This window comes from Micromys minutus, assembly GCF_963924665.1.
Source record: "Micromys minutus genome assembly, chromosome: 20".
NCBI classification, from domain to species: domain Eukaryota; kingdom Metazoa; phylum Chordata; class Mammalia; order Rodentia; family Muridae; genus Micromys; species Micromys minutus.
This window is the reverse complement of record NC_137955.1, coordinates 5068528-5129475: the sequence shown is the minus strand read 5'-3', so window position 1 is coordinate 5129475 and position 60948 is coordinate 5068528. Positions and strand designations below refer to the sequence as shown.

Here is a 60948-nt window from a genome sequence, read left to right as displayed (position 1 = left end):
TTCCACAAAGTAGAGTCAGATGGAACACTACCTAACTCATTGTTTGAGGCCACAATAACCCTCGTACCTAAACCAGACAAAGACCCTACAAGGAAAGAGAACTTCAGACCAATCTCACTTATGAACATTGATGCAAAAATACTCAACAAAATCCTTGCAAACCCAATCCAAGAACACATCAAAACGCTCATTCATGATAACCAAGTAGGCTTCATCCCTGGGATGCAGGGATGGTTTAATAGACAGAAATGCATCAATGTAATCCACCATATAAACAAGCTCAAAGGAAAAAAAAAAACCACATGTTCATCTCACTAGATGCTGAGGAAGCATTTAATAAAATTCAACACCCCTTCATGTTAAAAGTTTTGGAAAGAACAGGAATCCAAGGCCCATAACTAAACATAATAAAGGCAATATACAGTAAACCAATAGCCAACATCAAACTGAAAGCAATTCCACTAAAATCAGGGACTAGACAAGGCTGCCCACTCTCCCCCTACCTATTCAACATAGTATTGGAAGTCCTGGCCGGAGCAATTAGACAGCGAAAGAAAATCAAAGGGATACAAATTGGAAAGGAAGAAGTAAAAACATCACGGTTTGCAGATGACATGACGATAGTGTACATAAGTGACCCCAAAAATTCTACCAGAGAACACCTACAACTGATAATCAAGTTCAGCAAAGTGACTGAATACAAAATTAACTCAAACAAATCAGTAGCCTTCCTCTAATCAAAGGACAAACATGGGGAGAAAGAAATTAGGGAAAAGATACCCTTCACAATAGTCACAAATAATATGAAATACCTTGGTGTGACTTTAACTAAGCAAGTGAAGGACCTGTATGACAAGAACTTCAAGTCTCTAAAGAAGGAAATCAAGGAAGATCTCAGAAAAATGGAAAGATCTCCCATGCTCATGAATTGGAAGGATCAACATTGTAAAAGTGGCCATCTTACCAAAAGCAATCTACAGATTCAATGCAATCACCATCAAAATTCCAACCCAATTCTTCATAGAGTTTGAAAGAGCAATGTGCAATTTCATCTGGAATAACAAAAGACCTAGAATAGCGAAATCCATCCTCAACAACAAGAAAATATCTGCGGGAATCACCATCCCTGACCTCAAGCTGTATTACAAGGCAATTGTGTTAAAAACTGCATGGTACCGGTACAGAGATAGGCACATGGATCAATGGAATAGAATAGAAGATCCAGAAATGAGCCCTCACATATATGGACACCTGATTTTTGACAAAGGAGCTGTAAACATTCAATGGAAAAAGGACATCCTCTTCAACAAAATGTGTTGGTCCAACTGGCACTCAGCATGCAGAAGAATGAAAATAGATCCTTTCTTATCTCCTTGTACAAAGCTCAAGTGCAAGTGGATCAAAGATCTCCACATTAATTCAGGTACACTTAAACTATTAGATGAGAAAGTAGGGAAAAACTTAGAACACATAGACACAGGAGAAAACTTCTTGAACAGAACACCAATGGCTCATGCTCTAAGGTCAAATATGGACAAATGGAACTTAATGAGATTGCAAAGTTTCTATAAGGCTAAGGACACCCTCAAGATAACAAAACGGCAGCCAACAGATTGGGAAAAGGTCTTTACCAACCCCACATCTGATAGAGGTCTAATATCCAAGGTATACAAAGAACTCAACAAGTTAGACACCTGAGAATCAGACAACCCTATTAAAAATCGGGGTACAGAACTAAACAAAAAATTTTCAATTGAGGAATATGGGATGGCGGATAAGCATCTAAGGAAGTGCTCAACATCCTTAGCCATCAGGGAAATGCGAATCAAAACAACCCTGAGATTCCACCTCACACCAACCAGAATGGCTAAGATCAAAAACTCAGATGACAGCAGATGCTGTCGAGGATTCGGAGAAAGAGGAACACTTCTCCACTGTAGGTGGGGTTGTAAACTGGTACAACTACTCTGGAAATCAGTCTAGCGATTCCTCAGAAAATTGGACATAGTACTACCTGAAGACCCAGTTATTCCACTTCTGGGCATATACCCCAGAGAAGCTCCAACATACAACAAAGACACACGTACCACAATGTTCATAGCAGCCCTATTTATAATAGCCAGAATCTGGAAAGAACCCAGATGTCCTTCAGTAGATGAATGGATACAAAAATTGTGGTATATTTACACAATGGAGTACTACTCAGCTATCAGAAACAATGACTTTATAAAATTCTTAAGAAAATGAATGCATCTAGAGAATATCATCCTGAGTGAGGTATCCCAGTCACAAAAGAACAGACATAATATGCAGTCACTGATAATTGGATACTAACCCCAGAAACCTCTGAACCCCCAGAAACAACTTACAAAGTATATGAAGTTTAAGAAAATCAATGGCCAAAGAAATGTGAAAAATCATTATTTTTAATCTTTACACACAAAGAAAACTTGGACTATTTCCAGGTTACATCTTTTTTTACATGTACTTCATGCTCATTGTAACTAGTAAGATTTTAATGCATACTATCAAACCTTTAAAAAAATCAAGTTATGACAAAAATGTTTCATATGCTGTTATGCAAAATGCTTTTAAAATCTGTACATTTATCTTTTTTTAAAAAATAAAGTTGTTCAATTAAAAAAATAAAATAAAAATACATTGTAAACCCAAGAAATTATGGTGCACACCTTTAGTCCTAGCACTTGGGTGGCAGAGACTATGCTGATCTCTGAGTTTGATGCCTGCCTGGTCTACAGAGCTCCTGGACAGCCAAGGCTACATAGAGCAACCCTGTCTAAAAAATAAACAAACAAATAAATAATACATTTAATAATACACACAAATCACTCACACATCTTTAATCCCTTTGGACTTGGGATAAAATGGACCTCTATCAATTCAAGGCCAATCAGATATACATAGTGATTCCCAGGCCAATTAAGACAAAATAGTGAATATCTATCTCACAAAGCAAAAATTATACAGAAGATATATTGTACATTTAATATTGTACTCCTTTCAAGGAAGTTACTTTAAAGTTACATTTAGTGTAGTGTGCATAGATATATGTGAAGAATATAAACTATGGTATCTCAGAATTTAGAAACATTGCCTTGTTTCCCAGTGAGGTGTCAGCCCTTTACCATTATATTTACCCATCCACCCACCATCCATCCATCCATTTATCCATCCATCCATCCATCTACCATCCACCCAACCACCATCCAGCCATCCATCCATCCATTCATCCATTCATCCATCCATCCATCCATCCATTTATCCATCCATCCATCCATCCACCCAACCACCATCCATCCATCCATTTATCCATCCATCCATCCATCCACCATCCACCCAACCACCATCCAGCCATCCATCCATCCATTTATTCATCCATCCATCCATCCATCCATCCATCCATCCATCCATCCATCCATGTATTGATCTCTCCAGCACTAAGGTTATAGGTTTATGCCAGTTTTAGGTTTATTGTATTAACACTTGTCTTTCAAGCACATAGCTTAGCTCTACTGTTGTTTTAAGACCATCAGTACAAATGTGAAAAGGGCAACAATGTCTTAATAATAGAACATGTGTTGAGGCCTCCCCCCCCAGCATAGCTGTAGCCATCTTTTCCATGCCTGCCAGTCACTGACATAGAAAAATAACTTGACTCAGTGCAGGGTCATGCTGATCATTTCCCCTGTTGTGTTCTGTATGTTATGAGGTTTGTTAAATTTTACAAAGAAAATTCTACAACTATAAGCTTCATGTAGGACCCATCAAATTAAAGTGTGTAAAGTATCTTGAGTGAGTTCCAACTGCCAGGCAGCACTTCCGGCCCCTGCACATGAGCTTATTGCTATTTTTTCGGTTTTACCCTTTATAAGATGGCCATAAGAAATGTCCTGCACCCAGCTTTCAGCTGCTGCCCTTAGTTGGTCAGTCTTGGGGTGTGAGTTTAATAAATCATTCCTGTTTAACTGAGTTTAGTGTTGTGTGGTTTGTGGGGCAACTCCAGGACCCCAATATGTTTTTATATTGTGGGCCTACAGAAATGGACTTGAACCATAAACTTTGGATATTGTTGGTTTGGTTGAAAATGTTTGAGCCAGATTAAGGTGTAAGTTGTATGTAGACTGTCTGTGTCTTTTACCTGCCTTTGCCTAATCGTATAGGCATTAAGGCCCACCAGTGAATAAATTGCACGTTATAAAAAGCCTTTCATTCACTCATTTACCCTAACCTCCATTCTTGGTGTGAAAATTCCCAAGCATTCTCATAACCAGGGTGCCTGCCAATTTTGAAAATAGGGTAAGTGGGGTTGCAACCATTTAATAATAAAGCTATAGTTTGGTCAGATATTTATTTATATTGTCCAGATGTCATTGTCCCTTCACCACTGCAGCCCAGGCCTTTGGGTTCCTCTGCCTGAGTTGGAGACAGAGCCGGGCTTCCTAACTGACAGAAGCATAGAGAAGTGATGGAGTTTGTGGGCCCAACCTCTGCAACCTGGCAACCTGCGCGGGAGCAGCAGGTAAACCTCTCTGAAGACCTTGAGAAGCCTAGCAACAGGCCCGCGACCTGGCCCCAGGGCTGGGCAGCCAGAACCCGCAGGGAGCCGCCGCGTTGCCAGGGCGACGCTTCCGGTCGGCGCGCGCAGCCCCCGGAGCAGGAGAGTTGCGCGATGGGCGGCTAGACGTGCCCGGCGCCGCAAATTCGCTCGCGGGAGCGCGCTCACGGCAGCGCGCCTTCGCTTCCCAGGCTCCGTCGGTGACGCGTCGTGGACGTTGGGGAGCGGGAAGGCAGCGGCAGCGGCGCCGGGATGAACAGCGGCGGCGGCTTCGGTTTGGGCTTAGGCTTCGGCCTCTTCCCTACGACGGTGATTCAGGTGACGAACCTCTCGTCGGCGGTGACCAGTGAGCAGATGCGGACTCTCTTTTCCTTCCTAGGAGAAATCGAGGAGCTACGGCTCTACCCCCCAGAGTGAGTGCTGGAGCCCGGCGGGGGGAGGGGCGCGCCGCCATCGAGACCTCGGGCCCCGAGGCACTGGGGAGCGCGGGCATCACGTGACCTCGCCCTTACCTAGGCGGCCATGTTTGATGAGGGCACTCGGCCGTCTGCGGGGCTCTCCGCGTTGGGGTTTGTTGCTTAAGCTCCGCGCGGGGTTCCTGCGGAGGACTCAGGAGTGCTTTCCCCCATCGAGCCTCCAGGACTGTGGTTGATGCCTGGTCTTCGAATTGGTTGCCCCAGGCCTTTGATTTACCCCGGACTTAAGATGGCCGCAGGTGGGCCGGCGGTAGTCCTCATGGCAAATGCCTATAACGTTTTTGCACTGGGAGAATCGTGGAGGACGCCAGCAATGCCAACGCCCGGACCTCTAGATCTTAGTGTCAGGCTGCTAGTGCTGATGAGAGAGAGAGAGTGCGGATGACAACATGGAAACAAAGCTGTTTTTGTTCTCCGGGGTGATCCTAAGACATTTACCATCTTTTTGGTTTTTCTAACCGAGCCCATATTCACGCTCTTAAGGATCACGTCATTCTTTCCTTTTGGTACAGCCTGCATTTTCCTCCAAGAAGGGCACACTGGTTTAGACGTTTCAAAAAGTATAAGTCAGTCCAGAATTACCGTTACTGTGTACATGTATTTAAAATCCAGCGCTTAATTGGCATTTATATGTCGACATCGCTTCCTAGGCAGTGTTCTTGAAGTGGTAAATTTTCCTTATGCAATATTAACTAATCAAATAACTCAATGGTTTTACCATTCTCAACATTCTCGAACTTATAAACTTTAAGAAATTACTAAGGTTCACAGTATTTTGTTCTTTGTGCTAAAATTATTTGAAGAAGTTACGATTTTTTGGGAAAAGATTTTGTCCTATTTCATAGTCATGTACATAGAACAATATATCTCTACTCACTGTGAGTATCAGAACCACTGCAAGTTGATTTCTTAGGAATGTGGATATTTAATATTAATTCCTTTATTCTTGGAAATACTTCATGCATTCAGAGAAGTTCAAATAAAACAGAGAATGCCCATCATTCTTTTCACGTGGTGAAGTTGATTATTAAATCTCATTTATTGTGGCTGGGCGTGGTGTCACATGCCTTTAACCCCAACACTTTAGAAGGCAGAGATGGCATCTCTTGAGTTCAAGCCCACCCTGGTCAGGTTCAGGATAGCCATTGCTCTCTGTGTGAAGAGAAACCATCTCAAAAACAAAGCAAAAGATAAGAGGGGGGAAAAAAGAAAATTCAATGTTTTAATAGACCCCTTCCCCCTTTTATCTAGCATATGTTCAGAGAATACCATACTTAGTATAGAACAGACTGGGCCCTTCCTCACTTAAAAAAGAAATCTTTAATGAAGTTATTTTGTGATGTATGTAGGTTAGTAGAATGATATAGTCTGAGTTTATATGCTGAGATTCAAGTGATATGTTTTTGACAAGAATCCTGCATAAGTACATGAGCATAAAGTCTGATGTGACCATGGCTCTAACATTTGTAGAATCTCTTAACATTTAAAGATGCTTTCAAGTATCATCTTAACATGCTCGACATTTAGTGATTAGGAGGGCTGTATCTTGGAAGGGTTGGAAGCCAGTCAGTCAAATACTCTGCCTATGAACTCTTGTAAATTAGCTTTGGGACAGTAGAGGGTCTGAAGAAATATATTACAGAATGTTGTTCACTCCCAATGAAATGCCATTTGTATGATGGTAGCATACTGCCAGGTATTAACTGGCATTTGGGAAGATACACCTTAAAGAGTCTACCTTGTCTTCTTCAGGGCTGGTCTTGAATAAATCCAGTTTTCTTCCTGCTTGAAAAATGTTATTAATTGGGGCTCAAAGATTAAAGGGGTAAAAAGCTCTGCTGTTTGTGTTAAAATGTAGTCAGTATGTCACAATAAATCCTTTGGCAACCTTGTTGCCAGACAAAAACTCTTCTGTAGTTTTCCTAAGTTTAGGAGTAGAGCTTCATTCTGGTTTTGTAGTGGATACTGATAAACTTTAACAGGTTTTCTTCTCCATAATGCAGTTATGGGAGCTGGTCCTTAAGGATATACTTGTAGTTTGGGGCTGAAGTGTATAGAAATTCAGTCAGTAGTACTTTTTTCAAAGATAATCATAGTTGTTTTGATTATCATATAAACATTGTTTTTTGTGAATACTATTTAGAAGTTGAGCAGTTGTTTGATTTAAAATTTAAAATGGAGATACATTTCTATAGTGAAATGTGAAAATAGGTCACATCAGGTGTCTTCCTTTTTTGCTCTTCACTTTATTTTTTTGAGAGTCCTTCTCTGACCTGAAGCTCCAAGAGACTGGCTTAGCTGACCCACTGTAGGGATCTCCTTGGAGTGCTAGTGTCTCAGCCACACACCACCACACCCTGCTTCTATGTGAATGCCAGGATCCTACAGATGGGAGGCAGTTTCATTTTAATTTTTAAACATTAAACATTCATGTAAACAGGCCAGAAATATGGGTCAAGGCTGATAACATGAATTCCGTCTCTAGACTAGAACCTTGTGTGAAAGAATTCAGCTGCTGAAAGTTGTCTCTACAGGGGCACCCGTGCATACACTTGTGAAGACACTGCAGAATACTAAAGAAGGACTACGTAAACATTCATTGGCCATACTAAGAATTATTTGATTTTTTTCCCCTGTTGTCAGATAATTAAATATCCAGAATTACTGTCCAACTTTCTGCACAATAATTGAATTTCATAGCTCCTGAATACCTATTTATACAATTGCTTTTTTTCAGAAACTTACCATTGTAATGTAATATTTATATAGAAAATGAACATACATCATAGTATGGAGATGAATGAACTTTTACAGATTTAAACATAGTGTAGCAAGCACACAGACGGGGAACATCTGTATGCTTACAAGTTCTCTTGTGCCTTTCTTCAGTTGACTAACCTCCTCAAAGGTAATTCTATTTTGATTTCTAGCACCAGGGAGATTTTCACCTGTGCAGTTTTTCTTGCTTGCTCTGGGGTCCTGCTTTTCAGGTTTCAAAGTTCTAAGAACCAAAGTAAAAGTCCATTTACTTAAGAAACTTCGTTAACTTTAAAAAATTACATATGCTGTGTCTGTTATATTTTGTTGCCATGGCAAAACACCTAAGCTCTTCAAACAGAGTACTTTGGCTCAGGATTTTAGAGGCTTCATAATGTGTTTGCTGACTCTGATGGTTGAGCCTATGGCCAAGCAGAAATAAGGTTGTTAGGAAATAGACCCCAGGAAGGAGACAGGGACAAGATAAAATCTCCAAGGTACACACTGGTGCTGTAGCCTGCCCCACCTCCTACTAGTACATTCAGCTGGATAACCTCATAAACAACAGTAGCTGAGGAACAAGCCTTCAACACACCAGGTCCTTCTTGGGCTACTTTGTAAAACAAGAAAGTCTTAACATCACTTCACCAAACTCCTTTCATTAGCATGTTTTTTCTTCTGGTCCTCTATGTGCCTATTATACAGTGTAATCAAAGGAGTCATACACTGTGATTATAATTTTTTTTTACTTACTGTGTAATAAGCACTTTTCATGTTGTGCTTTAAAGTAATATTTAGACATGTGCTGTGTTGTCTTTGAAATTCTGTAATATGTTGGTTATCTTTAAAATTTCTAATTACAAATGAATGAGTTTAAGCAAATGCGTTTTGAAATGTTGATAATCAGAAGTGATTGGTAGGTTTGCAGACAGTGTCAGCACTTCATAAGAAAGGCTTGGAGATCTGTGCCATCCAAAGTACTTTTGGAGCTCTTAGGTAAATGCTATGTTGGTCAGTAATTGCATACATAAAACTATTTGTCCATGTTTTGGACTATGCAATTTTGATAGATCGTGTAAAGCAGACGTTTTCAGCTGTGGGTTGCAACATCTTTGGGGATCAAATGACCCTTTCAAAGGGGTCACCTAAGACCATTGGAAAACACAGATGTTTACATTAGGATTCAAACAGCAAAATTTTAGTTGTGAAGTAGTAACAAAAACAATTCTGTGGTTACCACAAGAGGGACTGTCAAAGGGTTGAAGCATCAAGAAGGGTGAGAACCACTTTACATCTTTAGATACAGCTTTAGATATATGTAGATGTACTAATAAAAATATTAGACATATGGTAACTACATTAGCATTTGTAAAGCAAAGATTGTAACATCACCGTGTTTCATGAAAAAATACTCATTAGGACCCCAGAAATTTAACCTGTCTCTAGAGGTGGGTTTTGTTTGTTTGTTTTGTTTTTAAATGTCTCCACTCAAAACCTAAAATGTGATTCAAAAAATGAGGTCAAAATCTACTACTTTTAGTGCCTTTTTTTTTTTTTTTTTTTTTTTTTTTTTTTTTTTTTTTTTGGTTTATTGAGATGGGGTTTCTCTAGATTTGTAGACCAGGCTGGGTTGAACTTACAGAGCTGCCTCTGCCTCCCAAAGGCTGGAATTTAAGGCATGCATCACCGTGCTGCTGGGCAGACAGCTGTTTTTTACAGAGGCTTACTTTTAGACAAAACAGAGTATGTAACTTTTTGAGAAGTAAAACTGTGGTCGTGAGTTTTGGTGTTACATGTGCAATGCCTGTAAGCCTGAGAGAGGAGGATTTGAACTTCCAAGTGAGCCTGTGCAACATAGTGGGCCCTGTAGATCAGAATTAGATTTTAAAGTGCTAGGAGCTAGAGGTGTGTTTCATAGCTAAGAGAGCTTGTCTGGCATGTTTGAGGCCCTGAGTGTAGTCCCTGGTATCACAAAATAATCAAAGTAGTGATAAAGACAATAGTTCTATTAGTTTAGATACACTAGACCTAAGCATATGATCTGCAAACATAGCTGATTTATAAATAATATAGTTTTGATACTTGGCAGTGATGAAGCATACCTTTAATCTTAGTATTCAGGAGAAGAGGTGAGCAGATCTTTATGTTCCAGGACAGCCAGGACTATACAGGGAAGCACTGTATTGAAAATAATAGAATAATAACAACAAAATTATAATTAATAATAATAAACTTCTGTTTGCCAATTAGCATCTATATGAAATCTGTAATGTTCAATGTAACTCTTCTCCAATCTGAAATATTTACATTTACAAAACAATTGTGAGGTAAGGCTTTATCTCAGGAAGAGTGGAGGGAGATGAAGATTTGGAAAATTGCTTAAGGACCTGAGGTGCATGTAGCTCAGTGGCAGAGGCCTGTCTAGCATGCACAAGTATACTGCAAAATGAAAATTACTAAACACTGAAGTACTGTATCAACAGTTCTCAGCCTGTCGGTTGCAACCCCCTTTGGGGTCAAACAACCCTTTCACGAGTCACGTAGGAGCAGAGTCCTCAATATGGTGTTCACACAGCTTTGTCTGTTTTATGTAGCCCAGGGAATAGCACCCACCATATTTAGTGTGGGTCTTCCCACTTCAGTTACTCTAATCTAGATAGTGTCTCATAGAATTGTCTCTTCGATGATTGCGGATCTACCCATTTGACTAGCAATATTAACTATCACAGGTTGACAGTGTAGCTGTAACTTAAACCATTTAATGCTAGTCTATGTTGTTTTAAGGGTGGATTTGTTGCTATTTATGATGGATCACAGAGAACAAATTTTGTGAAAAAAGTAACTGGAGGGGCTGGAAAGGTTGCTTAGTGGTTAGAGTATTGGCACTACTGTTAGGTTCCCAGCACCCACCTTAGGCAACTTCCACAACTCCAGCCCCAGGGGATCTGCTCTCTTCTTCTGGACTTCCCGGTCACTAGTACTCGCATGTGTATATCTACACTTCAAAATAAATCTTTGTTAAAACATCTAGTTAAACTGTTAGTGACCTAACGAGAAATAGTGTAAATGAGTTAAATAGACTAGAGTGTCTGCTATTTTTCAAAATAAATTATATGTTTTCTTTGTAAATTTTTTTTTGTTTTGTCCTGAAAAGCACCTTATTCTGAAGCCTGAAGCTAATGCAAAAAATCCTTAGTTTGGTTCCATATTACCTAATTGTATGTTGACTATGAAGTTTTCAGTGATTTCTTTTGGATTGGTGGTTGGTATTGTGCCCAGGGCCTCCCATGCTACACTAGTTGTGGGTGTGCCACGGTCTTGGTGATATAAATGTTGGGGAGTCAGGGACAGGAGAGGTGACAGTTTGAAGTTTGAAGGATGGGAACTTCTGTAAAGGGATTGTGACTGATAACATGTTAGCTGTTTGGAATTTCATTCAAGGGCTGACTGATTTCTAGGTACCCCTAAAGTGACCTCTTGTTTTGTCAAACAAGTCAGTGTTAAATGACTAAAATTTGTTATTTTATGTGTTAGTCATTTTTAGCAACAAAAATTATCTAAGTCTGATATAAGAGATTCTAAATGAAAATTATAAAACTGTTCAAATGTTTATTAATCCATTTGTTTTCTTTTTATCTTGCAGCAATACACCTCTTGCTTTTTCCTCCAAAGTATGTTATATTAAGTTTCGTGACCCATCAAGTGTTGGTGTGGCCCAGCATCTAACTAACACGGTTTTTATTGACAGAGCTCTGATAGTAGTCCCTTGTGCAGAAGGTTGGTATCTTACGATTTTCTCTTCTATTTTAATATCTGTCCTGTCTGCTACTATAGCCTTTAGCTTTCCTGGAAATTGGCCAGAACTCTATGTGTGAATCTGTCTGTGCACACTCACATTTGTGTGTGTGTGTGTGTGTGTGTGTGTGTGTGTGTGTGTAAAATCAAGAATGAAATTTGAAGTAGGAAAATTATACTGAAGTGGTTAGTTTATTACTTACGGATATTTGAGATTTTACAACTGAACATTTAGAAAAATTAAATATTTGCCATTTATAATTGGCTTTAGCTTTTCTGTAGCCAAATTGCAGATTGTAAAAAAGAGCTTTTTAGAATTTAAAAACTTAAGTTGGTATGAGAAATATTTTAAATATATATGTAAGCATATACTCATGAGGACAGAGTTAGGAATTTTCCAAGTAAGGCATAATGTATATTCAGTCAAATTGGGGGTGTGATATTTTATATTCATTTGAAAAATACTCAGTTTATTCTTTCAAATATTCTCTTAGGTAGTTTCAATTATTACGAGACGATTGTTTTATATTCTGTGTAATTTTTGTTATATGCCTGGAACTTTTTTCTTTGACTGGCTTTTATCGGGGAGGTACTGGAAAGCAGTTTTCAAAGCCTCTGTTAGGGAGTGATGCCAGAGATGGGAGCCCAAAGCCTTCTAGTCACTTGTTAAAGTTTACATCTTTCATTTTTTTAAAAGCTAATTATTATTAAAAATTTTAAGTTTTTTCTAGAGTCATTCATATATAACTGGATGTTGATTTTGATAGTTTTAATGAACAATTAACTTAGAGTACTGACTGGCTTATATACGTACATTAAATTTTTTTTTTGCTAGACAATAGTAACTAATTTATAGCATAAAAGTAGCCATAAACAATTTAATGGGCTTTTTATATATAACTTAAAAAACTTGTAGTTACTAGATTTATATTAAAATCATTAGTTTATCTGGAGTTTGCTATACTTTGGGAGTTTTATGCTTTTTTCAGAATGCCTGTTTTGGAATGTTAAGAGCATTATAAGATATAACTTCTCCCAGAATGGCAATTTTGAAATTCCAGAACAGGAAGTTCTGGTTTCTTTTTTTCCCTCCTAGATAAATTTGAAAGCATATTTCTCATGTTTAAGGGATTAGAGAAGATAGGGAAGATAAACGTGGTTAAAAGTAAATTATTTGTCAAGTATCTTTTTATCTGATATTCTTTAAGAGAACAGTGAGCCCTGAGTTGGGGAGTAAGATGAGAAAGGAAGAAGTTTTAATTCTACAAGATCCATGCTATGAAATTGCACAGGAAAAAAATCTTAAACTAGAAATAGCAGAAAAGTGTATAGTGTAGACTTTTATCATTACTGATTTTGAAGGAAGAATTTTAGATCATTGTTGGAACCTTGCTGTAATCCTATACAATCAGAAACTGATTTGTAAGAAACTTTCAAGGTTATGGAATTTGGGAGTCTCTATTTTAATTTGTTTTACTTTGTTGATTAAAACAGTCAGCTATAACTTTAAGCATTTTTAATGGTACCATTTTGCAAGAAAATGTTACTATTTTTGGACATGAAAATCTAAAAATTTACTGCATTTTTTTATTTGTACCTTAATAAAGTATCTTAAGGTACCTTAATAAGATATCAGGAAGAAACTGATACACATTTTTTTAGTTAGGTTTTTTTAAATATAGCTGATGACTTTTACAGCTTTAAGTTCGATTATGCACTTCCAGCAAAGAAGTACTGCATTGTTCTATTAGAAAGGGAGCAGAGGAAGAGAAGCAGATGAAGACAGGCTGCCGTGGAGGAAGCTCTAAGAGGAGGTGTACATGGCCGTGTGTGCTTGGACACTGTTGCAGCCTTCAGATTGTAGAAGCAGCATCATGGTGTAAACGAGAAAGGCCATCTGAAATATTTTACTAGATTTTTCAGTTTATTTCAGTTTGCTGGCTTTTAGTTGAGACAGTAATGTGAGAAGAGGGTGGAAAAGTGGTGTTAATAACCATTGAGCAGGAACTACTGTTAATAAAGTGTGCCATTTTAAATAAAATATACCTTCATTATACTTGTCTAAATATGACCTTCTTGTTACGTGCATTTCAGATTTCTTTTTATGAATGTTAACATTTAGAAAAAGTAAGATCAACGTAACAGGTGTGAGCCTAATCGTCAGTCATAACTTTATGTCCACATTTCTGGTAGATGGATTTTGAGTATTAATTTGGTTTTGTATGTTTTCTCTATGTGATATTTGTGCATTATTAGATGACTAGACTGGCCAAGGCAGACCTGGTACACTTGCCTGAGTTAGGCATTGTTTGCCATGCCACTAAACCTGCCGCCAAGTGAAACACCTTCATGGGGGATGAGATCGGAGTCTGAGCCGCAGAAGATGGACGCCCTGTCTCTGTTTTTATTGTTTTGCTTTAATTTCATTTCTTTTTCTTTTGTCTCTTTTTTTTTGTTTTGTTTTGTTTTTGTTTTGTTAAATCTTTCACTTAACTTGAAATGAGCTGGTTTTTCAGTTCTTTGTGAATGGTATTCCATTAAGAGATCGTAATATATTGTAAATTTATGGGGAGTGATTAAGAGCTCAGCCTTGAGATGAAGCAAACTGTCTTGCAGTAAGTTAGAGTGCAGTGCTGTGAAGATGCTCAGGCCTTCTTTGTAGGTTGCTGAGGTCCATTTTGATCTTCAGACATTAAAACACGAGAATCTTAGGAACATTTTCTGATGCTTATTTTTTTTCCAAGTGTACACCTCTCATAAAAACCAACTGATGGCGTATAATTTTTGTCCTTCCCTGGACCTGTAGGCATATAAAACCATCAAGGAAAATAAGTACATTTCTTTTCCCATCTGCAGGTAGGGGGAGGTCTTTGTCTTTTATTACCTTGGTCTGATGAAGCCGTTTGTTGCTTCTGGGGAAATTGGAGAAAATGCTCATTATTTATTTGCATGCTTTTTTTGTTTGCTTGAATTTTTGTGGTAAACTCTTCAGAGGTTACTAGCTTTGTAAGTGGATTCTGACGTGAGGACTCATAGCAGTATGAGAGATCTCTGCCTCAGTTTTCTTTGAAGTGTAGTTTGGGGAAAATGCTTGTTTTACACTTCTACATGCTCCAGGGGAGCTTTAAAGGACACATTTAACAGAATTATAGTTTGGAAATAGAACAATGGAATTTTTCTTAAGAATATCTTTAATAGAATAAGAGAAATAATAAAGTTACTAATTTTTAACAGTGTATTGTAATGAGGTAGGGGAAATCTGATAGGCCACTAATACATAAGACAGAACTGAGGCCTCATAATACTAAGTAATGAGCTTGGTTCATGTCTGTATAGTCTCTGTACTATATGGACATCTGGGTTTGGTCGTTGACAAATGACACATTACTAGATTGCAACTCAAGTGACTAGATTAGGGTACTGAAGCAGAGATGGCAGTCATTCGTTAAAGCTGTATGTCTAATAGATAAAACAAATTGATAACTAATTAAATAGTATAGCATATATATATGGGCATATATAGATAAGTAGTAGCAGTCATTGTTATTTTCTATATTCAGAAAGGCTTACCTTGGTATCATTCTGCATGTTAAGAAATTTGTTGTCCAGAATTTAAAGTAATAATCTTTTTAAAAAGTTAGTTAAATTTAAATGCTGTTAAATTAGAAAGAATGCACTTACCAAAGCCACTAAAGTATAATTCTAATTTTTTTCTGTAGATAAGCTAAAACCAGTATCTAATGTTTTAAATTACAAGGTGAATTCTATCCGTGCTTTGTGCTCTTTCAGAAAAGATGGTCTGGATATTTACTTCTGTGCACCAGGTTGTTATAAATAGGATTTACCACTGAAACAGGCAGAGTGCTTTTGAAAGTCTACCATCTAGATTTCAGCTCGTGATGTTTGAAAATGCAATTTTAACACTTTTAATGAATAGAAATGGTAATTTATATATGCAATCAAGTTTGAGAAATATATCCCACTGCCCCTTTTTTGCTAAGAAGATAGGAAAAATGTGAAAGTTTTTAGTCTTTGTCAAATTGCTTTAAATTCAGAAACCAAATATGGCAGATCATGAACTTTAAAATAAATTTTTTTGTTTTTTTAAATTGCAGGCATTTTTCGTAAATGGTTTTACTATTACTAAAAAGTGGTTTTACTATTACTCCTGTTAGAAAATTATAGACTTAATGAGAAAAGCATTTGTAGCGTTAGTTACTATTCTCAGATAAGTATACATAAGCTGCATCTACAGTTAGTGTTTTAAGAAGTTTCCTGAGACTGGGGAAATTTTTGTTGCTTCAGTTTCTAATTTTTTATCAATTGCCTAAGGCATCTTTAGGACTGGGTTCTCTCTAGGCATTAGTTGGTGTTATTGATGAATGGGTGTGGACCTTTTTAAAGCTGATTGTGTGTTCAAGTTCTCTGTTTTCTTCTGTTTATTTGAGATTGAGTGGAGTCTTTTGGAGGGTTATCAGAATTGTTTGCTTCTCAAGTAGGTAGCTTCAGTAACAGGATACAGACACTCTTGGAGCAAATTTCAATTCGCACATATTTTGTTTTTTTCTTTTTCTTTTTTTTTTTGTTTTTTTTTTGTTTTTTTTTTTGTTTTGACTAATTTGGTTATTTGCCATTTCTGGGGATTAAACTTTAAAAAATGTTCTTCTTTTCTGTATCTGATGTTCTGTGTGCTATTAGTGACGCAGCCAACACGAACGGTTGTCATGTGTAACACAACTTTCGATCACCGCGAAAACAGCGTCCTGGGAAAGCGTCCATGCTTGATATCGTTTGGTTCATGAACATTAAGTTTCCAGTACAGGTGACCCATAGCTCAAAGTGTTAAATAATTGTCTACATTATTCAGTTTTTAAAATAATGTTCCATTAATGAGATTGTTAGTCTTTGAAGTTTTGCTCACTTTTATTTTTCCTAATAGAGCAGGATAAAAGGAAAGCCTTATGTTCTTATTTGTTTCTTTGTATGGATCTGATAGATAGATTCATTTATTATTATTATTTTTAAGTGCAAGGGTAATTGTAAAATTATAGTATAAAGTTGGTGTGGTGTTTCTGCTTTTCATAATATTTGGAACTTGCCTCTGCAGGTAAAATCCCAGAAGAAGCCAAAGCCCTTTCTTTACTGGCTCCTGCTCCAACCATGACAAGCCTGGTTCCTGGTGCAGGGCTGCTTCCCATACCAACCTCCAGTCCGCTGACGGCAGTGGGCAGTGTAAGTCCTCCTGACGGGGTGAGCAGTGGCCTCTGCAGTAGGCTGACTAAGGGGCGAAACGTCATCCTTACTTTGTTTGGTTGTGTTTGGTGGCAGCCATTCAGAGTCCGTGTTTAAACGTTTACCTCACATCATTGCAGTTGATGTCACTTTAGGAATTGCTCTGAAATAATTGGGGGCTTGTTCACACTTGAAAATTCAAGTAGGAGACTCTTTAGATAACGCGCTTTAGATAACACAGACTTGGAGGCCCAAGATCACTTCCCAGTTCAGGAGGCTCAGAAGGACTAAGTCCATTTTAAGGGAGATGAACTTTGGTAATAGAAAAAGCATTTCAGAGAAGACTGAGAGAGTGGAACAAGGTGAAAATACAACAGAATCCTTACATATTTGCTGTGTAGAATTAAACAGTAATTAATATCTTGTGATTTCTCAGTGAAAGAAAGAGATAGCCATTGTTTTTTCATATGGCTTTGGTTTTTTTGTGTGAGAAAGATTCTGGTCATACTCTGTTTAAAGAGGGCCATTTGTCAGGCAAGGACTGACTTAGCTTGCCAGTGTTTCATGGGTGTGTGCAGACTTCATGACTGTGGTGGTCAGCTTGTCCTGATGATAGATGTGGCTTCTGAAACTGAATCTTGTACAGCATCCTGCTGTGGAGACCATGGAGCAAGATGACTCTTAATTCAATTTCTGTGCTTGAGGAACTAATGCTACTCAGTTTGGGTGGACTGAGTGAAGGGAGAGGACTAGGTGCAGATGATTGCATAGTTCACTTCACAAAAGGCTTTTGAAACCCCGAAATTACTGTCTGCAGTGCACACATACTAGAGTAATGACGGACTTGAGTCCCATCATGTGCATATTTCCAGACGAGGCCAAGCGTCCTCGGCTGTGTTTCAGTACTGCTTCTGCAGACAAGTGTGAGTGTAGTGAGTCTGTTTGGTGCCATTTTGGAATTCTGTTTTGTGTGTAATTTGTTCCTTCGATAATTCCCCCCTACACAGTGCTTTAAACCAAAAAAAAAAAAAAAAAAAAAAAAAACAAACAAACAAACAAAAATCAATATGATGAAAATGTAGAAAAATTTCATTTTTTGTTTTGTTGGCCATGTATTCAGTGTTTATGAATCAACATACATTAACCGAGGAACCATCTGACAGAGAGGCTGAGTGCTTGATGGACATGCTGTATCGGCAGGCTCCAGGAATTCAACCTTATGTTAGATCTCACTGCAGATGGTTGTGAGCTACCATGTGGTTGTTGGGAATTGAACTCAGGACCTCTGGAAGAACAGACCTTAACCTCTGAGCCACCTTTCCAGCCCCACCTACTTTACTTCTTTTTGAGGCATTGGCTCAGTGTATAATAATGCTGTTTATGGTGATCACAGAATATAACTAAACTGAGCATTGAAAAGTCCTGTTCATTTTTAGTATCCATTTAAAGGTAGTTAGATATCCAGGCATTTTAAAAAATGTTATCTGAAAACCTAATGTTCAGATACATGTAGCTTAAGGGAAGGATTTCCCTTTCTCCTTCTATTCATGTTGAGTTGATCTGATCTACTGGTAGCAAGATTAGAGAACAGTGCTGTGGACACCAGTGAGAACTTCCTCGTTAACGTTTACTTTGTCTTTTGTAGCTTGGTGTTTCACTCAGCAGTTTGGGAGCTATACCGGCGGCAGCACTGGACCCAAATATTGCAACACTTGGAGAGATACCACAGCCACCACTTATGGGAAATGTGGATCCTTCCAAAATTGATGAAATTAGGAGAACAGTTTATGTTGGAAATTTGAATTCACAGGTAACTCAGAAGAAACTGAGTGACAGTAGCTGCTTATTCTTAAAGTTTCTGTTGATAAAGTATTATTTGCTTGTTTTTAAACTTTATTATTAGCATATATTATGTAACGGGTTTCGTTATGATGTTTTCACATGTATTTTGATCATATTCACCCCCCCCCGTCCCTGTGGCCCCTTTCACTCCCACTGATCCCTGTTCTCCCAGCTAGCCCTTTTCTGCACTGTCTGTCTGTCATCTATTTTTATTGGACATTTCAAATGTTATCCCCTTTTCTACTTTGATGTCTTTCTTGGAACCCAGTAAATTTAATGGGGCTTGGTTATGAGGGGCACAGGACAGGAGCATGGCACCTGGTCATCGCCTCATCACTGAAGAAAATGCGCCTCCCTCCCCTGCCAGCACTAACTGCTTTTCTTCCCTGACTTAGAAGGGAAAAGGAGTAACTGTATTAAAATGTCACTCTGCTTCCTCAGACAACGACAGCTGATCAACTGCTTGAATTTTTTAAACAAGTTGGAGAAGTGAAGTTTGTTCGGATGGCAGGTGATGAGACTCAGCCAACTCGGTTTGCTTTTGTGGAATTTGCAGACCAAAATTCTGTACCAAGGGCCCTTGCTTTTAATGGAGTTATGTTTGGAGACAGGCCACTGAAGTAAGAAATCTTCAAAAAAGAAATTCTAATGACTTAGAAAAAGCTGTAAAGTGTGTGATTTAATTAAGGCTTTAAAAAATAGTAATTGGCAATTTGTGGAAAGGAAGACTGTTAAACAGAAGAGAAATACATGACACTGACCTTAAGACCTGTTTCTCTTTTCATGTTAATCGTTTGCATGCTATACATGGTGGTTTCAGTCATGTTTCTGTACAGTCCTTTAAGTCAGGTTTGCTTTGTGATGATTGCAGGTGAAGGGCAGTTTAACTAGTAACTGAACTTCAGAGTTGTTGAAAATAACAACTTGGGTAAATTCCAAATCCTAGGAAGAAAATAGTCTCAAGTATTTAGAAGTGTTTTAAATCAGACATGGTGAGTTTATCTGCTCATAACCACCCTTGTTGACAAAAATTCATTTCACCTTTTAGATACTCAAGTCCAGAAATTGTAATTTATGCAGATAATTGAGGTGAATGTGATTTTTGAGTTTTGTAGATGGATCTCTTAGTTAACAGTTTTGGATTTTGCTCTTAAATGATCAGTCACTGTTGTTATTGGGTGCTCAGTCTCCTCTGTGGAACAGCAGGTGTGTCTGTGTGTGTCACAAAGGGAGGTTTACCAGCTGCTCTTCATTTGTGACTCAGACATGGGACAGTGTTGAATGAAACGGTCATGTGGTCAGCCTCCCCTGGTCCTGCTGGGATATGCAGGACATTAGCACAACCTGAGGGTGGGAGTGTCCATCTTAATCCTGATGACCACTCGTAAACTTGTAATGGTCTGTTTAGTTGTTGAAGAAGTAAGGTAGACTTTAGTTTTTCTTCGTTTAGCAGAAAATAGTGGTAGGTAGAGATGAGAGATTGTCATTTTCTAAGGTTACTTTTGGCTATTCTGTATTTAGCTATTTTTATTTCCTATGTGCTGTTGAAATATCCTCAGATTTATAAACATGTATATCATACTAACATTTAGTTGTTTCATGCTTTATAAACTATGGTGTGTGTTTGTGATATACTAATATTTTTAATTTAGAATAAATCACTCCAACAATGCAATAGTAAAACCTCCTGAGATGACACCTCAGGCTGCAGCTAAGGAGTTAGAAGAAGTAATGAAGCGAGTACGGGAAGCTCAGTCATTTATCTCAGCAGCCATTGAACCAGGTAAGGCCACAGTGTTGTTGTATAGCACATAGTCTAAAGACCAGAGACTCTTAGAAGTGCAAGGAATTTTAGGATTACACTGCTCAGTTCCTTCAGTGTACAAATCAGAAGACTGAAACTCAAGACATAGTAAGTGGCTTACTCAGAACAACTCAGCACAAACCACTTTGCCCTCATACTGAGCTGTGCACTTTAGTGTTAGTGAGTGTACTCTGTGAAAACAGGTCAGTGTTGAGGTGCTTTGCGGAAAGCAGAATGTGAATGTTTCTGTGAGGCTAAAAAGGAAGGAACAAATGAATAAAATGTTAAATGTAGGCGGGTTGCCTTTCCCTCAAAGTTTTAATTTTAAGACAAGAGAAAAAGCATCTAATTTAGAAAAAAACAGATACTGAGTTTTGCCAGATTAAAGGAAAGCTCACTCATTTTTTTTGTGTTGCTAAATACTTTATAAACTCCACTCTAAAATGTCTATGTGATTTCTTTAATTAGATTTCCTAAATTAATACTTGGAATTTAGTTTCAAGTCTAACAAAAGTAATGCTGGAAGGTCTTAGCCTCACTGTCATAGGAATTGCAGACATGTTTTAATCTTACGTTATGGCAGCAACAAAATACTACGAACAGCTGTTTATAATCATCTGGTTTATATGTACTGCTGCAGGGTGGCTGCACTCAACGAGTTTATGCAATGACTTTCTTGGATGTTTCTGAAGGATAATTGCACAGGAGGAGGATGTACAGAGAGTAGGCCCCTTGCACTATATGTGGTATATTCCACTTGTGCCTAATTATTAACTGGGATCTTTAATTGTTCTGAGCTTACGCTGCAAAGTGGTTTTTTCCTCCCAGAGTCTGGAAAGAGCAATGAAAGGAAAGGCGGTCGATCTCGTTCCCACACTCGCTCAAAGTCCAGGTCTAGCTCAAAGTCCCATTCTAGAAGGAAGAGGTCACAGTCAAAGCACAGGTGAGACTCTGATGTCAATGCTCAATGTTCTCTCCGTGTTGTCTTCCAAATAGTTAAGCTGCCAACGCATCAGAACTCAGAAGTCTCCATCGTGTCTGCTGATCTGTTCGTGTGCTGCATGCTTGTTGTTAAAACTGTTGCTTCGATGAAAACACTGTAGCTGAGGGCTACACCAGTGCTGCCCCATCCCGTTTCCCTTTCTGTGTGCTCAAAAGAGAGCATTTTTCCTAATTGATAATTTTTAGTATTTTTAATAATTTTTGGTTTTAAAAACGTTCTATTTGCATGTGTTTTATACTTGAATTTTCTTTTTCAAACTAACCTTGTCCACATATGTGACAGAAAGTGTTTGATTCTGTTGTGAGCAAAGCTAATGGTGGTCATATTGCTCAGGCTACAGTTCTCCTTTGGCCACCCTCTGGCCTGAGCTCCAGTGCTGTCCTCGTGTTCTTTTTGTTCTGTTTTTGATCATAATTTCAGTATTTTAATTTTTTCTATGTAATTGCTTTGTGTTTGGTGCAAAGGATACCTCAGAGTGTAAATTGCAGCATGTCCTTGAGACTCGTGCCTGAAGTGTAGTGAGCCCTTCAGAGAATGCCAAGGGTGTGCGTGCATGTGTAAGGTGGGGATTGAAGGGGGCCTCAAGGGAAGCCTCACAGGGATCATCAGCCTACTTTTTCTCTGCTGATTAAGGAGATTATAAGATGGGATAGGAAAATAAAGAGGGTTTTCTTTTGTAAACTATACTTCTAGCCCTCTTTAATGGTATGGTTCATACATAGTTTACAAAATCTTCTTTGGGGGCTTTGGTGTCTCTGAGCTGAGTTTTGCAAGCTCAAAATCAGGTTTCTCAACTTTAAGCCAGCATGGTGTACATAGTAGATACCAAATCAGTCAGACCAACATAGCAAGACATTGTCTCCAAATCACCCAGAATGTAAGAATAGTAGGAGCCAAAGTTAGAGCAGAAAGTAGAACAGTTACAGCAGTTTGGAGACATGGATGGATGGACGGATGGTCAGATGGGTGGACGGATGGACAGATGGATGGCTGGATGGATGGATGAATGATTGCTTGCCTCACGTTGACAGGATAATGAAGATCAGAGAAGTATGAACATGCCCAAGAGTAATAAACTGGTTTCCTAAGTCTCTTTTTGAGTGGCTATAAAGGACATCTAAACTCTTAGGCTGAGAAAACCTAAAACTTGTCCATTAACATTGGTTTCTTTGATAATATGTGAAACTTTACATGCTTTTAAAAATTAGGACAATAACTGAGTTATCTATTTTATCTACTGCCCACTTTTAAAGTCCTTGACTTTACATACTGTTTTCTTCCTCTAAGAGTTTATTATATATTTTCATATGGATGTATCTGAGGCTAAAATTTGAAATTAGAGGCTTTTGGCATGCATGTACACATGCAAATATACATGTGTCAATAGGCTTTACACGTGTATATTGAAATACACTTAGGCTAAAACAAGAGAAAACGAGTTTTCTCTAAAATAGAGGCATGGAAGTCTTGATTAAAGACCTAAGACTTGAGGGTTTTGATCTGAAAGAACCTTCCTACACTTTCCCCACTCCTTAGCTGATTTAGTAGGACCCAGCAGTGTAGATTATAATGTCATGTGTTTCTAGGCAGAAAACTTCCCATGAAAGTTTGAGTTCCAGTCAATTCTTAGAGAGCAGGAGACATCTTATTGGATAATGGGTGCCAAAGAACATATAGTAAACTGAGTAAGTTCTCACCTGCTACAACACATAGGATGCTTATAGTTTGTAGCAATTTGTCGTACATTTTACAACTAGAAGAAAGGAGCTCAAAGTCTGCTGTTAGTAAAAAGATGGTAAGTGCTTAAGGAGAAGGGCGTTGGTCACACTGACTTTGATCACTACACTTTGTACATGTGTGTGCCACTGTCACACTGTACCACAGAAGTAGATAGACTTACTGTGTGTGTTCATTAAGAAGGGCATCTCGATGTGTACACCATCCCCTCCCTTTCCAATCTCCTTTGATGGGAAGAGGGAGAGAGGCTAGGATTTGAGGAGGATATTTCTGCTTTGCCCAGATCTTGTCATTTGTTTTATTCATAGAGTTAGTGTTGGGAAAGAAGGGCATCTCTATGATTGTTGTATTTTAGGCTACATAGGCTTAACAGATCAGATTAGGAACTATAGGAAATGGTGTTTGAATGGAATCAGTTAATAGTACAGTTGAGCTTTGATACAGTGTGACGGTAAGTTGCTATTTGTCATTTAACTTGACAATAATTTTAGACAGTTTAAAATGAACTATATGTAAACAAATTTTGGATAAATGAAAATGTACTTTATAGTAAGATTTCATAGCAATTAGGTGTAATCTAGGGATGCTTCTGGCTTTAAAGCCCATCTCAGACTTTTTTTTTTTTTTTAAAACCTCTTTTTATAGGCTTTGTTCTAATTCATTTTACTAAAACATGACTATCGGTGGGGCTGCTGAGATAGCCCAGCAGGTAAAGATTATTTCCATCAAGCCTGGAACCTGAATTCTATCTTTGAGACCCAAGTTAGAAGGAAAAACCCACCCTGCAAGTTGTTAGACCTTCACATGTGCCTTGGCACTTACATTTCGCACACATACACACTCTAAATAATGTAAACCAAACCCACAACCATGATGGTGAATTTTGTATGTAAAGTATCCTGTGGAAAGCTTATATATCCCAGGCCTCTTTGGAAGAAAGATGAAAGTTTACCTATATGTTAATTTAAACATTGGCTCAGTGCCAGGGGCTATAAGGCACTTTGCAAACGTCATCTGATTGAGTCATAACCATGGGAACTGTAGCTGGGATTCAGACTTCAGAGGAATATGGACTTCTGGTATAAAATGGGGGACTTAGCCAGAGCTCACCACTTCTGTATTTAAGTTATGTGTGTGTGTTCTGTTACACTTTAAAGGAAATTGGTCTTTTTGTTTTGCTGTAGTGTTGGGGATCAAATTCAGGGTATTACATCTTGTACAAACTTCCACTGAGCTACATTGGCAACCCTATTTAATATTTTAGTAAAAAGTGCCTAGGATATTTTATTATGAAAAAATAACTAAAAATATACCCACTTATTTCATTGGGGCCTCCTCAGGATTGAAATAACAACTTATATTTTTCTGGGGATAGTAGAGTAATAAAGATTCCTTTTGTTGCTGATTAATTAGTTATAAGATAAAGACATCCCATCTGACGTTTGGATCTGATTTCTATGCTTCATGTGTTACACTGTCACTGTCACCAGTACTCTTCCATAGATAGTCTATTAAAATATTTTATCCATGTGTTCTTTGACAACTTTATTACTTTCTTCCTAATATTTATTGCAACAAAGAGTGCCTGGCCCCGTACATATACCTGCTCCCTCAGGATGAGTCACAGCTAGTTTACATGGAAGCCAGGAATTAGAGACAATCTGGGATGTGAAAACGTGGGCCAAGGGAACAGTCTGCAGATCTGAGGCATGTGATGATATGATGAAAAGGAAAGCTATCCCTGACAGTAGGCAGAGAAAATAACTATTCATTTATTTTTGTTTTGTGTTCTACACAATATAATATAGCTGGTACGTTTTCTGGTAATTTAATTTTGATGAAAACATAGAAGGGTCATTTAAAATATTAATAAATAGGATAGGTTTTCTAAATGATCTTATTTGAATATAAGAATTCTTAGCTTTTTTGGGAGTTGAAATTCTGAGGATAAGTTTTGATATCTTTACAATTTATTTATTTATTTATTTTTAGGAGTAGATCCCATAACAGGTCACGTTCAAGACAGAAAGATAGACGTAGATCCAAGAGCCCACATAAGAAACGCTCTAAGTCTAGGGAGAGACGGAAGTCAAGGAGCCGGTCTCGGTCACGGTAAGTTCTGGAGCCGTCACAGAGAGTTTACATTTTATCTCTGTTTTCACTTATGTGAAATTGTGGTTCAGGTTTATTAGAAATAAGGCTTTCTCATTGCTTTAGCCTCTAAGATTAATATTGATTGCCTCTGAAGCAAATTAAAAAAAAATAGGCCAGTGTGGTTTAGCTCAGCCTAATTGCTCCACTTAGCACCTCAGTTACACAGAAATTTTTATGTCTACTATAGTCGGTGCAGATGATTTTTTTTATTGGTAATTGTTCAGAAAGAGAGGTTTCTTCTTTTTGAGAGAGAATTATTTTAGCCAAAAATTTCTGTTTGTTTTTTTAAGGGACAAGAGAAAAGATACCCGAGAAAAGGTGAAAGAAAGAGTAAAAGAGAGAGAGAGGGAAAAGGAAAGAGAGAAGGAAAAGGAGCGTGAAAAAGACAAGGAACGGGGTAAAAACAAAGATAAAGACCGCGAAAAGGAAAAGGACCATGAAAAGGAGCGAGACAAAGAGAAGGAGAAGGAACAGGATAAGGACAAGGAGCGGGAAAAAGACAGATCCAAAGAGACAGATGAAAAACGGAAGAAGGAGAAGAAGTCTAGAACACCACCCCGAAGTTACAATGCATCAAGACGATCTCGTAGTGCCAGCAGGTTTGGTGATACATAACTTCTGTGCGTGCGTGCAGGTGCACATGCATGTGGGTGCTGGTGTGTGGAGGTCATAGAGTGACATTGGATGGGGTTCATTGGCCAAGACAGTTAGCCATGTGGACCTGCTTGTCTCTGCCTCTCCAGTACTGGCATTAAAGATGCATGCTACCACGTCTGCTTCTGTTAATCATGTGTTGTGCCTTTCCACATGGGTTGTTCTGGGAGTAGAACTCGGGGCCTCATGCTTGCGTGACAAACGCTTTACTGACTGAGCTATCACTGCACCTTGCTTAAACTTTAGCCAAGAGTCACTGATGCGTACATTTTTAACTGAAGGGGGGGAAGAGTACCCTGCAAGCATAGTAGTTAGTATCATTTACCCTGCATTATCCAGTGAGCTTCTCTTCAGCAGAGGGATTACTACATCATTGAACCTTCTGGACAAAATATTTGGACACACTTAGCTGTGTTTCATAATGCAATATTTAAATTTGGTTGATTTTTACTTACTATTTTTCTTAGAGACTGGCATATGATTGGGAAAATGTTTTTGAAACGCCTATGTAAAAGTTCTTGTGTGATAGTTGACTTTGAGACTTTGTTGTCTCTCTGGACTGGTGTGGTAAATCTTAGCATGTTTCGTGATTTCCAGAGTCATAGTGTGATTCCTGTCTGTCAGCTAATTTAACTTTAACTTCCATTATGCTCTACGTATGATGTTAGAGTATTATTCTCCTTTGTTAGTTTTAAACATTAGACCTTTTCCTCTTAGGACTATTTTTTCCACTTACTGATACACTGCCACCAGGTGGCAGCATGTCGCTGTAGTAACAGCTACATGGGAATCTTTCTCAAGGTTGTTTAAACCCTTTATCCCTTATTCCTGATGATACTATGATGATAAGTTATGCTTAGTCTTTTGAAAATAAATGTTTCAATAAATTTTAAAGTTGGCTTTTTATTGCATACAAGTTGATAAATGAATAAACTTCCTAGTTTGAAAAATGTTATTTTACAGCTACTTTTTGTATGCTAGCCTATTAAAAGATAATAAAAGCTAATTGCAGTGTTCTTTGGGTGCTGGTATAACAGGTCAAATCTAGTTCTTAGTTGACTTGAATCTTACCTTATTTACTCTTTCTAGCAAGGTTGTGAGACTGTTAGACTGTGGCAGTTAAAACTGGCTCAGAGCCATGAAGTTGAAAATAGTAACATAGTCACAACAGGCTCAACATAGAAACATTGACCCACTTAAACAGCCTGAGGATCAGCCTAACCTGGGACCCCACCCTGTTTGCAAGTGATTTTGTTGGTCATGTTGTGGGTGCCTTCATGTTGTTGTGCACCCAGATGCTCTGCTTCACAGCATTCAGTGACTGGAATCCGATTTAATTAGTGACATAAGCTCATTTTTCCAGCGAGTCTGAAATGCTTGTTGGCTTTCTTCCATTGTGCGCTCTTACTCGCTCACCTGCATCCTTCCTCCCTCCCTCCCTCCCTCCCTCCCTCCCTCCCCCCCTCTCAATTGTTGGCTCGCTTACGCTCTTGCTTGTGCTCTCACTCATTGAGACAGGGTCTCTGTAGCTATCAATATAACTCAGAAAGGTCATGTGACTCTCCTAAATGCTTGGATTAAAGTGTGCACCACAGTGCCTGTCTCCTTTTATGTTTAAGGGAATTAAAAGGTTCAAATTCAGTCCTGAACATATTCTTGAACTCTGGGACCTACAGACCAAATGAGCTGGGCAGAGTTTGTTAGTGACTGACTTTGTGTGCACACCAGTGTTCAGCAGCAGCTAGTTTGTTACGATTTAGTAGGCCCCTCCTTTTCTAATGTTCTGATTTGCTCATTGAATGGGAAACATTCTAGCTGCTCAAAAAATCTATTTTCATGCTTTTATTTTCAGCACTGTCTTCTAATCTGTATTTTCAAAGAAAGTTTAGAATACTTTAAACTTTAAATTTGATACTTTAAAAATGTTGAATGCTTAAAAATTACTGTTATAAAAGGGAAGAAAAGGCAGAGAATGTTACTCAGTGCTTTTCTACCATGTGTGAGTAGGGTTTGATTTCTTTTATATTCTGTTTTTGCTCTCCACAAAAAAAAAAAAAAAAAAAAAAAGAAAAAAGAAAAAAGAAAGAAAGAAAAAGAAAGAAAAAAAAATAGAATCTTTATTAGTTGGCACACCTGCTGTGTGTCAGGCTCTGTTCTGGCACATTACTGGTGTTAGCCTCTAGACCCAACACAACCCAGGAAGTCTGGAGTTATTGGCTATGAATTTTCTTTGTTTTATGAAAGAAAACGAAAAGCAATAGTGAGGAGAACTTGAATTTCAGAAGATTGATGTTTTGGTTGTATGGTCAGTGGTTCTGAGAAGTGTTTTGAGACAAGGTCTCACTGAACCTGAAACTCATTTTCTGCCCCGGCTGGCTAGCAAGTCTCCCAGGTCCTCCTGTTTCTGCCTCCTGGTGCAGACCTGCAGGTATGTGCCGCTCTGCCTGGCCCTTTCCATGGGTGTTTGGGCAGCAAGTACTTTATCCACTGAGCAATCGGCTCCAGCCCTTATCAGAACTTCTTATATAAGATTATTGGCTATACTAATCATTTGATAAATGTCTTCATACCTCATCCCTTGAGTTGTGGATGTGATGAAGTTTATTGACTCTCAGTCACTCTTAAATATGATGTAGTTTGAAATATGTATTATCTGTTAATGTTAATTTTTTTACTAATTATTTCTTTATGTAAATTTCAGATTTTAACTACTTGTATAGATTTGTGCATTAATTTTAAATAACTGGAACAATGGTAATGACAGCAAGCTAGTCGGGAAGGCAGTTTCTCAATACGTTGCTTATTTTGCCAGACTTGTTACTCTGTTAGAAAATCTTTGCAGCAATGCAAGAGAGACAGAAGCACGGTGGTGGGAGGCATTTTAGTTACTAAGACTTGAGCCTGAGCCATCCTTGATATTTCTCCATTCGAAAAGTTGTTCTAGTGAAACCCATCACTTTGTGTCCTAACTTGAAGAATTAAAAAGAATTTAAAGTATGCCACATGAGAAGGAGATTGTTCTCTATTCTCTCCTGAAATTTTAGATGATGATTTTTTTCAGCGATAACTGTATGGTTCATAATTTGATATTCACTAAGATCAGGTAATAAAGCATGCCTTTAAAAGAGTTTAATGAGCCTTAAGGGAGTAAAGGAGTTAGTGGCTCAGGGCAGAGCTTTGTCTGTCTTGTGGGAGGGCCTGGATTTGATCTCCAGGATCCCTTTAGCCGTCTCCTAATAAAAATAAAAACAAGTTAGGCTGGTAGTACAAGCCTACAGTCTCAACACTGAGGAACCTGAAAAATTAAAAAAATAAAATAATCAAACTTTATAGTCTGAACTGTCCTTAATTTCAGTTGCTGATTTTAGAAACTGATTTGTTTTGTTTTTTAGGGAAAGGCGGAGGAGGAGGAGCAGGAGTTCTTCCAGATCGCCAAGAACATCAAAGACCATAAAAAGAAAGTCTTCTAGGTCTCCGTCTCCCAGGGGGTAGGTGGATGCATCTGGCAAAAATGTAAAGGGGGAGCAGGAAATAAAAGTTTCTTCTTCAGCCTGTTTTTTAAGTTTTGGGTTTTAAATGGCAGATATATTGTGTTCTTCAGAATACAAATTAGTTTTTAAACTATCAGCTCCTCCACTCTGTCCATTTAGGAACTGAGCATCGCAAATCTCCCCGCTCCCCAGGTTTGTATAGTTACAAATGGAGTGTGTAATTGTTTCCTTGGATTAAAAAGTCGACTAGAACAGATAGGGTCCTACCTTTTGTCATTCTTCACTATAAGAAATGTGTGTCTGCAGTGGTGAGAGAGGAATCTCTCCATTTCGTTTTATGCTGCTGGGACTTCGGTTCTGTGACAGTGCTGTTTCCTTCTTCCCATGCACTGTTTACATCAGCTTTTGTCTGTTTCTTTTTACAAAATTAGGCAAAGGTATTTTCCAATTTTTTTTTACACAAAGACTAACATGTTCTTGTGTACTTGTGTGAGCAGTGACTATACCCAGGTTTCATTGGTGTTTGCACACTAGTAGACCAGAACACCCTTGAACTTGTGGTGATGAACTATTATGCCTATTAATCTATTATTATTGTGTGTGTATGTGGATGTGCATGGAGGGGCATGTATGTGCCCCAGCTTGTGTGTGCAGGTGAAAGGCTGTCTTTTTGAAATTAGTTCTCCTACTGTGATGTGGGTTCCAGAAATGGAGCTTGTGGTTCAGGTCACATAGTGCGTGCCATTACTCTGACCCCTTTAGTCGGAGCTTTCGTGTATTGTGAGGCCATTTCTGTATATGCTTAGAGGTAGGATTCCAACTTCCTTCTTTGGCGTTTTAAGGTTTACGTTTTCTCAGCACCACTGTTGAAAACAGCCATTTTAACTGAATGATGGTCTTGGCACCGTCTTGAATCATCTGACCTGGTGTGCAGGTGTTTATTCTCAGCTTTTCCACAGGCCTCCGTGTTTGTCGGGAGGTAGTACCGTGTTTGCAGTTATTGTAGTTTTTTAGTCATTTTGAAATCAGAAATTGTGAGTCAGTTAACCATGTTCTTTTACTTGTACAAATATTTATATATTTATTTGTTTTGTGTGTGTGTCTGCCCGAGTGTGTATATATGTTCATAACGTGTGTATGCAGGAGCCCGTGTAAGTGAGAAGATGATATCAGATTCCCTGGAACTGGAGGTTTTTGAGCTGCCATGTGAGCGCTGGAAAGCAAACCAGAGTCTTCTAAAGCGCACTGAGTGTTCCTAACAGCTGTGCCGTCTCGCCAGCCTCAGCTCGGTTCTTTTAGAAGTCATTGGGCTATATGGAGAGCCTTGAAGGTGTCATACAAGCTTTAGGACATATTTCACTTGTATCTGTGCTGATGTTGTCAGTGGTGTTTGTGGGGTTGCACTGAGTGTGTTGTTCTGGCTGATATTTTAGTCTGGCACTCAGTCTTCCCAGCCAGCGTGCCTCTGTACAATCTTTCACTGGTGGGCTGCACTAGTTAGCGTAGTTAAATTGATTGTATTTTCTTAGAAATGTAATTTTATTTTTAATTATATGTTTGTGTATGGCTTGTGTGTGTGAGCACAATGCCTGCAGAGGCCGGAAGAGTGCAGGGGGAGTTACAGGCAGTTGTGACCTGCGTGATGTGGTGCTGGGACCTAAACTTTTCTGGCCCCTGCATATTATTGTTCATGGTGTTCCTGTGTACCATTCTTTTGATTTTTATCCCATATTTAAAGACATACAGCTCACATGATGACACTTTGTTTTGAGGCACTTGAGAGGTTTTTTGGCCTTTTGTTTGTTTTGCTTTGCCCTGTAAAGTTTCTTACAAACAATTATAAATATTTTTTTTGTTTTATATATTTAGAGTTGTAGGTGTAACTAGAAATTTCTTTTAACGTAGAATCCACCCATATTTGCTTTGTTTTTTTTGGGGTTTTTTTTTTTTTTTGCTTATCAAATTTCAGCCATAACTGAAGGACTTTATTTTAAGAAAAATATACAGCAAAACAGAACTTGAAGTTGGTGGGTTTAGAAGATAATGGAGAAAAATAATCACCAAAAAAGCCCAAACATTGATGGCTTCCTGCCTGATAGAGGAGGGTGATTGGCAGGCCCTAAGCTCACCCACCTTTCCTGATCCAGAGAATCTGGACGCTATTAAGGCTGGGCCCAGGAACCCCATTTCCCAGTTTCTTCCTTCCTGGAGTTTAGGAAGGTTTATCTTCTCTCTCAGGCTTCCACGATACAGAAGATAGTGTGGAGAAGGGAAAAACGTTATATATTAGTTCCAGTGCCTTCCCTCAATGCCTGCAGAACGATCAACCCACCTTTCAGTATCTGTTGATTGCAGAGAGACGAACCCCATGGAACTGGGGCAGCTTAGGCAGCAGTGCGCTGAGCAGCGAGGCAGTGTTGGTGAGGAAGTGAGCGGCATCGGTCCAGTGGGACAGGTGCACTAGTCCACAGTCCATCCGTTCCCAGTGTGCCAAAAGCCGAGCCTTTCCTTGGTTGGGGGTCTTAACAGATTTTTTCATTGACTATATGTAGGAAGATATACATTGCCAAATTATGAATGACGGTGGTCAGAGTCCAGACAACAGGAATGCTGAGGAGAACCACATGAACCCACCAAGATGATGTAGCCAGCCAGATGCCCCAACTGTTCATCACTAGGTGTTGGGGATTACTTCCCTGTGTGCCACCCCCACATTCATCCTACCACAGTGAGGGATCAGGCAGGAGTCCAACTCAGTTTCCTCATTACCCCTGACTGAGCTTGTTCCCCAGTTGTCTCCTGGAAAGCCAAAGTCCCCTGAAGTCTTGGGAGTGAAAGGGCTTCTCGGCCTGGGGCAGTGCTGGCTCTTACACCTGTGGTCTCCAGGGAGCGGCCGACTTCACCCTCTCATATTTACTTCTAGTATGTAGTCCTTTCATCTAAAAATAAGCTGGGTCTCTAGGCCAGTTCTCTTTTCTCTGTTATTAGAATAGCATGTGCATCTTGTGTCACCTTGCCAAATGGTTAGGTGGTTGTCCCCAAAGCTCTTATAAAATACCATTTTCCTCAGTGACCTGAATGAACAGGTTTTCATTTGTTTTTGGATCTGTTTCATAGTTGTCCTCATTTCCAAAACTACTCATAAGAGGGAACTGCTCATATTTCTGTGTTAGAGCCATCTTGGCCAGATCAGGAACAGTTAGGGTTTGCAGGTGGTTTGCATAATTTCCCCTATAATCTTAGGAGTTTGTGATTTTTTTTTTTTCAGTAGTGCATTTCATGTGTTTTAGGTTTGGCTTTGAATTGTTGGTTCCTGTTTCTAACACTAGATGAGGTGGGCAAGGAGCATAGTAAGTTACTTGGACTAACATCTACTGTAGCTATTCTCCCTCTTCTGATTCTCTATTTGTTTTTCTTTTTTCTTCTCTGTTAAAAATCATGTAAATCTCAGAGACCAAACTCAGGTCATTATGCTTGATGTCAGCTAAGCCACCTTACTGGTCTTTTTTTATTCCCTCTCAAATGGTCATGCATTAAGTTGAGTGTTGCCTATGAAAACATTATACAACAGTACATGGCATATTCAGAGAATTAGGAAAAGAAAAAATCCTGTAGGGGTTAGGGATTCAGTGGAAGTGTTTCTATTACTAGAAAACAAAACGTCTGTGTTTAGGTGCAGCATTTTCCTACATACTTTTCATATGTGGTTTAGCAAATCTGTGTATAAGGAGATTTGCTTATACATTATAGTTTTGGCTGACTGTAGTTAGTTTTTTATCTCATCCTCTTTCCAGTATATTAGGATATCTTGAACATTTAAAAAGTAGTAAATTGACAGTACCTAGTTGTGTCTTAAAGGAACATGTGGTGGTTGCTGCTGAAATCACTTTAGCCCTTAATGAAGCAGAGGGTGGAGTAGGTCAGGTGGAGGACCTGATTTTGGGACTGAGCCAATCTGGTGAACTAGCGGCTTATTTGCCTGTGTTAGGTAAGGATACTGTCGAGTATAGACAGTGGGGCTTCAAATTCTTAAAGGCAACTCTTGCATTTTCAATATAGCCGAAATAAGAAAGATAAAAAGAGAGAAAAAGAACGGGACCACATCAGCGACAGGAGAGAAAGAGAGCATTCCACCTCCACAAAAAAGAGTTCTAGTGACCGAGATGGGAAGGAGAAGGTGGAGAAGACTAACACACCAGTTAAGGTAAGCCTCAGCCAGGGCCTGCACGAGAGAGAAGCTGCTTGTGCAGAGCCCTGTGCACTAGTGCTGTCCATACTTACTGCCTTTGAAGAGATGAGAACCAATGAAAACTTACACAGCTTAATTCCTTATTTTGGAGAATCAGTAAATAACACACAAGGAGAATATTTTAGAATCTGGTTAACAAGTGTACTTTATTCTCAGCATACATTTGAACAAAATTGATGAGACTGTTGTCATAGGGTTTGATGTGTAGCACATAATTGAAACCAAACTTTCTGATACAGAATTGAAAACTAAACTCCCCAATTAAGCTTTTTCTTGGAGATTGTAAGTACTTGTGAATTAAGTTAGTTCACTCCTTGCTATCTTGTCATGTATGATTATTTGGAAATAAGATGCTAGAACTTTGATACTGATGGGTTTGTCTTCATCAGTGACATCAGCAGTATTATTGAGCATGAATTACATTTTAGGCATTCTTCGTTCTCCTCTGATCCTTCCTTGGCCTGGGTGCAGAATTTGGACTTCTTTTCAAGGCTTTTCTAGGAGGAATAGTGACTTCTTGTCCATGTTCAGTCATTTCCTGTAATGTATTGGAAAGCTCTATGGCCTTTTTTTTCCTTCTTTGTTTATTTTGTTTTATTTTACAAGGCTGATTTTGAAGAGCTAGAATTTCTGTTTACCTGTTGTATTCTGATTTTTGTTAACTATAAATTGTCTATCTTTTGTGGGGAATAACATACAAAGGACAAGTTGATACGTGTTCTTGCATGTTTTTTTAAGGAAAGAAAACAGTGCAGGTTTATTCACAAAAACCAGTTACATTTAGCCACAGTTACAGATGATTATCGGGCATGATAGTAAATGTGCACTTGATGGTTTTTGCAGGAGAAGGAACACAGTAAAGAGGCAGATTCAACTGTGAGCAAAGATGCGGATGAGAAGGACTCTCCAAGGACTGAGGAAGAAACTAAAGTACAGCACAATGGGAACTGCCAGCCAAATGAAGAGAGCCTGTGCAGCAAGGCTGACGCTCTGTAGGCCTGCCCGCTCTTATCTCTCCTCCACGGTGGGATCAGACCCAAAGCTTTCAGTTCGAAACAAGGTGTACATGGAGAAAGGAACCCATATATGGTAACTAGAGCTTTTCCAGCTATGAGATGACGTTTTGGACATCTTGTTACTGAGCACGGCCATATGGAATTCCAGATGTTACCCAAACTGACTATCTTCGGAAGTCTGCATTTCCATGGTGTCTGCCATGATTGTCATGTGGTGGGTGCGTCAGTGCCAGAAAAGCAGAGATCCAGAGTTGAACTCTCCAAGGAAATGAGCAGTGGAGGCTCTTAAAAATAATGTTAATTACTGAATTTTGTATTGTTTTACTTTTTTAAAAAAAATTTCAATATATACAGTTTGATGATGTGCTTGAAATTTGTGCAAATATGCATACACTCTTGTAAAGTGCAAAGTATGTAAGAAGTTTTTAACACTTACTTCACAGGGATTACAATGATTGTGGTAAATCCTCACTATTGGGTTTTCTTTTGCTCACTGTTTTGGACATCAGTTTTTCTTTAAAGCAGTTTCACAGATTAACATTGCTCAAATAAGTGATTACAAACCAACTGACTGCATGCTACTGTTCTTCGGAAGGAGAGCAGCCGTGTCGAACACTAATAATGTGTTCCGTGTTTAGAATCATTGTCTGCCATAAAATGAGCGTTTCTGAAACTTCCTTTACATTTCCAAGCTCATGAATGCTATTGCAGTGTCTTGTCAGCTGTAGGTGGCAAAGATGCCCGCATAACAAGGAAACTGAGTTTTCAGAGATGGGCAGTTGGAGCACAAGCTGAAGCTTTAGTGCCTTCTACAATGTGTAGTGTGCTGTTTTCTAGGGTTTTATATGTGCTAGTCATTCGTGCTTCATTTGGAATCTTGAATTCTGTATTCTAGTCACACCCATTGGGTAGGGTTCAAGTGGTGTGTCAGAAGCACTTAATTCAGATAAGAAAAGGAAGTCCTGTTTACAAGATGTGTGGAGGTTCAAACAATGTGGTTTGGGGACCACCAGTTTTATACTGTGACGATTAAACAGGAGACATGATCAGAGGAAACCTACAAGTTGACTTCATTGGATGATGGCCTTAATATTATCTTGGAGTCATTTTCTCCTAATGATGTAGAAATTATACTTAAAGGAAGGACTAGGAGCATATGGAAAGGTATTTTATGTTCAATGATATGCTTACTCGAGTTGAAAAGACACAAGGTCATCCATCAGTCTTAGGCTCAACATTTTGCAGAAGGTCTGCAAGTAATAAAACAGTATCCGTGTTACGGTTTTCTTCAAAACTGTACATTCTAGTTAACACAATATTCATTATTGTTATGTTTCCAAAGCAAACAAAACCCCAGTTTTTATTTGCAAAGGTTATTTGAAAATCAAGTGTAATTATTTTAACAGAACTTAATACAATCAAATTACTCAGTTGCCTTACCTCATGAAAAGTTATTTTCACAGATTTAAAAAACCAAGTAGTACTTTAGTGTCTTGGTTTCAGCGTGAGTCTCTTTTCACATTGATACTGTCGGAACTCTAATCTGAAGGCTAGAAAGGCCCTTTCTGCAAATCACAGAGCTTGGTTCAATTATGAAGCTGCTTAATCATCTTCAGGTGTTCAGAGTTACTGTGTGTGTGTGTGTGTGTGTGTGTGTGTGTGTGTGTGTTTTCTTTTTTGTCACTGTGTACATTAAACTTTTGGAAAATGCTTTACTATGTAAAGTATAGATGGCCATTTTAATCATTTAGCCACATACGGTTGGCTGATAACAGCTTATTCTGATACAGAAACACTGGGACACCCGTGGAGAGATTGTGAAGGAGTGTCTCACTGGAACCGCTGTCTTATTTATGAACTGTAAGTAGAATAGAGCAAACGTTGGAATCCTTGTTATTTTTTAGTACAATTTCTCTAATAAAGTTGAGTATTTTAGCGGAAAGAGTCTTCAGTTTCTATCCGCTCTGGTTTTGTTTGCCATGTGGACGGTGTTGGCATGGCTTGTGTAAACCTTTGCAGTGTTTCTAAAACAGCCCTTTAAAGTTAGGGCATTTCCTCTCCTGGACAACTGTTAAGATGTTTTCATAGTGAAAATTAACACAATTCCTACTGCTAATTACCTTTCATTCAGATACTTATTTTGCTCAAGTAATCATTAGAAGATGGTTTTAAAACTCAGAATGAGTAGGGATACAAGAGACAGTGAAGTCAGTGCTGTGGGATCTGGCCTGGCTGGTGTGTGGGGTGAGGCTCTTGGGGAGGAGGGCACACCTGGTCTTTGTTTTGGTTCCTTTACTGTTTTTCACCTAAGATAGATGCTGTCAGGAGAACTGGGGGGGGGGGGGGGGACCAGAACCATCTCCCACTGACAGCTACTGTCGTAGGTCCCTTCCTCTTTCCAGCAGAGGAGGGAGATACTGTGGATAGCGACGACCGTGTGCGCTCTGAGCTCATAGAAGTGCTAACCTGGTGACTTTACAGTTAAGGACCACAGCAGGCTTTTAATTAACTTCCAGTGACTATTGCTGTAGTTGCTCTTTTGATCTTAATCTGGTTAGCTAGGACTAAAAGACTACCCAGCCTGTAATCTTCTCCATGGTTAGAATTCTTTTTTAAAAATACATTCAGTGTTTATTATGTGTTTATTTTTAAGTTAGAGGCTTAAACTTTGATAATGCTCCATTACAAATTAAAAAAAAAGTTTATAATCAAGATGGTTTATTATTTTTTTGGTCAAGAAAAATGTAAAATACTAATATTGTCATCCTTCTGTTTTTGTGCTTTCATTTTGAAATTCAAAAAAGATCCAACATTTTATCTAGACCTATCTTAACCTGTGAAATTATTTAAACTTAAGGGTTATGAAGCTCACTACTAGGCTTTAAAATATTTTCAGTTTACAGTGCATCACAGAGTGCAATTTCATTTCATGTTAGTTGAGTCAGCAGCTAGAACCAGTCTTTTTGGAGGGATGCATTGAGTCACAGGAATGCATGAGGGATGCATCTCTGAGCCATGGAAAAGAGGATTTGAGTGAGTGGTCTATACATGGAGCCATGCTACAGCAGTGTCCACTCTGTGTTTGCTTACCCAACTGAATGTTTTCTCATGTTTATTTGCTAATATGCACTTAAATTATTTTCAGACTCCTATATTTAATGCTCTTCAAGGGATTTTATTCCTATTTCTGGAAGCAGGAATCTAATAAAAATATAGCAAAATAACCTTGTAAAATAAAATTCATTTCCTCCTTTATTTGTAGGTCAGCCTTTTGTCTTTCATTGTACTCTTAAAAGATTTCACCCAGGGAGTGAGTGATTAGTCAAAAACTAAAGCCACTTACTGCTTCCGCTTCATTTTTATAGTCCAGGCTCAGATTATAGTCAGGCTTATAGTTTCTGGAATTGATATGTTCATAGTTAATATCTTATTTATTTATTTTTTCCTTGCTGTTAAGGATTGAACCCAGGGCTTCACACCTGATAGTGTTCTATCACTAAACTGCAGCCCAACTCAACAATATTATAAAAGTAGGTTTTTAATCTTGCCTAATGTTTTAAGCTTACTGGCAGCTCACATTTTAATTTGGAAAATTGCTAGTTTGGGAGAGATGACATTTAAATTCCAGGGTTGAAATAGAGTAGCAGTTTCTCTTCTTAATTTTTATTTGACATTCCTGACTATGTAAGTTCAAATTCATCAAACTCACTGCAAGAATTGTAGAATTCCACAAGTAAATGGTACCAGTAGGCAACACATGATTGGGAAATAACCAGGGAGCTTACTTCCATACAAGATTAAATATACTATGTAGCTGTATAGGTCAATTTTGTAGTTTACTAGAATGGTACTGTAGATCATCAAAAGGAAAGTTAATGCAAGCATATGATATTGCCTGAAGTGTGAGTCTGAGTACTTTAAGTGGTATTAGTGAAGAGGTACCAAATGATGCTGCTATTATGTTGCTATATTTTTAATAAAGTGAAAATCTTGAAATCCTTCCACTGTTGAGTAGTAATTTCATCTTCTAAAACAAACACTTACATATTGTAGTTTTTTTTTTTTATATACTGAAATTTGATTTGCTCTCCCAGGCTTCAGAAGTGACCACCCAGACAGATTTTTGTATATTGGGCAATCCTGTCATAGGGTTAACTAATAGAGGCTTTCCATCCCAGGCCTTTGGTGGTATTCTATGTGACAGCTGCTGTGAGTCCATTTTGTTCATGACATCTTCCCCGGAGACTTTTGTGTAGTGATAATTGCCATCATATCTGAACAGCAAGTGGAATGCTTTCTCTGATTTTTTTGAGAAGTTCAGTTTTCTCTGTGAGGTCAGTGTATTGTCTGCTTGGGGAGGCCATTGAAGTCAGATGAAGCAGTTAGCCACAACTATGTCCTTAAGATAAATTAACCAGGGCTGGTAAGATGGTTCAGCCAGTAAAGGCATATGCCAAGAAGCCCAGTGACCTGAGTCTAGTCACCAGGACCTACGTGGTAGGAGAGAACTGACTCCCAGAGTCATTCTCTAATCTGTGCCGTGCTGTGCGGGCAAGCTGTTGATTTTTCTGTCATGAGTGCCCTCTCAGGTAAAGCTGGCCAATTTGGTTTTCCAAAGGGTTATGCTACATCTGCGGAGGTGGAGAGGCTGCCTAGGAAGCTTGCTGATGGCAGAGACAGGCCACGGTATGTGGCTCTTTCACGTGACGTCACACAGGGATTCGAGGTTGACAGAATGCTTTGTTTAATGTATCAGTCACACATACATATGTACACACACACACACACACACACACACACACACACACACACACACACACACACACACCCTACCTTCCTTTCCAGAGCTTCAGTCTGCGACTACTTGATAAAACTCACTGAATATTATAATACTAGATAGCTGAAGCTGTTCTTCCTACAGCATGTGGTTGTAAGTGTGCCCCGCTCTTCAGTTCACCACCACCACCCATGCTAGTTCTGCCACATTCACTCTGACACCTCATTCACCTTGGCAGGCCCTTGTTAACTGTTGTTTGAGTCTTGTTTAGCCTGGCTGGGTTTGAACTCCTGTCTTTGCCTTAGCCACTTACCCATTGTGCCAGCCCCTCCCCCATGTCTCTACTTGCCCTTTGTCAGGAATAATTGTAGGTACACAGGATAAGTTTCTCCAGCAGAAAGGTAATTGCAATTCTGGAGGGAAGTCCATTTCTGTAGACACTTGGTCTGACCCTGAGTTATTTCAGTGTATGTTGCTACTTAACCTTTAAACTGATCCGGCTTTCTCAGTTTTGTAAAAGGGTCATGCTAATCAAATTGCATAAGTTAAAAGTGTTCCTTCATTTTCTGAGGGAAATTATTGTTAGTTGTAATTCCCTAGTGAAGTCAGTTTGAGTGTGGTGTGTGTGTGTGTTGAAAATTCAGTGTTAACAAGTAGATTTAGGGTTGCCTGTGTTTATAAATAAGCTGTTATGTTTTTATTAAGCGTTTAGAGTTGATTAACTCACTTGTGTGAAATTGTTCATATTTTCCTGTAAACATGTAAAGGTCTGTTGTAGTGTCTTATCACTTTTAAACTTGGTTTTCAGATTGCTTTCATCTTCTTGTGTGTTACAGGTTTAGAAGTTTTGTTATTTTTTTATCTTTATTTTCTCGCCCTAAACTATGAATTGGAGCCCTTGACTTGAAACCTATTCTATACAGACATTTTAATGTTCTGCATTTCCACAAATTCTGATGTGTTTTGTTTCCATTCAATTTAGAATACTTCATAATTCCCTTGAATTTTGTTTTTTAACTCATGAGTTATTTAAAACTATGTTATTTAGTGTCTAAATATTTGGAAATTTTCAAAGATCTTTTTCCCCCCCTTTTAAAAATTTTAATTCCTTGTAATTATTCTTGTTTAGTGGTCCATAAATTCCATTTGGTAATTGTTTTTTGTGCACCTGTTAAAAAGAATGTAACTTTTAACTTTTGTTCTTTTATGTTCTTGTTAATTTTGTTTGTTTTCAGTTAATGAGCACGAGGCCTTTAGTTTCTTTTTGTTTTATATGATTTGAAGTTCTGTTATTGGCTTGTAAGTGTTCAGTACTGTTAAATGGTTCACACTAACTTATATCATTGTCTCTCATTCCTAGTAATGTTCTTTGCTTTGAAATCTTTTCCTGATACTGTTTAAAAAGTATGTGTGTGAGGTTTTTTTTTTTTTTTTTTTTTTTTGCATTTGTGTATTGTTACCACCATTTTACTTCAAGCTTTTAGCATGTTAATATTTAAATTACATCATTTGTTTGCTGAAGCTGGGTCTTAGCCTGGTGGTGTTGGCATCAGCGTACACTTTTAGTTCAACACTTGAGAGGCATAAGGCAAGTAGATCCCTGAGTTCAAGGCCAGCCTATTCTACAGTGTGAGTTCCGGAATAGCCTGGGTGGTTAGTTAGAGAAACCATGTCTGGAAAAAAACAAATCAAGACGACAAAAAACTTGGCTCTTGGTCTCTCTTTCTTAGTTACATTGTTCTTTTTCTGAGTTTACTAATACTCTATGTTTAACAGGGCAGATGAAAGTGTGTGTGGCTTTTGTAAACATCAAAGGGATGTGTGCTCAAAAGCTCCAGTACTAAGCAAAGCACTCTTCGGCAAGAAACGTCATATATGTGGTCTATCATGCACCAGAATGTCATGGAGTAGTAGCACATGCTTATAGGTTTTTGTTTGTTTGTTTTGTCTTTTACTGTTTATTTGCAATACTGGGGGTTAAACATTGAACCCTGTGCATGCAGGTTAAGCATTCTACCACAGAACTACATCCTGAGCCTGTGAAAGTCCCAAGGGACTTTGTTTTGAAACTTGGTTTTGAAAGTTTTGTTAGGGAAGCCCTGATCATCTTTTTCTCTAGGCTCATTTTATTCCATTACTGAATTAATAACTCTTCCAAGCACCTGCTGTGCTGGGAATTACTTTCCTGCGAGACACTTTCTCCCAGGAGTACAATTATCAGCCCTATTTCACTCTGGGGAGACTTTGTGACTGGTGTTTTTATTTTGGGGTGGGCGTTACAGAAGTTTGTGTTTATACTGAAGTTCGTGTGTGCAGGCGTGTCTGTGTGTATGGAGCTCAGAGATTTACCTGAGACATGGTCCTTCACTGGGACCTGGTACTTGGCTGACTGAGCTAGGGTGACTGGCTCGCAAGCCCTAGAGATTTTTCCTTGTGCCTGCCTCCCCAGTGCTAGGATCACAGGCACACACCACCACACTAGGATTTTTCATGGGCGTTGGGGCTCCTTGGACTTGGCCTCATGTTTGTAATATACACTTACTGTCTTTTCTTTTGGCCTTGGCTGGTATCTTGGCTGCTCTTCAGCTGACGTGAATGATCCTGTCTGTTGTGGTATGCAGATCATCAGACCTGCTCTGTGTAGTTCTCTCTCCACATTCCGTTCTGTAATCTCTGCTACCTTGACCTCATCTCCATAATGCAGACTGCTAAGTTGGGCCTGGGTGCCCTCCTTTGATGTTAGCTGTAACCTTTGTACAGTAATCTGGGCCAGGCAGTGCCTGCTTTGTTTCTTGATAACATGCAGTGTCTGGTGTTCACTTTCTGATCGACTACCCACCATGTCACAATTGTATATATGTTTTTTTTCTATGACAAATATAATGCTAAATAATTCTTGTTACTCTACTTCAGCCATAGGTAGAAATCTGTAGTTTTAGGCTGTATGCTAAGTGTGTGTATGGTTGTGTGTGGTTATATTATGTGTGGTGTGCAGCTGTGCTTGTGTATGCCTTTCCAGGAGCATGCACTGTCCAGAGCAAGATGGCAGGCATCTACTGTCTCTGAGACTGGGTCTCTCACTGAGCCAGAAGCTCACTGCTTCAGCTAAATTAGGGCCAGTGAACGCTATGGGTCTATTCTCTCTGCTCCTCAATTCTGGGGTTGTTTATAGGCACATGTAGCCATTCTGGCTTTTTATGTGGGTAATGAGGATTTGAACTCATCCTCAGTGTTCTCAGAGCCCCCACACACAAACACACACTGCATACTGTTTCTTTAATATCAAAAAGCTACTTTCTGTAAGGGCCCATGATTTGCTGAAGAACAATGCCCTGCACTCAAATAATATGCAAAAACAAAGAGCATTTCATTCTGCAGAAGTCCAGCATGCTGTCGTCTCCCATCTACCAAGATGAAGGTGCCCCAGTGAGCTCACAGGTAGGTGACCTCTGTCTTAATCTGTTGGCTTTATCTCTAGGGACTTTCCAGAACCATTGCTTGGGGAGGGGGAATGGGGGGGGCTGGAAATTGTTGCTGGGAAAGTCTAGAAACTGCTGTTGACCCCACTATCCTTGTCTCAGGGTAAGAGGCAGGGCAGATTCTGAGGCCTAGACTTGCCTGGATTTGCCCAGGTCTTGGAAGCAGATTGAGGCCTTGTTTTCTGAAATGCTAATTTAGAGCTTGACATGGAGTCAGCTAGCCTGTCTCACCAGTAAAAGAAAAAAAAAAGGTATGGATGTGTATTTGTGACTACAGCACTCAGGAAGTTAAAGCACAAGATTGCTGAGTTCACGGCCATCTTAGATATGTAGCAAGAAGAGTGCTATGTGCTTCATGGCACAACCCTGTCTAAAAACAGCAGCAACAAAGATGGCTGTGCAGACACATTTCCAGATTCCCTTGGAAAGGATCAGAAGAAGGCTTAGGCTTCAGGCATCACAGGGAATCCTTCCTAGGTCTTAGGAAAACAGGAAGAACCAGTTATTGGCAGGATTGATGCCTCAGCCCAGTCTCTAGAAACTCCTTCCTTTACTTGGATCAGAGGGTCAGGTGACTATCAGTCAGTATATTCTGAGGTTTTTCAAGAACATTCTTGCTTTTCCAGAGACCTGTGGTTGGAGACTGGAACTTGGCCTAGCCTTGACTTGAGGCAGGAAGCTGGCTGGTACTTGGCCTAGTCCTGACTTGAGGTGGTGGGTGTAAGACTGGCAAAACTCCCAGGGTCCTTCATGATTTGTATAATGTGTAGCAAGGGGTGTGTGTGCACCAGTGCACACAGGTGGAGTTCAAAGGCAGATGCTGAGTGTCTGCCCTCCATTCTGTTCTCTTGAGACAAGGTCTCTGACAGCCTCAGCTGTCTTGTTGCCTCCACCCACCCCGCCAGTCGACAGGGACTCTGGTGCCAAGGGTTTGAACTCATCCTCATCCTGTGCACCAGTGGCTCCTGTTCTCCCAGCAGTCTCCCCAGTGCAGTACACTAGAATTTTGATACAGCTGGTTGTTCTGTTTGATCTGCAAGTTTCCTAAATTCATATGCTTGTAAGTTGTTCATTGGATCTTAAGAGTAGCAGTAATAAACAGTAATACCTTAAGGACAATGAAAATAAGTACAAGTTTTCCTGTCTTCTCACAAAAATAAATATATCCTGTTACAGTCTTCTTGGAGCGAAGGAGGAACCTGACAACTTCCCATAGTCTGAGGCTGAGGGCAGTAGGAGGGAGGCTTCTGTTGGCCTCTGGCATCCTGTGCAGTCAGGAGGTGGTGCTGCCGTGAAGTCCTGGGGCCCAGTGGTTCAGGTCATGGCCAGTGGAGCTTGGCTTGCAGCACAGCTTCCCTTGTCTTGTGCATTATGCAGTGAGCAACGCACAGACTTGAACTGTAGCAGCACCTGTGACTGCCTCAGGAGCCTTTCCTCCCAGTGCCAGCCTCTAGCTGCTCCAGTTACAGAGGCTCTGAGGAGTTAGGAAGTGTGGTAGTACCTCAAAAGAGAATGAGAACTGAGCCTGGTGGTGTAGTGAAAATTTCAGTTTCTTTAAAACCACAGAAATGTTATGAGAATATGTTTTTGTTTTAGTCGCAGGTGTGGGATATGGGGCTGCTTCAGACTGTCCACCACAACTATGATTTGTCTCATGCTCTGGCAGCTGAAGATAGTTTACATTTGGAATTCTGGGAACTCTTCAGAGAATATACAAATGCCAGAGCCCCAAGGTGGTGCCTGCTGCTTCTCCTGATGGCTGCTGGTTGCTGGTTTTATCCTGATGTTGATTGGACTTGCCCCAAGGAACTTGATACCCAATCAGCAGGAAGCAGTTAACAATACCTATGCCCTGTCCCTATTCCCTTCTAACCTTCTAGTGTTGGGAGGATGGAAGGGTGAAGAGGGTGGTAAAAAAGAGAGCCCAATAAAGTAACCGAAAGTCTGGTTACAGGGTGTGGTGGTGCACGACTGTAATCTCAGAATTAGGAATCAAGGCCAACATCAGCTATTAATACATAACCAACTTGAGACTCTACTAGGCTGTAATGACACCCTATCTTAAAATTCCAAAGGAAACAAACCATTATGAGACTGAGCCCATAAATATGTACTGCAGAGGAGTAATAGTGAACTAACTGTTTATGGGCAAAGTATTTTAGGGCATGAGGGGATCGTGGAAATGGCCCCATTCTTCACTTCCTACTCTTACTGTACAGGTGAGAGATGAAAACTGGAGAAACTGAGTGAAGAGAAATTGTCCTCCTTATAAAGTCATCTGACACATGTTGTCATAGTGACAGAGAGTTGACTGATGACAATCAACTCAACTTTAGCAACTTTTTTCTCTGAGGGAATAAGAGATGAGACTTCCTACTTTTTTAATTGTATGGCTGTTCCCCTGAGCATCTTTGTATTATTGAGGAGCCCTAGCCACCAATCTTCTCTCTGCATATAAAAGTACTTGTGGTGACTATTCTTGGTTGTCAACTTGACACATCTGGGAAGAGGGAGTCTCAACAGAAGGATTACATCTATTCAACTGGACTGTGGACATATTTGGGAGCATTTTCTGAATTTTTAATTGATGTAGGAAGACCTAGCCCACTGTGGGTGGCATCATCCCTAGGTAGGTAGACTGAGCTATATACAGAATGTAGCTGAGTGTGGGTCTGGGAGCAAGCCATTAAACAGAGCACCTACCTCTATGGTGTCTGTGTCAGCTCCTGCCTGAGGTCCTTCCCTGTCTTACCTCAACAATAGACTATAACTTGGAAGTGTAAGATGAAATAAATCCTTTCCTCCACTTCTTACAGGAGAGAGAGAGAGAGAGAGAGAGAGAGAGAGAGAGAGAGAGAGAGAGAGAGAGAGAGAGAGAGAGAGAGAGAGAGAGAGAGAGGAGCAAACCAGAACAGCACCCAAGAGATTCCAAAAGTCTTAGGAGCCTGTGCCATAAGACTGGACAAAGACTCAAGAGATACATTCTTTAACATTTTTAAGGTACATGTATTTATTTTTGTGGGGAAAGGAGGGCAACATGTCACAGCACTTGTGTGGAGGTCAAGGACAACTTGGAGGAGTCAGTTTGCCTTCTACCTTGTGGTACCCAAGGATTGAACTCAGATCATTAGGCTTGGTAGCAAGCTCCTTTTAAACCACTAAGCTACCTTTGGAGCCCATGAAAAGATATCTTTCTTATTATTAATCATATTACAGTAACTGAGGCTGAGTCCACAGATATCATCATTTCAATAATAGGAAGCAAGCTTCCTTTGCTGCTATCATGTTGAATAGCCCTGAAACCCAGTTTACTGTTTCATGTACACAACACACACACACACAAACACAAACACACACATACACACTATGTGCACACTGTGCCGAAAAGGTTTTTCTAAGGCAAAATGAAGTTCATGAGGCGAGACTGAGGTGAGCTGTCCAAATTGGTTTCAGCTAACGGGCCTTTGTTCGCTGCTACTGTGCTCCGGCTGTCTGTCTTGTTACAGTTTTCATTTTCTTTCTGAATTCATTTCTGGAGCTTTGGGCCTCAACAATAACAGACTTTGAAAGTGGCTTAGTGTGCTCTCTGGCCTCACAGAGCTCAGCTTCCAGCACAGTGTGTTCTACACAGGATTCTGGGCGGGAGGGAGCTGGGGCTGTTGATGCTCTTAGCTGGTACAGCAGCAGCAGAGAGACCAGAGACACTGACAAATACTGGCAAAGTCCCAGCGTCCCTAGCAATCAAATACTGAACCAAAGTCAGGAAATGCCAAACGAATCACTTTAGGAGAGACTTTTTGCTCTGGCTCAGGTTTGGACTTTGGGGTATCTGAGGGATCCTGCATCATTCTTACAAAGGAACAACTGCTCTGGGCAGTGGTGGTGCAGGTTTCTACACTCAGAAGGCAGAGGCAGTCAGATCTCCAAGTTCAAGGTCAGCCTGGTCAACAGAGCAGTCAGGGCTATATAGAGAAACCCTGTCTCCAAAAAACTAAAACCAACAAACCAACAAAACCCCAAATACACAGCCTCACAAGATGGCATATGATTCCTTCAGGATTTGTCTACAGACCTAAAGTGGAGTTGGCTGAAGTTCAGCCCTGTGCAGGTAGAAAAAAGACTACAATATGTTAACAAGATGGGTCAGCCAACCTTGGTTGGTGAGAGGCTGAGTGTGGTTGGAGGGTCTGGAGATAGTATGGGGGTGGAGGCAGAAGTCGAAATAGGAAGGGAACAACTGACCTAGAAGCTTTTCCAAAAGACACCCTGGGCAGGTTAACAGGCTGCTGGGCACATAGACATGGACACAGAAGGAGCCTGGGTGTTTTGAAGTGGACATCATACTGCTCTGAGCTGAGGACCAAGGAAGGAAGTTAAGGGCACTGGCAGCTTTGGAGTGGGTTTATTTGGTGAGACCAGAAAGCCTTCATGAGAGAATGGGAGGGCACGTTCATTCACTCTGCACCAGGATGTGCTGGCAAGGAACAGATGGACAAGCTCAGGGACTGCTGGAGGCTGGGATTGACAAGAGATCAGCTGCCACTGAGTGGGCTTGTCCACACCAGTGAGAGAACCACACAGTGACCCACACAGGATGTAAACAGGAAGAGGCAGAATCAGCATCTTCAGTGAAGAGTAGAACGCTCAATGTGACTCTCAGAAAGCATTCCTTCCCACCCCGTGAGGGGTCACCATGTAGCAGTGGCTGGAAACCAATAAGAACCTCTAAGCGTCCGTCTCTGCTCTATTCCACCTCTTGCTGACAGTGAATGCTTCTAATTCTCCCAGACTCCTCTTTGCTCTGGGTTACTCCGTGGTCCAGGCAGTGTGGATAAGTCTTTCTTCTGTCTTCTTCTCTCTTATTTGCTCAATGGCCTTTCTAAACTTAAGGTGAATCACCAGGCATAAAACTAATGGTTTTTCTATGCCTGCAGAACAAAGTCCCCAGTAGATGGCATGTCTGGGGACATGACTGAGAACATTCCCTGAACTTTGGTCACCTGACCTAAACCTTTGGTCAGGTTATGTACAAGAAAGTCTGCCTGAGGCCAGTACCTCGTAGGTAGCATAGCTAAGGCCAGGGAGGAAAGAAATAAAAGAAGGAAATATCTAGCAAATGCATGCAGTCAGGTGGCCTGTAACATCCCCTGACATCTAGTTGAATGGGAAATGAATTCTGCAACTTTTCTTTGAGCAATCTCATTTGAATGGCATTGTGCTTACCTCCACAGAACACTTCCTGTACATTGCAGGACAGCCTCAAACATCCCTCAAGTGCTTGGTGCCAGGGAGCACTGGTTTTCAGGAATGGATATGCTGTGCTCCAGTGGGGCTGCCAACAGTGCCCTGGGACAGGACAGGACCCTCAGCACTTGTAGAAATCGATTTCCCTCCACCAGCGTCACTGAGATATATCCATCTTACTTTGAACTCGGACTGTTTTGCTGTACAAAAGTCACAGTCGGTATTTAGCAGCAATGCTGGTTGAAGGCAGCCATGGCCTGAGACAGAAATTGTTTCGTCTTCATCTCAGTGAGAAGCAAGACTGGCTTTGCAGGTACACAAAATGCCTTCTTGAATGAAATTTGGGAGCCAAGAGGCAGCGTAGGAACCATGGCTGGGACCTATGCAATCAAGAACATTTCATTCAGCTATGACCTATGTATTCAAGAACATTTCATTCAGCCATGTTTCTCTCAGGCTGACGGACTCCACTCAAAATAATCTCAACCAGCCCGAGTCTATCAGTTGTAGAATCTAGGATTCTAGTGCAAGCAAACTGCTAAGGTCACTCCAGGTCACTCCAGCTTCCCTTCTTTGGACCCGGAAGATGCTTCAGGGTAGGTACAACCCCGTGGAATTCAGTTAAATCCAATTAGTGTAATTAGACCAACTGTAAAGCTAATTATAACACATTTAATTGTTTTTATCTTTTGTCAAGTGGGGACAATACTGTTTACTTCTCAGTTAGGGTTAAGATAAAGCTTGTAAGTGCTCAGCACAATATCTAGAAGAAAATACTTATTGGATGGTTCCTCTTCTTGTTGTTACTGATTATTATGATTTTAATTTTAAAAATCATGATAGCTATAAATGCATGGCTAAGGGGGATACCATAAAAACAGGTGGAAAGGCTTTGTGGGTTTGTAAGAAAGGAAGGATAAGGTTGGGTCCCAGATGAGAGACTACAAGTAGGCCTTTTGGTCATGGGACTTTCCGAAGAATATTGTCCTTGCTCTGGCTCATACTAACAGCACAAATGCCTTTCTCATATGTGGTAGTTGGAAGGTGAAAGTCTTCCATGGACATAGACATTCAAACACTTGGACCTCCACTGGGATGGTGGCTCAACTGGTAAAGTGTTTGCTTCATGAACATGAGGACCTGAGTTCATATCCCAGCACAGACTTAAAAGCCCATAATAGAACACACCTGCAATCCTAGTGCTGAAGAGAGGACAGGATCCTTGCCTGGTCAGCTAGTCTGGTTGAAATGATGACCTTCAGATTGCTTGAGGAAACCCTGTCTTGATAAGGCAGAGAGTGGGTGCTGGCTAATCTTAAGCTAACTTGACACACAAACTAAACTTACCTGAAAAGAGGGACCAACTAGAAAAAAAAAATGCCTCAGTAAGAGCCAGCCGTAGGACATTTTCTTAATTAGTGATTGATGGGGAAGGACCCAGCCTGTGTAGATGGTGCCATCCCTGGGCTGGTGATCCTAGGTTCTATCTAGGTTCTGAGGAAGCCACTGGAACCTCAGCCATTTGTTCCAGGTTTGAAACCTAACACAAATGTGTTTTTAAATAGGGGTTTAATAGTCTTTCCGTTCACTGATCCACTTCCCGCTAACTCCCTTTTTAACAGGTAGTAGACCTCTGGATGTATGTGCATCTGCACACCAGCAGAGGGCATCAGATCTCTTTATAGATGGTTGTGAGCCACCATGTGGTTGCTGGGAATTGAACTCAGGACCTCCGAAAGAGCAGCCCACATTCTTAACCCCTGAGCCATCTCACTATGCCACGTGGCTTTTGAGCCTTTTAAGAGAAGTTTAAACTCTGTGCACATGTTCGTATTTTCTTCATGAGAAGGCAGTTGAGCACTGGGTTTATACTGTAAACATGCGAGCCTGTGGGAGTCTCAGTGCTGAGTGCTTTCTGAGTCTGCTGTGCTGTTCGGTTAGGTTCCCTGTTGTCCAGCCTGACACCGGGGCAGTGGTTTGCCTCTTAGTGTAGCCCAATAGTCATTGCTGTCCTAGCGAGGGGTGTGGTGAGAGCCTTAGCTGAAGACAGGCCCGAGTTCAACGGCTCTCTGGATTGATTTCCTTTGGTCTTTCTAGTTCCCCAAGGGATGATCTTTGGGCTTTCCCACCCTCCTGTCTAACTGTTGTCTACATTCAGGACCAGAGTTTCAAAGGTAGGGAGAACAAAGCCGTGGGGTCGCTTCATGCACACAACTCCTCTTTTATACACATTTTCAGACACTCCCTTAAGAGGGGAGCTCTGGAAGTCCCTGCCCATGCTGGGGTGAGACTTTTTGGAATGGCACACACTCCTGTTCTTAACCCTTTATCTATGTTCTCTAAGACAGTCCAATAATCATACTTGTCCCCAAAGCTAGACATGTGGGGACTGTCACTTTGGTTTGTTATGGGTCTAGGGTGACTCGATGTTTCTTTATGTCTCCATAGGGAAAGTTCATGCAGATGTACACATACATATCTGGAATCTATCATGGTTTCATAGATTACTTTTCCCATATTATTAGGAGAATTTCCCAAATATTATTTAAGATATAAATAACTTATTTTAAATCTGATTTCAAAGTATTACAAATTTATTGTTCAGTTGTTAGAAAAGAGAATTTTCCGATAGAAACAATTTTCAAACAATAGAAAAAAAGAGATTTACTCCCACCTCACCCAGAGATAACCATGGTATTAGTGTATGTTCTCCCTGACTTCTAAATATTATGCATGTTTTAATGACTGTGTATAATACTTGGGAATTTGTTTTAAAAAATTGACACTAGAAAGATGGCTCAGCAGTAAGAGCACTGACTGCTCTTGTAGAGGCCCCAGGTTTTATTTTTAGCACCTACATGGTTACTCAAATTTATCTGTAATTCCATTTCCAGGGGTTACAATACTCTCTTCTGGCCTCTGAGGCACTTGTGCGGTGCACAGAAATGCATCAGTAAAACACCTATACATGTTTTAATAATACAAACATTAAAAATGTATACATTTTCCATATCATTGAATAACACTCTATAGTACATTCTAAAAGATCACACTGTAGTCCATGTTTTTCTTTTGTTGGTACTGGAGGTTGAATCTGGGACCTTGCCTAGTAACTGAATTGTATTCTAGTACATACGTGTATTGGAATATACTTCAAGAAGCAGAAATTACAAAATTGTGTTGTTCCTAATTCTTCCTTTTACTAGAAAAAGTCCAACCATTATTCCTAGTTTAGAGGCATAAAAGTGGCTCTTTTGTATTTGTACCCAACTTTAGTACAGAGTATAGCATCTAGTTGTGGGGACTACAGAATTCTGAACATCCTGACAGCTCATTCCTAAGTAAGAGTATACCTATTTTGAATATCAAAAACTCCTGCCTTTTTTAAAAATCAAATTGCATATCATCTATTAAAATCTATGTTCTAATCTGACAGAATAAAGTAGGTCATTTAGAAGTTTTATTTGGTTATTGTCTCATGCATAACTACTGAAAATAGTACTGGGTGATTGAGTGAAGCTATTTCCTGAAGTGGAATGTATTGTTACATTGTTACATTTCCCCTTTGTGCCCAGAACATCATCCCTGTAAAGTAGCTGCTGTTTTCTCTCTAGAGTGTTACTTCACACACTGCTACTTACTTTTTATGCGTATTGTTAACTGCCCCTTTCCTGATTGTTAGAACATATGCTTTTCACTATAGAACATTTTGGTTACAAAGAAAGCTTTCTGTCCACCAAAAATCTTGCTCCTTTTGTCCATAATTAGTCTGGGATATATTTGCCAGCCCATACGTGCACTAGGCATGGCTGAAGGTGGTGTGAACACTTCCCTTTCAACACTAAGATTTCGAAGTTTAAGGTGCATTTTCTTTGCAACCTTTCCTCTTGTCTGCAGTTGTTAATGAGGCTCTAGAGGATTTGAGGAACTGCAGCTGGAGAGGGTCTGGATCCTAGTCCTAGACTTGGAGAGAGCCATCTGCTGGCCAGGAGCACTGGGCTACCTTTGTACCGGGATAAGGCAGTGAACTATATCTGGTTACATAACAGACGTGCAGCGAGTGATTCGGTCTTGTTAACACTTTGGTCCAATCTTTAGTTACTTTCCTATGCATTTTAATTATGATTATTTGTGTTTGTATGTGTGTGTGTTCATGTGTTTGCATGCCACACGCCAATATTGCACTCTGAGGACATCTTTTGAAGCTTGGGAATCAAAGTCCAGTTGTCCGGCTTATGTAGCTTTGTTTGTTTGTTTCCTTTTGTTTCTTTATTTCCAAGACTGGGTTTCTTTGTGTAGCCCTATATGTCCTAGAACTAGCTCTGTAGACTCACAGAAATCCACCTGCCTCTGCCTCTCACATGCTGGGACTAAAGGTGGTCACCACCACACCTACTGTGATCACCTTTACTTACTAAGCCATCTGTGCATTTTTCTCCTTCCTTGGTTCAGACTAGATGTTGAACTTTATTGAAGAGGTTATTGCTATTCATTGTCAAATTGCTCCTGAGAAATGTTGCTTAAATTCCCACTTCAATATGATCTATAGACCCTCAATCTGTGGGTTATGACCCTGTTGGAGAGTCAAATGACTTTTTCACAATGGCTCTATATGAGATATCCTTCCTATCAGATATTTGCATTATGATTCATAACAGTAACAAAATTACAGCTATGATGTAGCAACTAACTTTATTTATCATTGGGAGTTACCACACCGAGAGGAACTGTATTGAAGGGACACTCCATTAGGAAGGCTGAGGACCCTGCTCAATAGTTGGCTGTAACCTTTTCTGTGTGTGTGCGAAGAAAGCTCACCTGTACTTACTATGTAGCCGAGGTCAACATCAAGTCTCTCTCTCTCTCTCTCTCTCTCTCTCTCTCTCTCTCTCTCTCTCTCTCTCTCTCTCATTTTTGTGTCTGTTTGTAGGTATGTGCTCACGTTTGTGTATGTGCACACGTATGCAGGTGCAAAGCATGTGGAACTCAGAGGTCAATCCCAGGTACTGTTCCTCAGATGTTTCTGAGACCCTGGAAGTGGGCTGAGCTGGACGGCCAGAGAGCCTCTAGCATGTCTGCGTCTCTGCCTCCCGTGCTGGTATTATAGGCATGGACCACCATGTCTGGCTTTTTACCTGACTCCTTGAGCCTGCACAGCAACCACTTTACTAACAGCTATCCCTCTACCCTGCTACAGTTTGCTGCATTCCTGTGAAGATTCTTGTTATAGGCTACCTAATAAATACCTCCTGGGACGAGGAACTCTTTGATTCATATCTTACTTTCCTAAAACTCTAAAAGTTTTGTGATTTGACACTTGAATACACCTGGACACAGTAGTACCTTGATAAATACATGTCAGATGACGTAAAAATAATTTATTTACTCTTATTTTATGAGTGTGAATATTTTACATATGGGCCTAGTGCCTGGTTCACTGTGAATAAAAACCAACAAAAGTGTGTTGAACTCACTGAGCCTCATTCCTCACTCTTTGCATTCTCTGTTTATGTGCGTGTGTATTTGTATGCGTGTATGAGAGAATGCATGTAGAGGCTAGAGGTCTACCTCGGGTGTCGTTCCTCATGAATCAACCATGTTTTTGTTTTGAGACTGTGCCTCTTACTGGCCTAGAACTAACCTTCTAGGCTAGGCTGGCTGATCTGCTAGCTCCAGGGACCTATATGTCTCAGCCTCCCCAGCACTGGCTTTACAAATATGTCACTGACTCCTGGCTTTTTTGTTTTAATGTGGGTTGGTTCTAGGAATTAAACTCAGGTTTTTGTGCTCGAAAGGAAAGCACTTTACGGACGGAGCCACCTTCCCATCCAGATGTCCTGCATTCCCCCTCCCCTCCTCCCCACTGTCCTTAATTCTGAACAAGTCACTTGATAGCTTTCTTCTTCCTCAACATAGACCAGTCTCTCTCTCCCTGGGAATTCTGTGCTACATTTGGAACATTCCTGTCCAGTGGCTGCTGTTTAAGCTCAGTGGCTTAAACAGCAAGTCTTCACTCTGTCATGGTTCCGAGACCAGGGACTGAAACCCAGCGGCAGGCAGGGTGTATGGCCACAGGTTCCAGACGAGGTCACAGCCCGAACTTTCAGCATTTACTGGCTGTGGCTGTGTCATTCCAGTCTCTGGCTCCGTGCCTTTCCCTGTGTTTTCTCCCTTTGATGCTGGGAGCTGGCTCAGTGGACTATGTACTTGCTATGAATGCATAAGAGCAACAGAATATGCATTCCTGCTTAATGCATGTACACAGTGGGCAGCAGGAGGCAGAGCCAGGCCATTCTCTGGGCACGCTGGTGAGCTAGACTAACTTAATAAGCAAGGACTGGGTCAGCAAGACTCCGTGCCTCAGGAAGGACACTGGGAATATACCGGCATCAGCCTCCTATTCCACGTGCACACATGTATACCTGCACACGCATGCCAACATGAATGGACAGATGGATGCACACGTATGTTAAAAAAGCTTCCTCTATCTCAGCCCTATATGGACAATTGTGCTTGGACTTAGGGGCCAACATAATCTCCCCATGCCAATATCTTTAATTTAATTGTGTCTCATAAGGAAATATTTGCAGGTTCCAGGAGCGGGAATCTGTCACTACATGGTCAGGAGCCATTCTTGTTAGATATAGTACTTGCACGCTCCGATGCATTACCCCCTTTGGTTTGCTTTTGCTTTTTGAGAAGGGCCTTGATGTGCTGTCCAGCTGGCCCCACATTTTGCTCACCCCAGCAGTTTACTGCTCCTAACCCGTGTGGTGCTGGGACTTCACAATGTGAAATCAGACGAGGTTGGATTCCTTGGACAGTCGCCTACTGACTTTTCTTTTTCCCCTTCTTTCCCCGTTTTCTTCCCATGTCCATCTCTTGTACTAAAAGAAGAAAAACAAGAAGCCTCTTTAATCAAACCTGCTAAGTCTAGGCTTCAGGCCACACTGCAGGCCTTACACATATCGTGTATGGAACACACCCCTCACACACACTTGAGGGAAGGACGTGTGCCTCCCTTCAATAGACTCCAGGATCCCTGAGATGAGCTGAGGTGTTAGAGAGGCTGCCTGCTCAGAACCAGTGTGTCAGAATTATAGGGGAGGGCAGTCAGGGCATTGCGTCAGGAGGCAGAGAACTGTGGCTAAGTGCTGTAGGTAGGGAAGTTGTTTTGACCGTGGCCTATGGGAACATATGCAAACCCTCCATCTGTCTGGGTTAGGATTTAACTGGAACCTTGGCTGGTTTCCATGGTATTGGACATAAGGACACCAACCTAATCTCCCACTGTTCCACTTCACACACAGTGCTGGCTTTGTTTGCATTGGTCTAGGACACAGCCACATGGTTACAAGAATGGTGGCTGTAAAGCCAATGGACATTGAACTTTTGCAATGGATCTGTGTCTCTAAAAGCATATTCTTTTTTTTTTTTTTTTTAGCTTTTCACCCCAAACATTAGTTTCCTAGGGGCTGGAGAGATGGTACAGCAATTAAGAGTGTGTACTGTTCATTGGGAATTCAAACCCTGTGTTAGGAACTCCAGCTTCAGGGGAGCCTAGTATCCTCTTTTTAGCTTCTTATAGGCACCTACACTGACATGCTCATACCCCTACACACACACACACACACACACACACACACACACACATGTATATACACATACACATATACATATATATATATATATATATACCCCCACATACACATATACACATATATCCTCATACATACATGTACACATATACTCATACACACATACACACACACCCCCACATATACATATATATATATGCCTCCACATATGCACATACACACATATTCCCATACATACATGTACACATAACCTGCTCATACACACATACAAATACTCCAACATATCCATATGCACATATACACATACACATATATCTTCATACATATAAGTACTCATACATACACAAATGTAACCCTACACACACACACACACACACACATGCACACACACACTTTAAAATAAACTAAAGGTTAGAAAGCTTGTAAAGGCACCTGCTGCCCTACCTGGTTACATGGGTTTGATCCCTGGGACCCACACGGTAGAAGAAGAGTATGAACTTCTTCAGGAAGTCCATGTTCAGACTCCCACATATCAATAAACAAATATGTGTAATTAAAGAAATCTTAAAAAATCACTTTCCTATTTTTCTATGTTCCGTTGATTAGTATGAGCAAAAATTTCAGGCTGCAGTGACCCACGTTACTACAATTTTAATAAGACCAACTTACTGTCATCCTTTATAGGGGCCGGTCACATTTGACTATTTCATTGGATTAAAATCAAGTGTGTCTTCATGTGGCTATGGGACAAACTGTGGCACTTATTTCCAGACTCTTGGGCACAGGCTAGATGATTGCAGTGATATGGAAATGCAGTGAGTTATTTCTAACCGTCTTCTGGTACAGCTCTCCTGAATGACTTTGCTTTCTCTATTCATATCCTTCCTTGTGCCCTAGCAGCTTGTCCCAAATCCCATCGGACAGCTTCAAGGCAAGGGAACAAGGATCTCATTTTTATCAATGAGAAGATCCCGAGTGTGCTGACAGTGAAGGATTAGGTGCAGGAAATGGGAGGAAGGTGGAGGGAAACAGAAGCGAGCCACTGGCCTTGCTGTTTACAGCCGGATGCAAGCAGGTCCCTGTAAGCAAAGAGACACATCTCATGACCTGCAGGGCTCTGTTCCACAGTGTGTGCTGATTCCAAAGGGCCAACAAGATTATGAGAGCGGAACCTTACGTCCAGAGGCCAGGAAGCGGAGTGGAAACAAGGTCAGAGACTCAAGCCAGGTTTGCCTTAGTGAGGACAGGACTGGAGCAATGTGTTCTCTGGGTCCTGGATGCCTTGGGCCCCTGTTTCTCCCAAATAGATGCTCAGACAACGACGTAGTTCTTGGTTTGTTCAATTCCTCTTCAGCAGAGCCTGGGATGAGTTAAGAAAACCAGACCTTTCTTGAGTGCACTTGAATTTTCATAGAAGATATTTTGAAACCAGTGAAATTCTTTGTTATTCCAGTACTTCACAGAGTGTGGTACACAGCAAGAGGCCCTTGTTATAGCTGAAGGTTTCCAGTCTGAAGATACAACCCTAAAGGCCTTCCTCGTGTCTAGATGATCCAGCCCACTGACAAACAGCTGTTATGATTTTGCAACAAAGGGCTATTCCTGTGTTGGAATTTCTTACACAAGTAGACTTTTCCAGATCTTTAGCTGTTCATCACTGTACTCGGTAGTTTATGTCAACTTGACACACATTACAGTTGTCTGGGCAGAGGGAATCTCAGCTGAGGAACTGTCTGCATCAGACTGGCCTGTGGGTATGTTCATATAGCAATTTATTTTCTTGCTTTTGTCTTCTTTCCCTCCTTCCTTCCTTCCTTCTTTCCTTCCTCTCTTTCTATTGTTCTCTCTCTCTCCCTCTCCCTCTGTCTTTCTTTCTTGCTTGCTTTGTTCTACCATTCTTTGTTCTTTTGTTCTTTCTTTCCCTCACTCCTTCCCTCCATCTCTCTCCCCCTCCCTTCTTTAGACAGGGTCTGTCTGTTATTATAGCTCTGTCTGCCTTGGAACTCACTATGTAGACCAGTCTGGCCTTGACCCCCCAAAGATTCATTCAACTGCCTCTGCCTCCCCAGCAGTGGGATTAAGGGTATGCAGCACTTGTCTGGATTACTGATTGGTGTAGGAAGGGCCAGTCCATTGTGAGTCGTGTCATCTGTATCAGGTGGTCCTCAGTTTAATAAGAAAGAAGGATGAGCAAGCTACAGAGAGCAAGTCAATAGACTGCCTTCCTCCATTGCTTGGCTTCCTCAGTGATGGAATACACCTATGAGCCAATCAAACCTTCCCTTTCCAAGCTGCTTTTGTTCATGTGTTCATCATAGCAGAGATGCCGACCAGAACAAAAGCACTGTCTTAGAGTTGCCCATGTACTGGCCCTTAGGACATTTGTAGCATTCAGTTTTTGTGAAAAAGAAATGCCCATTTATGTTTCATTCTATGGTTAATGAACACTATAGCCATTTGGAGGGGAAGTAGATGCGTTTGGCTGTTTTAATTTACATTTACATGGTGAAATGGAACTGAGCTTCTTTTCCTAGACTTATTTGGCAGTGTTCTCATTTGTTCATTATTGCTGTATATCTACATACACATGATATAGATGTGTATACCTCTGAAGTAATAATGTATGTGAGACTATGTACCTCTGGTTTTTTAAAATTTTAATATTTGGGTTTTTTTCTGATTTTATTGGATACATTTTATTTACATTTCAAATGTTATCGCCTTTCCTGGATTCCCCTCCATATCCTCTATCCCATCACCCCTCCCACTGTTTCTATGAGGGTGTTCACCGACCCACCCACCCCCTCCCACCTCCCTGTGCTGACATTCCCCTACACTGCAGCATCAAGTCTTGGCAGGACTACGGGCTTCTCCTCCAGTTGATGCACAACAAGGCCATCCTCTGCTACATGGGCAGCTGGAGCCATGGGTCTGTTCATGTGTTATCTTTGGGTAGTACTTTAGTCCATGGGAGCTCTGGTTGGTTGATATTGTTGTTCTTCCTATGGGGTTGCAAATCCCTTCAGCCCCTTCAGTTCCTTCTCTAGCTCCTTCATTGGGGACCCCGTCCTCAGTTCAAAGGTTGTCTGTGAGCATTCACCTCCGTATTTGTCAGGCTCGGGCAGAACCTCTCTGGAGGCAGCTATATCGAGCCCCTGTCGGCAGACACTTCTTGGCATCTGCAATAGTGTCTAGGTTCGTGGTTGCATATGGGCTGGATCTCCAGGTGGAACAGTCTCTGGATGGCCTTTCTTTCAGTCTCTGCTTCAAACTTTGTCTCCATATTGTCTCCTGTGAATATTTTTGTTCCCTTTCTAAGAGGGACTGAAGCATTCACACTTTGGTTGTCCTGTTTCTTAAGCTTCATGTGGTCTGTGTATCTTGAGTATTCTGAGCTTTTAGGTTAATACCCACTTATCAGTGAGTACATACCATGGGTGTATTTTTGTGATTGGGTCACCTCACTCAGGATGATATTTTCTAGACATATTCATTTGTCTAAGAATTTAATAAACTCATTGTTTCTAATAGCTGAGTAGTACCCATTGTGTAAATGTACCACATTTTCTGTATTCATGTCTCTGTGAAGGACATCTGGGTTCTTTTCAACTACTGGCTATTATAGACAAGACTGCTATGAACATGGTGGAGCATGTGCCCTTGTTGTATGTTGGAGAATCTTTTGGGTATATGCCCAGGAGTGGTATAACTGGGTCCTCAAATAGTAATATGTCCAGTTTTCTGAGGAACTGCCAGACTGATTTCCAGAGTGGTTTTACCACCTTGCAATCCCACCAACAGTGGAGAAGTGTTTCTCTTACTCCACATCCTCGCCAGCATCTGCTGTCACCAGAGTTTTTGATCTTAGCCATTCTGATTGGTATAAGGTAGAATCTCAGGGTTGTTTTGATTTGCATTTCCCTGATGACTAAAGATGAACATTTCTCAACCATTTGATATTTCTCAGCTGAGAATTTTATTAATTAATTTATTTTATACAATATTATTATAGCTCACAAAATTTGTTACATAATAATATGTGATGAATACCAATTTTTTTTTCTTTTTTCTTTTTCTATTTTTCTAAGAAGGACTAAGGATTCCACATTTTAACTGTCTTTCTTTTTAAGCTTCATAGGGTCTGAGATTTGTTTCTTGGGTATTCAGAGCTTTCTAGGGCTAGTATCCAATTATCAGTGAGGGCATATCATGTGTGTTCATTTGTGACTGGGTTACCTCACTCAGGATGATAGTCTCTAGTTCCATCCATTTGCCTAGTAATTTCTCAAAAAGTCATTCTTTCTAATAGCGGATTGTGTAAATGTGCCACACTTTCTGTATCCATTCCTCTGTTGAAGGACATCTGGGTTCTTTCCAGATTCTGGCTATTATAAATAAGGCTGCTATGAACATGGTGGAGCATGTGTCCTTGTTGTATGTTAGAGTATCTTTTGGTTATATGCCCAGGAGTGGAATAACTGTGTCCAGTTTTCTGAGGAACTGCCAGACTAATTTCCAGAGTGGTCATACCAGCTTACAACCCCACCAACAGTGGAGAAGTGTTCCTCTTTCTCCACATCCTTGCCATCATCTGATGTCATCTGAGTTTTTGATCTTAGCCATTCTGACTGGTATGAGGTGGAATTTCAGGGTTGTTTTGATTTGCATTTCCCTAATGACTAAGGATGTTGAGCATTTCTTTAGGTGCTTCTCAGCCATTTGGTATTCCTCAATTGAGAATTCATTGTTTAGCTCTTTACTCCTTTTTTTTTTTTTTTTTTTTTTTTAAAATAGGATTGTTTGATTCTCTGGAGTCTAACTTCTTGAGTTCTTTGTATATATTGGATATTAAACCTCTATCAGATGTGGGATTATTAAAAATCATTTCCCAGTCTGTTGGCTGCCATTTTATTTTCTTGACAGTGTTCTTAACCTTACAGAAACTGCAATCTCATGAGGTCCCATTTATCATTTCTTGATCTTAGAGCATAGGCCATTGGTGTTCTGTTCAGGAAAATTTCCTCTGTGCCTATGTGTTCTAAGGTTTTCCTTACTTTCTGTTCT

The 60948-nt window shown here is 40.2% G+C and overlaps 1 protein-coding gene and 1 pseudogene across 3 annotated transcripts; one reads left to right on the top strand and one right to left on the bottom strand.

Moving 5' to 3' along the window:
• Positions 1-4786: 4786 nt before the first annotated feature.
• Positions 4787-36836, top strand: SREK1 (splicing regulatory glutamic acid and lysine rich protein 1). 2 transcript variants are annotated; one of them, XM_080933780.1, is made up of 12 exons: positions 4787-4989; positions 11453-11586; positions 16712-16836; positions 18482-18646; positions 19120-19298; positions 20331-20461; positions 21311-21425; positions 25215-25334; positions 25667-25975; positions 29423-29518; positions 33581-33725; positions 34614-36836. In XM_080933780.1, exons 1-12 carry the CDS (start codon positions 4829-4831, stop codon positions 34764-34766), a joined length of 1833 nt encoding a protein of 610 aa, XP_080789906.1. In that variant the 5' UTR covers positions 4787-4828; the 3' UTR covers positions 34767-36836. The 2 variants fall into 2 exon arrangements, with proteins under 2 accessions (XP_080789906.1, XP_080789907.1); XM_080933781.1 differs by lacking the exons at positions 4787-4989; positions 11453-11586 and adding an exon at positions 12769-16426.
• LOC308433706 (ORM1-like protein 2) lies at positions 31857-32240 on the bottom strand (annotated as a pseudogene). The gene has a single exon. The product of its transcript is annotated as an ORM1-like protein 2 (transcript).
• Positions 36837-60948: the final 24112 nt, after the last annotated feature.

Excerpts from the sequence above, each read along its gene's own strand:
- SREK1 (XM_080933780.1), top strand. The coding sequence starts at position 4,829 with ATGAACAGCGGCGGCGGCTTCGGTTTGGGCTTAGGCTTCGGCCTCTTC. Across the intron at positions 18,647-19,119 it reads TTGGAAATTTGAATTCACAG|ACAACGACAGCTGATCAACT; the intron begins GTAACTCAGAAG and ends CTGCTTCCTCAG. Across the intron at positions 20,462-21,310 it reads CTCAGCAGCCATTGAACCAG|AGTCTGGAAAGAGCAATGAA; the intron begins GTAAGGCCACAG and ends TTTTCCTCCCAG.